Source organism: Oculina patagonica, unplaced genomic scaffold (assembly GCF_052425735.1).
Source record: "Oculina patagonica isolate OP01 unplaced genomic scaffold, crgOcupat unplaced11, whole genome shotgun sequence".
Classification (NCBI taxonomy): domain Eukaryota; kingdom Metazoa; phylum Cnidaria; class Anthozoa; order Scleractinia; family Oculinidae; genus Oculina; species Oculina patagonica.
In genome coordinates, this window is record NW_027557083.1 from 1 (window position 1) to 53,393 (window position 53,393).

Genomic DNA, 53,393 nt, shown 5'->3' on the forward strand with positions numbered 1-53,393 from the left:
AAAAATTCAGCTTTACTTTACCCTAATTTTAGGCCAATTTTATGAATTATGAGTTTAAAAGTTGGTCTTTCCTATTCGTCCCAATTCGTTTCATCATTGTTATCTCTAATGTTTTTATTCCTTAGTTAATTTTATTTTGAGGTTCATTTCCTGATTTAACTGACGGTAATGTTGTCGTCATGCATTTTAATGCAGTTATTGTATACAATGGAGGAAATCAATACGTCTGTAATTGTCAGTTAAAAGTAAAAGTAAAACCACAAGTTCCGGCTTTTGTAAACAATACCAAATGCGTCATCTACTTTTCGTTATTAGAATATAGAACGGTCGATATTCTGCTGGTTAGATCGATGTTGTTGTAAATGAATTTCGTCGAATGTTAGTGTAGCTCGATTATAATGATCTTACCTTGTTCCATAGTTAATGTTTTCTTCGCAAACACGAACCATGTCGTCCTGTTTCCACCGATGGAATGTTTTGTGATCACGTGTCAAAACAAGGAGAGTAGCCGTTTGTTTTGATAGGTGACTAGTGTTGTGATAGCCACTAAACGAATCACTGCGAGAAAAAGTCATGTCGGCAGGGCCGTACCTAGGAATTTTTGTCTGCGGGGGCAAACTCCGCTAAGCTCCGCTGCGGGGGTAAACTCCGAGTGGTTCCCAGGGGAAGGTGAAAAAAACGCCCGTATAGGCTAAACGGGCCAAAAGAGAGAAAGAGGGCAATGTCTTAGAATATAGGTTTGATTTCTCTCGTTTACTTCTTAATAACCAATTGTTTTTACGAAAAAATTGACGGTGGCAAGATCGCGTGGGACAACAAAGTTTTCTGTGACCTTTTTTCTAGGGAATGGGGGTATAGCTTAGCCTGTGTTGCAGACAGTCTAAACCGCCGATATTGTCCGCCGGTATAACGATGATTCTGTGACACGTCCGGCTGCAACGCAGACTAGTATAGCTGGGCCGATACCAGTTTTCCAAGACGACACCGATACGACGGCATTTTTCTTCCATATCGATACTAAGGTAAAATACCACGTGATTTGCTTAACGAAATAAAAGGTTCACAAGAAGGACAAGTCAAAGGCAAATCCTCGGGTTTCAAATGCGGTGTCTTTAATTGACTTCAGTTGACTTGGGTATAAGCATTGCGTTTGCGAGACATTCGATATACCCGCTTTACGGGCACCCGCTTAATACGGACACCCCGTTAATACGGACACCCCGTTATTACGGACAGTACCGTTTGTCCCGACGAAAACCTCATATACTTTCTCTTAAATTAACCCGCTAGCTTGTTACGGACACCCGTTAATACGGGACAACGGACACTTTTCCGTGTCCCGACTGACAAACTCGTACATCGTCAACCTTGCTTTACGGACTTTATTTCGAGAGTACAAGTGAATAAGGGAACTCTAGTTCAGTTTATCTTGTCAGAAGTTCAGAGGAAACTTTATAGGAAACGTTTAAATAATAATAATTTATTTCTAGCGCATTACATTAAAAAATCTCAATGCTCTAACAAGAAATATATTTATAAAAGGAAACAATAACGAAACAACGTTAAGGAAGTAGATAAGATTTAAATGACAATAGGATACGTATTAAAGGGACCGTGTCACGGATTTTAGCCAAACTTAGGCATAGGAAATGACCACCAAATTCGTTTAAATGTATAAAATAATCTCTTAAAACAGTGAAGAAATATTTAAATAACACACCAAATGCAAAAGAAGGTACAGATGCCCAAAAGTGTCGAAGATTGAAACGGATTCCGATGTGGGCTTTTGAAATATGGTCCGGCGGAACAGTTTTCAAAGTTAATCTTGTCTGCTTGTAACATTAATTTATGACGCCCGGGAGACACATTTCGCTGCAAGGAAGCTATGGTTTTCTCATTTAGTATCAAAGAATTAATTTCTTTGCAAACATTAAGTTTCGTAGCTAATATTTGGCAAAATTTAATAACATAAGATTAACTTAGCCGTGACATAGTCCCTTTAACGGGGTTCCACTGTAAATTGCTGTTGATCATTACAAGTGTATAGGATGAAGAAAACTGAACAGCATAACATGGTATAAAATAACAATAAATGGTATTTTCTTTTAGCCATTGTCAATATTTTTTAACAATATAATGATCAAAAACGGTCATTAAGTATTAAACCTATGAATAAAAATTATTTAAAATATTTAAAATATTTATCAAATGATCAACAACAAAATAATAAAAATAAAAAATAATTCGAGCAGAGGGTTTTACTCCCCAAAAAAATTCCTGCCTTACAGTGGGCGTAAAAATTGCAGTGCGTTAAAGTTTCGCGGAATTAGATTTCGCAGAAATATTCAAATGAAATAAAAGAGAAATAGCCATGCATTTGCAGTATTTTCTTGTTTGCAATAAACAATAATATGATATCTTAAAGTTATTGTCGGCAACGCGCTCAAAAGAAATATATCGCTGTGGAGCTCCGCTTTTATGCTTGGCTTAGTCTATACATTATCACCTCGTTGGTATTTTAACAATTTACTACTGTTTTTAGGTCTATTTCCATGAGTTATTAATTAATTAATTAATTAATTAATTAATTAATTATACATCTCTTTTATCACTCTTATACAACACCGAGGCACCTTCCCTTAGTTACATGGCGAGCTTTCTTCGTAAAACTATCCTAAAATGTCCTGAAATATAAATCCACCAAAACATGGCTTCGTCTAAAACACTTTTTCGGTTTCATCTATCCTATGGTTTACAATTATTCGGCAAATTGTGTAAAATATTCGCGTAATACTTAGTCGACAGGGCTATAGCCAGATTTGGCTAAAATAGGACGATATTCCGTAATATTAGGCAAGAAAATTTCTTAACATTCTTAAACTTGAACTTATTTGTTTTTCAGATATTGTTACAAAATTGCTTGGCACCGCTTATAGTAAAAACGACTGTTCGAGGCGGGGGCAAGGGTTAAAATAAAAAAGGTTTACACACTTCAATACAAAAGAGAAAAAGAGATATAACCACATTCAACAATCTGTCAACAAATTGCATTTTTACAGGTGCGTGAACTGTGTTGGTACAACGCTTTTCATATGCAGGGTGTCGGACGAGCCCTCTTAAGTGCACTTCTAATTCCAAACATGGCAAACTATATCATATATCACAGGACATCTTTCATGTACAGAGGAACTCCTAAACCAAATTTGGGCAATCGACAATTCGCTGAATAAAACTGCATAATACATGTATTTGGTTTTGCACTTAAGGCAAACAACAAACAATATTTACATTGTTGGTTTAGCGATAACAATATTTTAACGTTCAGGTATTGTTACTTTTCATACAGTCTCTGTCTTATCGAGTCTCCCCAGGCCTCTACAGGAACACTTGTGCTCTAAGAGTATGAGTAGGAGCTGGGACTTGAAATGGAAGATCAGCGACAGGATTGTCATTTGCTATGTCCGCCACTTGTTTGTTAACTACCGTCAGCATGTCTAGCAAATGGTGATGACGGTGGTGCTTTCGGATGACATCCACCAATACCTGATTACATTGAAACATAATTTAATAGAGTTGGACCCTGTAGTATCCGCGCCCTCCTTAAGCATTAAGGAATTATTAAAAGCTGCTTCATGTCACATTATTCGCTTACATTAAAAATCAAATACCTTATATATTGGTACTTAATTTCGCGGGTCTTAAATTTCGCGATTTTCGCTAGTAAAGAGCCGCGAAAGTATTTTTGACATTTTTTCACATATTCGCATTGTTTTTAACGTACGTTTTCGGCATATCGCGAAAATAAATTCCCGTATCCATAATCCAAAATCGCGTAATTAAGTACCCAAAAATTATGTTCCAACAAGGTATGTCCAACATAGGTACCGAGAATCTCCCTGCTTGGAGCACCTAGATTCAAAATAGTTGTAGATAGATGTCACTCAGAGGTAGACACCAAATGTCAAAACAAGGGCTATCATTTGAAAGAAAGGACATATTACTGCGTGCATCACCACAGAGTGACGTGTTAAGGACGTTCGCGCCAAAATTTTCTACTCGATAGATTTCTTTAATTTTTTTGCTGCGGTCAGATAATGAGTTACTTGTGTCAGAAATGCAAAAAAAAGTTGGGGTCACCGACTTCGTTTCAGAGAGAAGTGTGTAGAAAACTACCCTGATTTTGAAAAATTTGCGCACGTTATTCAGCATGGTTTACAGGGTTTATAGTTAAAAATATCGAAGATGAGTAAACAGAGGCTAACGATATTAGTCATATTTTGTAGAAGTGCGTCTGTTGCGTAAATAATAATTTCTAGTTTTGCCATCTTTTTTGTAAAACTAAACCCTAGAAAAACGCATTTGAAACTGTCGTACGGCAAAAAGGAAAGCTCAAAAAATGGAATTTCTGTCTAGAAGTCTGCCAGCCCCGACCATTTCCAGTACAGATTCTGGATCTGCTATGAGGCCGATTCCTACCATAGATGGCCAGTTCAGGAACCAAACTAAGCCGGGTTGCTGCTTCGCTTGTAATAAGCCGGGTCATTGGAGGGCGCAATGTCCGTTGTTTACTGCCAAGCCGCGTGCGGGACAATGACTAGCCGAAGAGCAAGAACAAGATCAAGGTGTAGTTGTTTCCAATGTTGTTTCTAATACTTTAAGTACTGCTTTCGAGGATGATGTTTTTGCTTCAGATTATTCATCGCCTTTTGTTACCATTAAATCTTTGACACGTTGTGAATTTGATTCGGGCCAGTCTATAGTATGTTCAGTTCGTGGCAATCTAGCTAAGTGTTATCGCGAATATTATGGGAGAAAATTGGTGCCTCGGGTTTTGTTGTTAGTGTCATACGCGAAGGTTACAAAATACCGTTCATCAATTTCCCACCTCCCAAGGTCAGTCCTAATAATGGTTCAGCACTGAAGGAAAGAGAGTTTGTTTCCGAGGCTATTTTAGATCTTCTTAGGAACAAATGTGTGGAGGTCCTGGATGATCCACCTGATATTATTAATCCTCTCTCAGTTTCTATTCAGTCTTCAGGCAAGAAGAGGTTAATTTTAGATCTGAGGCACGTTAATTTGTACATTTTCAAGCAAAAGTTTAAGTGTGAATATCTTTCAGTGGCCCTCAAAGTTATGTCTAAAGGATTCTATTTGTTTAAGTTTGATCTTAAATCTGGTTATCACCATGTAGAAATCTTTCCAGATCACAGAAAGTTTTTGACTTTTGCCTGGGATTTTGGTGACGAAGTAACGAAGTTTTTTCAGTTTGCGGTATTGCCGTTTGGTTTATCATCTGCACCTTATTTGTTTACTAAGTTGTTAAAGCCTGTCGTGACCTCATGGAGATGTAAAGGCATACCTATGGTAATTTTTCTCGATGACGGTTAAGGAGGTGGTGTTAACAAAATTCAAGCAAAGATCAATAGTTTGACAGTTAATGCTGATTTGCTTAAATTTGGTTTTGTTGTAAACGAAGAGAAGTCCCTGTGGGAACCAGTTCAGAAAATTACCTGGCTTGGTACTGTGTTAGACACTAATGAAGGTTTCATTTCTGTTACTGAACAAAGAATTTCAAAGTTAAAAGGAAGTATTGATTCTATTCTCACGGGAGGTTGTATGACAGTGAATGTGAGAAATTTGGCTGCTGTTGTAGGCCAGATTATATCATTAACACCTTGTGTAGGTGGTGTAACAAGGATCATGACAAGGTCATTGTATAGTGTTGTAAATACGAAAGTGTCTTGGAATTCTACTGTAGAATTAACCAAGGATGCGTGTAACGAGTTACTTTTTTGGAATCAAAATGTTGACTCCCTTAATTGTCGTTCTCCTTGGTTGCCTTTGTGTCAACCAACCAAATTTGTTTATTCTGATGCATCAGATCATGCATGCGGATCCTTTATTCAAAATGAGGGCAAAATTTTCCAACAAAATTGGTCTCCCACTGAAGGGAGAAAGAGTTCAACATGGAGGGAGCTAAAAACTGTGGAATTAGCTTTAATTAGTTTTGCTCCTAGTCTTCTGGGAAAGCAGGTTGCATGGCTGACCGATAATGCGAACGTTGTTAGTATTGTTCACTCTGGTAGCAAGGTTACTGAACTTCAGGATATAGCGCTTCGTATTTTTCATGTTTGCGTTAGTTTTGGAATTTCACTTGAAATGAAGTGGATTCCTAGAAGTTTAAATTCTTACGCTGACCATTTAAGTAAGATTATTGATTTTGACGATTATACAATTAATGATGACGTTTTCCAAATGCTAGATTTTCGTTGGGGGCCACACACCATTGATAGATTTGCATGTAGTTATAATGCTAAACTGTTACGCTTTAATTCTAGATTTTTTCAGCCAGGGACTGAAGCTGTAGATGCTTTTTTGCAAAACTGGCAGTTTGAGAACAATTGGCTGCTACCTCCTGTTTCGCAAGTCGCGAGAGTAGTTGGTCATTTGAGAGCGTGTAAAGCGGAGGGAACGCTTGTTATTCCTATGTGGAAATCTTCGTATTTTTGGGTTCTCCTGTGTAACGATGGTAGACATTGGAACATTTTTGTTCACGATTGGATTGTACTTCCGAAATTTAAGGAACTATTTGTTAGAGGCAAAGCTAAGAATAATTTGTTTGGTGCAAGAGAATTGTCTTTCTCAGTTGTCGCTCTGCGCGTTAGCTTTAGCTTACCGGAGAGGAATTTCCTTTCAGGCTTTTGTACTAATGACAGTGGCAGTTGCCCCAAATGTCACAAATGTTAGGGTCTTTGGAACCCATTTATTGGAGTCTGTTGTTACTCCATGGTCCCAGTTTGTTTTGCTATGTGTTACCGAGAGGTGGTTTATTTTTCGATTATGTAAATTTCTCATTAATATTTAAAATAAAGTCACTTTATTACTTCTGATTTTGTTTTGTTTTATGTCTCTTATTTAGACATTTTTCAGGAAGGGCTCTGGAAAGACGCGGCCTTTAAGGATCCAGACTTACAGTCCCTTAGCTCCAGGCTTCAGACGTCTATTTTGTCGGCGAGGGCCCCTGGGACGATTAACATGTATGACAGAGCGTTCAAGAGATTCAAGGAATTCGTCTTAACCAAGCACGAACTCTCTTATTTTCCTGCTAAACCTATTCATGTGGCTGTTTATCTACAGCATGTATTAGAGTCCACCAGATCAAGTAGTTCTGTGGACACCGCGTTTTATAGCATTAAGTGGGCACACGAATCAGCGGGTCGTGTGTCCCCTACGGATAATCCGTTAGTTAACAGGGGACGTGAGGCGGCTAAAAGAATTTTAGGAACTGGGAAGAGTAATAGAAAGGAACCTCTCACTATTGAGATTCTAAAGGACATTATTGATGGTGCTGATTTGTCCAATACCCTTCAGCTTAGAAATGTATGTCTGTACGTACTTGCTTACGCAGGTTTTTTCAGATCTGAAGAGGTCACCAGGATAAGAAGGAATCACATTAAGTTTTGTGAAGGCTACATGATAATTAAGGTTGAAAAGAGTAAAACGGATCAGTTAAGGCAAGGGGATGAGGTTATTATTGCTGAATCAGGGGGTAGCACCTGCCCCGTTTTCATTCTTCAAGAGTATTTGAGTAGGTTAAATATTGATCCTCTTTCGGATGAGTTAATTTTCAGACAGTTGGTCAAAACCAAGTCATCTTATAAGCTGGTTAGCAAAGATAGATCGATTAGTTATTCTACTTTCAGGGATAGTTTGGCCAAAAGTTTACAAAGTGTAGTACCTGACCCTTCCATTTATGGTACTCACTCGTTTAGGTCAGGGGGGCTTCCAAGCTGCTAAAAGTGGGGTGGCCGAAAGAGTTTTTCAGAGGCACGGTAGATGGAAGAGTGTTTCAGCCAAGGATGGCTATGTTAAAGACGATATAAATTCTAGACTTTCAGTCTCCAAGTCTTTAGGCTTTTAGCCTCGTCAGTTCATTTTTCAAGCCCTTTCTTTGTCTTCTATAGGTTTTATTTATAAACTGTATTCTGGTGCTCGGCCGAAAACATGCAAAATAAACCTAATGGCTCATATGTGTGCTGTCTGTTGTGAAGTGAAGCTGAAATATGGAATTTCTGGCCATTGAGTGAATACGAATTAGCCGGAAATTGAATATTTCTGCGGCACGAGAGCGACAGGCCCTGGGCCTGAGTGCAGTAGCATCATGGGTAATGGTGTGTGAATATTTAAGCTTGGTATTGCACGTGGGCAATCATTCTAGGCCGACACCAACTCGCTAGAATTTTAAATTTGTTTTTTAAATGTTTATAGCCTCGTAGAATGGGCTGTGAGAGCTTGAGCCTGGTTTCTACCCAGGTTTCCTGTCATTTTTTCCCCACGGGGTATTTTACGGCAGGTTTTTCTGGCCACCGTTCTAACCACAATGCTTTGTAAGTGGTTGCTCAGCTCTCGTTATTTGTTTTGCTGTAATGCACTGTGATAGCGATTACTGGATGAAGTAGAGTTATATTGTTTACTTTACATGGCTGTATGTAGTGTGGTATAGGTTTTCTATATAAATGTATAAATTATTATTAAAATTATTATTAATTATTATTTATAAACTGTATTCTGGTGCTCGGCCGAAAACATGCAAAATAAACCTAATGGCTCATATGTGTGCTGTCTGTTGTGAAGTGAAGCTGAAATGCGGAATTCAAACCGTCAGTGTGACAAAAAAATCAAACTTCCACTCGATGGATTTTTTTTTCATTTTCTCGCAAAATGTAGATATTAATTAACAAAAGTGATCCGTTAAGAAAAAAGTAGGGGTCACCAACCATTTAAGAGAGCAAATTGCAAGCGAAGCTCGTGGAACGGCAACCCACCCGATATGTTCTTTGAAATTTTACTCAGCGCGCACGCTAAAAGTATGAAGTGGCATGACGTTGCGACATGAATTACGTGCGCAGTAGGGATGCGCATAAACAATTAGCGCGAACGTCCTTAAGCTATGGCACAGCTTGGGAAACTTAATTAGGAAAGACTTGACCAAGACCAAGCAACGTTTGAAGAAAAATACTAGTTTCCCTAAGAAGCTGCAAAAGAGAACAGGGAAGAACCTATCAAAGTGATTAATAAACATCGAAACCTGACCATTGAAATCAGTATCTATAGACAATGACGGACCATACCCAGACGGTCACTAGCACCTTGTTGTGATCGGCAAGAGAACTCTACAACTATTAAACGAACGAGACACCAGACCAGAAGGGGCGTTTCCTCGTGATTCCTGCTGAGGAGCCAGCGCTCAAGGAAAACAAAATAACAGGAACAGCTACAGTAAGAAACAACCAGCCGCCAAGAAGAACACAACCCCTTAAACAACCGCCACTTAACCGACCCAAACGGGACAGAAGAAGACCGTTGCACTTACAGGACTATGTATTAAAAATAAGAGAAGTTTAGGGACAATTATTCGTTAGCATTGTTAGAGAAGCGCACTTTTTTGTGTGTGGAAGAGAGGTAGTACCTGCGCCTTTCGTACCCATTTAAAGGGGATTTGTCACGGATTTTAACAGAGTTTTGTACAGCTGTGCACAATTTATATTGTGTCGTAGGAAACAGAAAAAATAGTCCATTTTTATTAAAAATTGCTATAATAGAGCAATGAAACAGTTAACAAGCGTCTTTGGCCGCGGATGGATAGGATGGAAATGGATCACAACTGAAGAATTAAAAAACGTCTCAAAATCGATCATTATAGCCGTAGTTTGATTTCTATTGAGGTTATACCTTCCTTTAGATGTTCAAAGATAATTTTTTATCGTGGGTTAGGTTACCTATACCACTAATTCCAGAAAAGTTTAGACCAAAAATATGCAAAATCCCCGTGACGTAGTTAGTTAACAAATGTCCTAAGCTGCCATATGTCACGTGGCATGTTTACATTAAAAATCAGTTCTATCCAACACTTTTATTTTGGACATAACACACGTTTGATATCCACACAATGAGCAATAACAAACTGATATCGTACTATACGTGCGCGTTACAAATGCTGTAAAATTTAAACACTGAAGTTAAGAATGAAATTGAACTACTCGGGGCTATTTACAGGACATACCTGGACAAACCAGGAGCCCGAATTCTTACTTCGCCAGGCTTTGTATCCTGGTACGGTTGCGAATGCCAGCAGGAAATCAGCTTCTCGGGGAGAAAAGCCGTTTGCGAGGGAAGAGTCGGAAGACTGCATTGTGGCAATAGTGTCGCCCTCAATGCTCCAGTCTGGCGATGCTGAAAGCCGATTCACTCTTCGTTCGATTCCTTGCCCTCTGCACGCTTGAATGAAAAGCAGTTTGGGTTTGTCCGCGAGTGTTGGACAATTTTTCGGCGTGAACTCAAACATCAAATCTTCCACTCTGGTTTTTCTACCATCCAAGCCCTGAATGACATCTTTTTCGTCTCCATGCGACATGATGAAGAATGCAAATACCGTGTATTTGCTGTGATCTTTCGCTGCGAATTCTCGGGCTGTGTTGAGAATTTCCTGACCACCGAGATTTCGTCTGATTTCCACTTTAAAGTGGAGCTCTTCACTGAATAGAGCTGTTATCTCCTTTTCGTCAATCTCGCTCCCCAGAAGTTCATCCGGCTCGTTTAAAAAGTTGACATTGTTTATTACAAGGCAAATTCCACGTGGAGGATCCTCCATTTTGTATCGATCCAGCTCAGTCACATCTGTAAGAAAATTCAAAAAGAAACCGGTGCAAATGTCTGGCGAGGTAACAATGTGAATGCTATCGAGGTAACAATGCTGATTTGCTTGATTTTATAGCCTACCTCTAAATCTGTTTTGAAGCACCACTTTTTCTTGCTTGTGCTGCTTGCATTCCATTTGAAGCTTCACGACCTCCTTCTGAAGTTCTCTCGTTTCAAGCGTGTAGCGCCGCTCGGACTCTGAAAATTTCATCAAGGTCTTCATTAGTTATGTAGAGAACTTACATTTGCGAGTGCACGCTTGCAATGACGAGTGTTTGCTAATGCGATCTTGTTATGACAAATGTTTGGTAAAGCGTGGCATTTCACTCGAAGTAAGCATAAAAATGACATCAACTGGCACTCTATACCACCTAACAACAAACAGTTTGCGGTCAACCTCCTCTTAAGATGGAATTTTTTTTATCTTTTCAGACCCCATCCCTCCGTAACTTCCAGAACATTAAAGCAATCACAATGAAACTTAGAAGTTATAAAGTATGTTCAGAAGTCTATCTTTTGATAAACGTCACGTGGGGTGATGACGTCACATCACGTGAAATGTACATCATGATATCAAAACAGCCGCCAGCTTGGATCCGCCATCTTGGATGTCAAAAATTCCCAATTCTTTAGAAAACCGCCCAAAATGATTGAAAAGTACTCAAAATCAATAAAACAGTGCAAATAATTGCATTAAAGTTAATTTTCATTAATAGGAACTCAAAAATTTATAATTTGGGATAACATCTCTGTCAAAATGCCGTTGCCATGGTAACGTCAAGTTCGCGACACAACAGCCTATCCAACCAAATTATTCCTAGATAAATTTTAGATAAACTCGCAATATTGGGCGGCGTTTGGTTGTAAGTGTTTAAAGTCACCGCGGGCATGTTTCTTTTTAGTACCCCCTTTGCTATTTTCTTAATTATCAGTGACCTCCTCCCCCTTCCATTATTTGCGCCACCCCTCCCTCCTCTAAATATTCACTGGATTCTAAAAATGAGTGCCCCAAAAATCGTTTGTTATTGCGGTAATGTTTATAAAAGACGTTAGTTTCAAAACACATGATTTTAAAACAAATGCTGTGGTTTACTGATTTAAAATCAAATTTCATAACTTGTCTTGCACGAAGAAGAGGAACTTCATTTTTCATTTATTCTGTGGTTAAATCGTTCTTCTAAAACTTATCAATAACTCATCATATTAAAACAAAGGAAATCATAACCGGGAAGGAGGTTTGGATACCCGGTGTTAATAAGCATAGTTTTTACATTTTTATTTATCCGTTAACTCTTTGGTTTTTGCTTTGATAAGAACATACATCAAACACTCCAGACAGTGTTTCATCGGCTATCCAAACAACTCGAATTTCGTCAAAAATACATCGCTGCGCGTCGTATTTTCAGCTCTCTTCTCGGTGTTTAGATATCTCGATGAAACACCGTTGCTCGTGTTTAATATATCTCGTGAAATACTGTCTATCGTGTTTGATATATTACTTAACATACTCTCTTCGATGTCGCTCTCGGACGCCAAGGTTACTATTTTTTTTAAAGCTTACCTTTAAGTCTGTCCAGGAGCTCAATATTTTCCTGCTCAAGCTGTGCGCATTTTCCTTGAAGCCTTTGTGTTTCATGCGAGGACTGCTGCTCGAGCTCTGAAAGAAATGCAGCTCTTTAACTTGTGTACGTTTGTACGTAGCATGCACATGACGGTGTTACTATACTACGCAAAACTCCACATTGTCCGAACGCGCTTACGAAACGGGGCATCTCTCAGATCTTTTTATTTGGAACTAAATCAAGGTTTTTGATCGTGACCCTCACTGGTACACACGTAAGGTCAAGGAGGCTACTCAAATCTCATGGAATATTCATGACCCCTCGCGATGACGTCATTGTCATTATGTAAACCGCTTAATGTTATGCATCTGTGTCATTTAAGCTAACAAGTCGCGGGGACTACATCTCGAGACACCATGGCTGACCAGTCGCGTCTTTTGACCGTTCGCAACGATGAAGTGGCCGGAGCTGATAGCGCTGACCGTTCAACGAATAATCCTGCCGCTGTGGTTGCTTCGGCTTCAAGAAGAACCGGACAATTCTCTGGACTCGTCCGCTGCGCAACAGGTTTTTGTTGTTCCGCACCCTAGTGTTGCGGCTGTGTGCCCGCCCTAGTGATGTGGCTGTGTGCCCACCCTAGTGTTGCGGCTATGTCCCCACCCAAGTGATGCGGCTGTGTGCCCGCAAGGGGTGTGGCTGTGTGCCCACCCTAGTGTTGCAGCTATGTGTCCGCCCTAGTGTTGCGGCTATGTGCCCGCCCTAGTGTTGCAGCGATGTGCCTGAAAGGGGTGTGGCTGTGTGCCCACCCTAGTGTTGCGGCTATGTGCCCGCCCTAGCGTTGCGGCTGTGTGCCCGTAAGGGGTGTGGCTGTGTACCCACCCTATTGTTGCGGCTATGTGCCCGCCCTAGTGTTGCGGCTATGTGCCCGCCCTAGTGTTGCAGCTATGTGCCCGCCCTAGTGTTGCGGCTATGTGCCCACCCTAGCGTTGCAGCTATGTGCCCGCCCTAGTGTTGCGGCTATGTGCCCGCCCTAGTGTTGCAGCTATGTGCCCGCTCTAGTGTTGCGGCTGTGTGCCCGCAAGGGATGTGGCTGTGTGCCAACCTAGTGTTGCGGCTATGTGCCCTCCCTAGTGTTGCGGCTGTGTGCCCGTAAGGGGTGTGGGTGTGTGCCAACCCTAGTGTTGCGGCTGTGTGCTTGCAAGAGTTGTGACTGTGTGCCCACCCAGGAAGTGTGGCTATGGGCTTACTTTTGAGGCGTGGCTATGTGTCTGCCGAGGAGGTGCGACTGGGTGCTCACTGAAGAGGTGTGACTATGTGTCCTCTAAGCGGTGTGATTGTGTGTCCACTGAAGAGGTGTGATCATGTGTCCACTAAAGAGGTGTGCCTGTGTGCCCACCCAAGAGTTCTGATTGTTTGTAGGCCACATCCTTACCAGTGTGGGGTGCCGATAAAGATGCCGGACGCTGTGTCCGTGAAAGTGTGGCTGTTGGCCTATTATGGAGATGTGGCGGTATGATACCAGGAGCGCAGCAGTGCGCCACGCGAGGGTTAACGATCCAAATGGCCTTTTGTGCGTTAGAAGGTAAGTTAGGAGTAGCTTATCGATAGAGCTGGAGACTAAGTGTGCCAGACAAAAACCTAAAACTTGGAGTCTTTAGTGGGAATCTGAATATGTAATTTATACAAACCTAGAGGAGTTGAATATAGCCCACAGTGATGGCGTGTTTTTTTTTTTTTTTGTTCTTTGTTTTTAATACCAGGTGAATGAACAGCTGTTGCGATTGAGGAAGGAGTTAGAAGGAATGAAACAGTCGTCGAATGCTCAAATGGTTAAAACCGCTTTGGCAAGTCTGCATTCCCTCATTGTGAAGCCCTCGGAGCTGTTTGATCCGTACGCTTTGCTGGCGGCCTTGGAGCACCTGGTAACTGTGGCGAAAGAAAAGTCAGACCCTGAGTCGGAGAAGTACTCGATCGTCCTTCGCCAATGCCACCCCTTAGTCGTAAGCAAGGCGTTTCAGAGTGTTCCTGTAAAGTTAGTGGCGTCTAAACAAGAAGCGGAGATTGCAAAAGTCATCGAGAAAGCACTGAAAGGGGGGATCCAGCAAAAAGGCGGAAAAGAGTTCGCAAGGGCACGCCCCCTCTCCTTATTCGAGAGGGAGGGGGAGGCGAGCTTTCAATCTGAAATGCTTTTCTTGTGGAAAGATCGGCCATTTTGCTAGGTCTTGTCCGTTTGCGCAGGCTTCACCGGGTCTGGCGTGAGAAAAGAGAATGCGGCTTAGAGTTCGGGATAAGCCGAGGAGTTGATATTGTAAATCATGTAAAGCAAATGTGGATTAAAGGATGTACTCTGGATTTCCGATAGTCTATGTTATCCTTATGTGTATGGCAGACGATGATAATAAAGGAATTCTGTTTAGAAGGACAATGATATTTTCCCTTTCACGCACACCTGCACACACGACATACACCGACACTCACAATGATTATGTTAATCATGTTGAAGGGTGTTGGGTTTCCATCTAGGGGTACCGTAACTCCTAGTTGAGCTTTTTTGTTTTCCTTTGCCTATTGCAGCCCGAGGGAAAGCGACGAAGGCAGGAACAGCAGTTTGATCCAATTGCTGCTTGTCAAAATGCTGAGTTTTGCAGTGTTAAGTGGGTACTCCTGGATGGAACCCCAAGCTCGGAGGAAGTGTTCGAGCCGGCGCTATTACTCGATATCCCTTTCCGAGACCCTGATTCGTTTAGGGCAGGAGAGCTCCATAAGAATTTTAAAACTTGGAGAGCGATACTAGAGGGTCATGGGAAAGGGGAGAAGATCTTACAATGGATTAAAGACGGGGTTTGTATCAAGAAATTCATGCGGTCATTTAAAGGAATTTTCAGGGCAGTAAATTTGACAGCAACACTCCCCCGTCGCGGATATTTGGTAATCACGGGTCCTGCCAGGAATTTAAAGACTTCGTTTCTAGAACCTTGGAAGAGCGCCTACAAACAGGAGCAGTCCGTTTATGGGAGAGGGTCGGTGACGTAGCCGCCCCCCCCCCCCCAAAGTTGGTGCTGCCATTGACCGTGGAACCCTCGAAACCGAGGTTGTGCCTTGACGCAAGATTCCTTAACTGATAGATGGCGGACTTGCCTTTTTCGTTGGACAAGTTGAGTGATGTTCCCCGTTATGTTTATCGGCACTCGCTAATGTCAAAAATAGACAACAAATCGGGTTATGACCATGTTTCCCTGATAGAAGACCTTTTGTCTACCAGACAATAGGTTTGGGGGCTACCAATTACTTCAGAAGTGTGGGAATTGCCTGTTCCCTCTATATAGAAGATCGCCTGAATGGCGAAATTTTCACTAGTGAAGGTTATTGGTCTAAGCCCATGGGGAAGAGGGATGCTGTTTTCAGCAAACAATCTGCCGAAGCCGCCCTATATATTGTGTGTAGGCTCCTGATCCAACTTGGGTATTTCTTGGGTCTCAAGAAGTACGTGTTAATGCCAGTGAACTGCATTACGTTTTTGGGAATAGAGGTTAACTCGTCTTTACAGGCATTCCAGATCCCCGCTGGCAAAAAGGCGAGCTTTGCTTCGTTAAGAAAGGAGATTTTGAGGGGGAGGGGGCTCCTACCGTCCCGCTTAAAACGTTGCAAAGGTTCATGGGGAAGGCTATTTAGTTTCCCTAGCATTCCCAGGCGCAAAGTTTTTTATTCGTGAGATGGCGGCAGCAATTGGTTCTGCTTCGTCAGCTGTGGTGGTGAGAATGACGTCGGCAGAGATTTCTGGATGACCCTACGGGCCATGTTCCGTAGCGGATGGAAAAACACGTGGCGGTCACGACCTCGACTTATGCGTCACAATCAAGATCGGCAGGGGTCATTCACCGACATCCTACGGACATTGTGCTGGAAAACTCCTGGGAAGGTCACGTGGCCTTGGAAGGTATTAATGTGAAGGAGTTTTGGGCGGTTGTGAAGGTGTTAGAAGCTCTGCAGACCGACACACGTGATTGTGGGGTTAATGTCCAGGTGGACAATCAAGCGGTCATATACACTTGGATGTTTCGCGGAGGTCGTACACAAAATATGTATGTGTAGCCAAGAGGATTTTTTTTAACACAAGAAAGACACCTCCAACTAACTATGACCTACGTTTCTTCAGAGTGCAACCCGGCCGACGAATTTTCTCGGAAGCTATCGGCAACGTACTCCATGCTGGCATCCCGATGTTGGGATGAGGTTCAGGAGATGTTTGGCGGGAGTCGTGGCCACAACCTCGATCTTATGTCGCTCGATTCGAATGCCCAACGGCATCGGGACGGCAAGCCTTTGCCGCAATTTGCACCATATCCCACCCCGGGCTCCGCAGGGGTGGACGTATTCAGTCAGGACCTTCGTAACTGTTACGGAGTGGAGATTAACGCATATTGTTTTCCCCCGTTAGCGCTAATAGATGCGTTGCTTTTTTTTCTTCAATCCCAGAGAACAGTCGCGACTGTGGTAGTTCCCGATCAGTCCCCTCGCCCGCCCTGGTGGCCGATCATAGTTGCTTTGTCGTCCAGGGGTGTGATCCTGTCTAAGAGAGGTGCCGGGGACGCTCTATTGTCGCCAACGAAACATGGCTTCAGACCAATAAGGCTGTTATTTGACTTGTGGGCATTTCAGGTTGACAGGTTCTAATATGCGGGATTTGTTCTTCTAGGCGCTGCCCATTGTTTCAAAGTTATACCTACCATAAGTGGGATGCCCCCGGTGCACCTCCCCTAATGACGAGAGTTTTAGATTTTGTCAACGTTGCGGGTACCAGAGAACACTCGTCAAGAACGCTCCACCCATTTTAAAGGCACCATTAATATTCAAGTTATTAAAGAAAGAAAGACGGATTTATAAGGCCAGAAGCAGGCCACCCCGTATGGAAGGCAAAAATCGGCATTGGAACTGGCGGGGTTTTTGGCGGGCCTTGATCCGCCGTTTGATAGCCAATCGGCAATTGGAATTCCTTATATGGAACGATAACTTTGGCAAGACGAAAGTGCACCAGGACGATTGTCTTTTTTCTGGACAGAAGGGAGTTTCCAGTGTACTTGTCCCAAGAGATTAGCGTTCGGCACGGTTGATTCTCTAATAGGGAAACTTCGCTCTATATTTTGTTTGCACGGCAGGGGCTCAGATGAATCTCCGATCCCTGGGTTCCGCAACCCAGCAGCCTCGAAAACCGCCAAAGAATATCTGACTTCGACTCGGGAAGAGCAGCTACAGGCCAGGAGTACCCCTACCTAGGCTCAACCATTTTTCATGGCAGACTTATTGGCTCTTGGGTCGTATATCGGCAAGCGGTTAATGGAACATGACCTCTTACCTAAAGAAATATATGTTTTCGCAAGAGATCAGGCCTATTTCAAGACATTGTTCTTTGCTGGTAATCGGGCGGGAGATCTGGGGAGGATGAAGACTGAGGAATTATTGTTCTTCCCAAATAAGGAGGGCTTGCTGTTTAACCATGTCTTGACTAAGTCTCTGAGGAATGGAACTTCTAACATGTTCTCTTTAAAACGCTACTTTAAGAATGTGGCTCTCTTCCCGGTTACTACAATTGAAACTTACATCGCATTATGCGATCTCATGAAAATACCCATAAGCCGGAGGTACTTGTTTAGACCCCTTTCTCCTCAAGGATTAGTTCAGTCGTTGCCGTTTGACTCATCGGCGGCGCAAGGCCGGCTACATTTTTTATGTGGAAAAACTTCCGCAGGTTTTTGGAAAGAGAAAAGTAACATTGCATCGACTGCGCAATGGGAGCGCGATATCTTTGGCAGTGACAGGAGCAGACATCCAGTCTGTAATGGATCACGTGGGATGGGAGACTTCCTCTATGGCCCGCCATTTCATCAAGTTGAACCAGTTCGGTTCGGGTGAAGCCGGGGACTTGTTGTTAACGATTTCAGTGAACTTAAGAGACAAATACCGTAAACAAAACAAGCTGCTAAGTTTTTTCTCAAGCCTTCTAACAATTTTGGACTTTGTAAAAGACCCCGTGGCCTTTTTCCGGTTTGTTTGTGAGGGCTTGCAGATTCTAAGGTTTTGGGGAGTAAAGATTTGGGGGTAAGGATTGGGATAGAGATCTGAGATTGAGTTATTGTGGTTGGGTGGTCTCTTTAGGAGGGATTCCATGACCGGATAAGACAGGGAGGACTTCCCCATATCTTAATGCTAATGAGGAAGCAAGAGTGATATTGAACTATTCAAATCTCATGGAATATTCATGACCCCTCACGATGACTTTGTTGGCATTATGTAAGCCGCTTAATGTTATGCATCTGTGTCATTTAAACTAACACGTCGCGGGGAATACATCTCGCCCCACCCTCCCTCCCTCAAGCTTCCCCTCTAGCACTTCGTGCTTCTTTCCGTCGTTTACTCGACAGGGAGGACTTCCCCATATCTTAATGCTAATGAGGCAGCAAGAGGGATAATGAACTACTCACATTTCACACGCATGCAGTCATCGACATTTAAATCTTTCTGAGAAAACAAAACTTCCGGTGACGTCTTCCTTAGCAACGGCTTGATTGACATAGACTCGCACCGTTTCCAGTCACTTCTATTTCTTCAAAGAAAAGTGTAGACTTTTTCCCCTCCGTTACAAGGTCATTAAACTGTTCATGATGCTATGTCAGGACAAGGCAAGACTAAGCTAAAAGTCTGGAACCGTGCCACTACAGATGTTTTTATATTAATCAAAATAAATTAGGCAGTTAAAAATGTTCGGGTTGTAGCCTCCACGAAGCAACATTACCAATGAAGAGGAAAAAGCTCTCAGAGATCTTGCCAAGGACACGTCGGTCACAATTTACCAGCCGACAAGGGCCGAGCCGTAGTCGTGATGAATACCAACGACTACGTCGATAAAATAAACAACCTTCTAAATGACGAAAAAACCTACCACAAGATAACAGACAAAAGAAGGAAGCCAACATCGAGCACCGAAAAATCTCTCGATAAACTTCTCCTACAGATTAAAGATCAGCCAGCCTCGCATGACAGCAGCAAGAAACAGTTGGAACCGAAGCTCTACTACACACTTCATAGCACCGAATCCACACCAGCGTCTTTTTATGGCATTCTTAAAATCCATAAGGAGAACATCCCACTCAGACCAATTATGAGTGCCATTGGATCTTCCACTTATGAACTATCCAAATACCTCGCCAACATCTTGTCACCTCTTCAGAATAATAAATACACAGTTCAAAACAGTGCATCTTTCGTCGAAAAGATCCGCACCTTGTCAGTAGATCCCGACGAGATCCTAGTATCTTTTGACGTCGTGTCACTGTTTACTTGCATTCCGACCCACCTAGCAACCGAAGTGGTTAAAGAGAGACTGGATTCTGACCAATCACTACCGGAGAGAACCAACTTGTCCATCCAAAATATCATGGCACTTCTACAGTTCGTCCTCGACAACAATTTCTTTGTATTCCAAGGCAACCATTTCCAACAAATTTTCGGTTGTCCGATGGGATCCCCAGTGAGCGCAATCTTGGCCAATCTCGTCATGGAACATGTCGAAGAGAAGGCTCTCTCTTCGACCCCTAACCCTCCCAAATGCTGGTTTAGATACGTAGATGACAGCCACGTATGTGTAAAAAGGGAACGCGTAGATGAATTCCACTCACATCTAAATTCCATCTACTCTCACATCAAATTTACAATCGAGGTAAAATCAGAAGGTTCCATTGCCTTTCTTGACACCAAAACAACCAGACAAGAAGATGGCTCGATCACCGTGTCTATCTACAGGAAAGCTACCAACACCGATCGTTACCTGGATTTCAAATCACACCACCATCCCCAGCATAAACACTCGGTCGCTCGCACCCTCATGGATCGCGCGAGGAACATCCCTTCCACCGAGGAGGAAGTATCACGGGAAACTAAGCGAGTAGCGAAAGCCCTCGCCACTAATAACTACCCTGCAAATTTTATTCACAATCTGCGCCAACCGAGTAGACAACAAGAAACAAATCGACCATCGTGGTTTTGTTATCCTCCCTTACGCCAAAGGTTTTTCCGAAAGAATTGCAAACGTTCTTCGTGGCTTCAACATCAAGGTCGCCCATAAACCTATACGTACCATCTCGAACATACTGAAAAAACCAAAAGACAGGATCGAGAAAGAGGATACCAGAGGAATTGTATATAAGATCAAGTGTAACGATTGCGACTGTGTTTATGTTGGTCAGACATCACGCGCGCTTAAAACACGTATGAAAGAACACGCGAAGGCCATCGCAACATTGGATAAAAACTCTTTGTTGGCAAAACACCATATGCTTAACGACCATCAAATAGATTTGGAGAGCGTCGAAATTGTTGACAGGTCAACGGTGTGGAAACAACGACTAATTCTTGAAGCTTGGCATTCTGTGCGAGATAGGAACGCGAACACATAGCGCTACCAAACGTTTACAATAGCATTAAGAATTCATAGACTCATTAAGAATGCTCTAGAGACTTTTGTTGCACTCGGAAAGTTCATTTAGTTTTTATCACACATTCGTTACATATTTTAACACGACGCCGTTGAACATTTGCATTTTTATCTTGCTGAAGAAGGCAACAGTAGTGGCCGAAACGTCCAAAAACAACATTTTTAGCCAGCCGGTCAACTTATAAATTCGAATTTTTTAAATTAGGCAGTAAGTTTAATACAAAACTAGCTAGCACTTGCACCACCACTGGATAATTACTTTATGTGCGCATAAAATATAATATGACCAATATAAATTATAATAGAGACTTTAGTACCTTTTAGTACCTTCAATTCTCATCTTAGTCTAGTGGGTTAGTACCAAATTTTGCGGAAATCGTTACACACTGGACAAAAGCACCAAACTTGGTATACGAAGACCTTTGAACATAAACTTTCCAAAAATCCAATGCTCCAAAAAAATTGTCTCACTTGGAGGGCGAAAGTGACGTCATTTTTTACGTCAGACAGGTATTTTGGTTGTTTTGTGTAATAGGACAATGAATGGAATTTAGTAAGGGCTTCTGACTTTCATGAAGACAGGATAAGCAAAACATTTTGACAATCCTTTATAATAACTATCAATTAAAAGCATGGGCCTGTTTTGAAAAAAGTTGTTTCGAAAAATAAACTTCAGCGGATGTTACTTACAGACAAACTAGATAAGAACAACTGACTTGGAAAACTTGTGTGTGACTGGCATGGTTTGCTGCAGCATGCATGGTACATAACACCAAACATTTAAGCTCTCTTTAAACAAAAATTTACAAAACACAGAATTCAGTGAAAAGTGCCGCAATTGTATGGGGAAAAGTTCCTTATAGCGTCTGGAGGACTGCATACCGAGAAAACGCTGCGGAATGCCCTTGGGGCTCTGTTGCGTGGTACTGGTTGTGTAAATGACTTGAAGAATAGGCGGATTGTTTTTTTAAAGCAACGCATACTACTCGGACATTACTAATACATTATAAGGCGAGGAAACTAGTGCAAGCGCACCATAATCAACAGGAGGGTTTTACGAAAAGCTGGGGGCAAGATAACAAAAAATGGCGATACGCAACGACAGTCTTGACAGAAGCATGTGCAGAAACAGAAATAGTTCTCTTGGCATTGATACATTTGCACAGAGAACGAGACAAGAGTATCTTCAAGACCTAGAGCATCTTCAACAACTTACGTCCCTATTCTTTGCTTTAGAAAACCACGTCAATTGCAGTCGCTGGGTTAGTGTCCAACATTTTCAGCATGTTATGATTCATCCAGGAAACATCTAGGCGGCTTTATGTGCTCCTAATCAATCAAGCCCACGAACAGAAAAAAGCCAAAAAGACAAGAACACTGGAGGGGTTGTGGAGCTAACGGAGAACCCATCCTGTCTAATAGTGCACTTTCAAAGAATCTGCATGATTGGGAAACGACAATACAATTTAAACGTTCCGTAAAGAAGTATTGTATCAGTAAAACTACGAAATCAATCACCCGACCATTAAGAGGAATTGACTGCCATTATTTACCACAAGTCTTATGTCAGCAAATCGAATCAAAGCAAGCGGGCATAACGTATGCCGGTATATCAGTATCCAGCAACGTAAAGGCGACCTTAGCAAAATTTTTCGCCCATAAAAACCACGCTTTTCCACCTTTTATACGATTATGACAATTTGGACGTCGAGTCTACTCAAAGTAACGCAAGATACCGGGAAAACCGTGTGAATGCAGGGTTGAATGTGAAGTGTTTGACGGTAACGTCCTGATTTACAGTCCTAGCCAAACGTTACACAATTGTTTTCAGAGTATTCAGAACAAATCTCTCTGCCATTTCTCAGGCGGGAACTGAAAACTGTCAATTGAGTGGAGGTAGTGTAGGATCGCTGTCTGTCAGAGAGAGCGAGGAATGGCACAAAGGAGAAATATTAGCCTGGTGCTCAAGTAAAAGTTAGTCCCCTATAGGAAAGAACTGGAATGCCTTCTTCGCGATACCAAACCCAACGATGAGTAGTTAAACTTTCTTTCAAAAGATGGGACTCATGTAGAATGAGAACACACAAAAGAAAGGGGATGGCACAAAAAGTACTTCGGTAGTTGCAAAGGGTAGCGACAAATTGATGATGGACTCCCCGTATAAACATGTATAAAGAAACGGATATCAGTGAAATAGTTTATTTGTTTGACGCTTTTGAAAATGGGCAGGGCAAAATTGAAATTTGAACAGTGGACACGGATATTGGTCTTGGTGTTGTTGCACTGGTTGGCCAATTCTTTAATATACAGGGGACGTCTCCGCGAGTAAACTGGCATATCGGTGGCGTTTGGAAAAAGTAGGAATTGACTTTGATTTCACGTCTTTTGTTAGGCTGCGATACAAATTTGCCTTTTTTGTGAAGCCTTTCCTTACTTAAAACAAAGCAAGTTCGTAACAGTTAGCTGTTCTTCAGCACACTCAGAAACTAACAGGAAGTAATTTGTTTTTCATGATGCTTTGCTAGCAATATTCAATTGACCTCGCTCCCAATGTGTGGCTTGAATAGCTCAGTTGGTAGAGCATCGCACCGGTATCGCGGAGGTCACGGGTTCGAATCCCGTTGAAGCCCTGAATTTTTTTCAGGCTTCTTTATTCCAATTGCTTAAATTGGAAATTCACTGCGATGATCATTTATCACTTTCATATCCATCCGCAGTTCATATATGAATCATTTCATATACATTACATCAATATTCAAAGAGCTGCATACCAGGCTGGGGGGTTTGGCCGTGTGTACAGAGGCACAGCCTAATAAATTCTTCACTAAAAACCTGAAGGTGGTAGTGGAAAGAAAAGAATTTGCAAGTCAGTGCGTGGCAATTCCGGAAGAGGCGGGAATAGCGTTCAAACAGCCCCTTAAAATCAAGCTGTTCCTCAAAGTGTAGCTGGAGTGGGCGGTTTCCGTCAATTTGATAAAAGTATCACAAAAAAAGGAATCTTAACACTATCCAGGCCAGGGGGGGCGAAAAGTGCCCGCGCCGACTTTGAACGTTTATAACTTTTTCAACATTCAACCAAACACTGCTAAACTTTGCAACTTTATCTAAAATATATTTGGGAATAATTTGATGTGACAGGTTGTTGTGTCAGAGACTTGTTTTACCAAATTTGTAATTTTATTGTTTTTATAGATGAAAATTAACTTTAATGCAGTTACTTTTACCTTTTGGGCATTTTTTGCACCATTTTATTGTTTTTCAATACTTTTAAGTAATTTTTGGTGGTTTTCTTACGTTTTGGAAACATTTTCAAATCCAAGATGGCGGATCGAAGATAACAAATATGTTGTCGATTTCTGTGATGACGTAATTGTCCTTTCTCGCGATCCATGTTTTTGGAGCATTGGATTTTCTTAAAGCCCATGCCTCAAAGACTACGTGTGCCAAATTTGGTTCTTTTGTCCGGCGTGTAACGATAATTTTGCTAACCCGCTAGACTATCTCTTCTTCTGCAAGAAAAAAAAAACAAACATGATCCGCATTAAGGTTACTGAACAGGTTCGCAGGTCAAATTTTTCCAAAATTGTGATATTAGGCGTACGTAAAGAATATAGTGTAGGCTTTCTAAACTAGCTAGCACTTGCACCACCACTGGATATAAAGGTCGGCATTTCTGCTTGTTAAACTGGGCGAAGTAAGATCTCCGGTCTGATTATTACTAGTAATACGTGCCTCGCAGGGCCTCGCGAAGCTCTGGGTAATTGTTGCCTAGTAACGGACAAAATACAGCAGACAGAATACAAACAGAAACTGAACAACAACGAACTGCACGATTACAGAGACTTCGACAAAATACAGCAGACAGAATACAAACAGAAACTGAACAACAACGAACTGCACGATTACAGAGACTTCGACAAAATACCGCGGACAGAATACAAACAGAAACTGAACAACAACGAACTGCACGATTACAGAGACTTCGACAAAATGCCGCGGATAGAATACAAACAGAAGCTGAAGACACAAGAATACAGAGATTACAATTACTGAGACAAAATTATACAGACAGACTTTTAGTAGAATCAACTGAACAGCTACAGGATAGATTACAATAGCCCTTTTTACAGTTCCCGGCGCCATATTGGAATAGTAACCGCGCAGACATGATAGCGAGGCTACCGGTGACCCGTGGCTGAGCGTGAAGAGAGATTACAGTGAGGATTCGGCAATTAGCCCGTGTTTTTTCGCGTTTTTCGGAACATAAGCGAAAGTTTTGATTCTACTAATACTCCTTCGTCATCTTCTAAGATGAATGGAAAATATTGGGCCGCTTTTGGCTGTAAAAAAGGCTAGTAAGCTTCTCAGGGGCTATCAGTTGTTTTCGCTGCGTAACAAAACACAAGGAGATCCAGTGAAGAAATCGCATCCATGGTGTAATCTGATAAGACGCAAGCATGAGCATGGTGAGGACAATTTTCTTCGTCTTTAAAGCAATTTTTCTTTGTACTAATCATTACTAAAAAGGAAATATACACAGCTCTCCTGAGCAAGTCGTTGGGATCAGAAAGAAAGGTTTTTAACATGCAATGTTTACAAAACTTTTGTTTACTTGCTCTTTTAAAATCACTGAAGTTGATGTTTAATAATACTTTACATTACACAATGCCCAATTCTTGAAAGTTTTCAGTAAAATAGTTATCCCAAATCAGGAATTATTCTCAATTTTGCAGACTTCTTTTTTATTTTATTTCTGAGTGTGGTAGTTTATTTTATATTGGTTAGAGCTGCTTTTAGGTGAAGTTATAAGCTTGGTTTAAATAAAGTTTAATATTATCTCATAGGTAAAGAGAAATCCCAGCAACATAGATTGTGAAACATTCTAAAAGGAGTCTGCCAGTTAAAAGAAGCTCAGAAAATCATCTATTCAAGTCAAGAAATGGAAAATAACACAAGCAGAGGGCAATTTTTTAAGAATAAAAAATGTTTTCATAGTTGAAATGACTGCATCAGCTACTAAGTTTTGAAATAAATCATTTGCAGTGTTGAATCAAGGTGTTTCAAAAAGCCATTTAACAGTTCCTGTTACTATAAAAAAGTATTACCAACCCAAACACTATGGTAAGGATTATTATTATGAGATACACAAAATGTGGACCATGTATAACTGGCAATAATGCTTGCAAGTCTAAAGTTATATGTACAAAAATTGCCTGAGGGAATGATAAAATCATTGCTATACTTTACATGTCCAGGGACAACTGTATTTGTTCTTTGTCCTTGCCTTATTCTGGCCTTAAAGGAATTTTATTGTCTATTTTTGAGAGAAAAGGCTTGCTTTTTCAAATTTTTTTAACACCACATTCTCAGACAAAACAAATTCCACCCCTACACATTGACCTGGTGTGGGAGACGCGGCCCGGGTTCGAGTCCTGGTGGGGGAGCTGCGTTGTGTTATTAGCCAAGACACTTTACTTTCAGTGCCTCTCTCCACCCAGGTGTATAAATGGGTACCAGCGAATTTACTGCTGGGGGGTAATCCCTGCAATGGACTGGCATTCCATCCAGGGGGGAGTAGCAATACTTCTCGTCGCTTAATGCTACGGAAACCGGGATAAGCTCCGGCTGTATGAGCGGCACTTGGCTCGGACACAGACTTTACCTTACCTTTTACAGATTGACCTGGAGGTTACAACAAGAGAAATTCCTCTTCCTCATTGATGGTAGAGTTTCATATGGACACCGAACTACAGCTAATCAAGCAGAGTTCCATCCAGCTTCATGATGAAGATTTTATTTTTTATTTTCTTTACTGTCTTATTTAAACAATACATTCATCTTAAACATTACATCAATATTTTCAATACTACATCTCCCCATTTGAGATAATAAACATTCAGAAATAGTGTTAAAAGTATTGACATACTTTCTGGTTTCAGTGTAAAAGATTTATGGGTGGTTAACTCTTTACTGTCAAAGTATGAACAGCCCCAAAACTTTACCAGGTCAATACATACACATGTACACAAAAGGAGATGTAACAGTAATTAAAATGTTTCCCTGAATTTGACCAAATTCTCTCATCTAGAGCTGATAGAAAAGTTGATTTTTAACCTCTTCTGGAGAAATAATACCAAAATGATGGGTTATCACTGATGGACGATTAAACTACCCTGGCTGTAATGTGGTTGAGACCAAACTTTGCCTGAAATTCAACCAGTTTAAATTCAATGATGCATTATTTTCTTTGCAGATCAATCAGACTTTTCATCATTGATTTAATAGGGTGCAATAATGCTCCTGGTTAATGAGAAAAAAGTTTTCCCTTTTCTTTTGCATTTTAATTTCTTGAGTAGATGTTTCTCTGTGCCTTCTTTTAAATAGTGACTTCCTTGTGTGATAATTTCACAATCCATGTTTACTGGAATAGCTTTCACCTATGAGACAATATTGAAAACGGATTTAAACTAAGCTTACAACTTTACCTAAAAGCAACTCTTTGTTATCAATAATCTATTTCTTTTATCAGACTCAAAATAAATACAGAAATAAAAAAAAAAAACCCTAGGCAAAATTGGGAATAATTTCTGAATTGAGATACATATTTAAGGAGACTTGTGAACAGAAGGGCTTTCCTAGATATAAAATATTATCAAACAACTTCAGTGATTAGAAGCAAGTATAAAACAAAAGTTTTGTAAACATTGCATGTTAAAAACCTTTCTTTCTGATCCCAACGACTTGCTCAGGAGAGCTGTGTATATTTCCTTTTTAGTAATGATTAGTACAAAGAAAAATTGCTTTAAAGACGAAGAAAATTGTCCTCACCATGCTCATGCTGGCGTCTTATCAGATTACACCATGGATGCGATTTCTTCACTGGATCTCCTTGTGTTTTGTTACGCAGCGAAAACAACTGATAGCCCCTGAGAAGCTTACTAGCCTTTTTACAGCCAAAAGCGGCCCAATATTTTCCATTCATCTTAGAAGATGACGAAGGAGTATTATTAGAATCAAAACTTTCGCTTATGTTCCGAAAAACGCGAAAAAACACGGGCTAATTGCCGAATCCTCACTGTAATCTCTCTTCACGCTCAGGCACGGGTCACCGGTAGCCTCGCTATCATGTCTGCGCGGTTACTATTCCAATATGGCGCCGGGAACTGTAAAAAGGGCTATTAAGAAGGGAAAGTGATGCAGCGCGCTTACAATTAGTATCGGAGGAGGAGAGAAATATTCGATTACAGTCTGCTCGAGAAAATAGTGCCACGCGTAGACAACAACAACAATTAAAGCAACAGCAACTAAAAAGAGATGATTATCTTTCCAATGGATGGAGAAATCCCGATCAGCTTTTACATCAGCAACAATGGGTTCAGAACGAAATGGCAAATTTTCATACAACAATGAACAGTTTTCAACACCAGCAGTTTATAGCCTGAATAGGTGTTGAGGGAGTATTATGTGGAAATCAGTGTTATTTTAATCCGAAAAGAAAAACGATAAAAATGAAAGGCTCAGGATTCGAACCCACAAAAAAAAAAAAAATAATAATAATAATAATAATAATAATAATAATAATAATAATAATAATAATAATAATAATAATAAAAAAACCCTAGCCGGATTCGAACCCCCGCCCTCAGTCCCGAAGATCTGATTTCAAGTTCGACGCCTCACACCATTAGGCCACCAGCGCGCGGCCATGTGACGTCATTTCCGCCAGACACCAAGCTCACAAATATATATGACCGTAAACTCCACACGAGATTTCATCCCGCCTGAGTCCTTTGAGGAACAAAATTATACACCCCGCTACGCTCGGCCTTCGGCCTCGCTTCGCGAGGAATTACTTCATGTGCTTATAAAAAAATATAATATGGCCAATATAAATTTTAATTCAGACTAATATCAGTTATATTAAATACCATCACAGTTCCTGCAAGTTTCATCGCCTCTGAAAGAAAAAAAGAACATGATCCCCATTAGCGTAATGTGGTTCGGAAATAAGAAAGTCCTTAAACAACCATGTCTTTAGACTTTCATACGTATGCCGTGTTAAACATTTCAAATATTGATCAAATACATGACGTTTGAATGCTGCTACCCTCAAGTTAGTTAAAATAGATTCTATTTTCAATAAATTGTATATACAATTTAAACTGAACGGAAGGTTGATCCTTTTTTATTTTTTTGTTCTGGAGGCATTTGAAACGTCAAGAACAAGAATGAGATTCAATTACTCCTGCTACATTTTTTTTTCTATTCAACCCTTGGACGTACAAGCAAATTCATACCGCCACTATGGTACAAGGAGGGGGGAGATGGAACCCCTCACCGGACTTTTCGTTATATTTAGGTGTAGCGAAATTATTTTTCACTGAAAAGAAAGACCGTAGCCTATTCTACAAGATGGCATAAATTTAATTGGCTGTAACGTCATATCACGTCAGCTGACGTCAGTAGAGCCGCTATCTAGGATCTGCCATCTTGAATTTCAACATTTTTTTAGAAAGTCACAAAATAACGGAAATTGATGCAAAATCAAGCCAGAATGCTTATGGAAAGTAAAAATAAGCAAATCGTGCGATTCTGTTTCAAACGACTGGAGAAAATAAAAAAAAGTGTTAAAAATGACGATTTTTGGCAAGACCTGCTTGTATTTATGACATTACCATGACAACGTTTAATATCATGGACACTGTCATTCCACAAAAAACCCTTAAAACTAGCCTCCTCCGCAGGCGTCTCAAATTGAAAAGAAAGAAGAACACGAGAGAAACGCGAAAATACTGCCTTGGGCTTCCTGTGTTATGCAAACCGGAAGCGCGAGAAACAAATTTCCGTAGGGGGGAGGGGGAGGAGAGACGCCTGCCACTTATCAACTAGTATGGACATGTCACTGTACCGCAGGGACATGTTACTGTACCCGGGGTAGGCTGGGGTGCGTTTTGTCCACTCAGAAAAATATATCTGGGGAGCGCTGCGTCGAAGTTTTGAAATATCACATGGATCACACTTTATCATGGCGGAGACTCAAACGACTCAAAAGACAACTAAAGTTTACCGCAAAATTACAAAAATTCCCGTGCTCAGTACAGAATATAAGAAAACGCTGAGAGAAGTGAAACAGAAGAAGTTAGCCGCAGAAGTGAAAGAAGGCGAAATAGCGCTTTTTAAAGGAGAATTGAAAAGTCTGCGCGAGAAGAAGACAGCTGCTGCCGAAGAAACTGAAATTGTTTCACCTCCTACAACAACAACACCAACGAAAATGCTTCCTTCAGCTTCCAGCCAAGGATCTGTGAGGAGCATTATTTACACTCCAAAAGGAACTAAACGAAAAGGTATGATTTTGCATCGCTGTTCGGCTTTTTGCTCGGAACCTTCTGTTTACTGGCCTTGTTGTGTCGAGTATTCGATTCGAATTTCTACCCTTTTCTTTCGATCTTTGCGTTTTCATTCGTGAAGTTATCCAGCCGTAATACACAACTAGTAGTCCAATAACATCTATATAATTGCGTGTATTTCCTCCCTTGAGTACTCGTTTGAAGCCTCCATCGAAATAAAGCGAGCGAACAAACTTTCGTTGCCTTTCAAACCGACACTTTTATTTTAAACTTAAGTTATTTGTATGAAGTTGTAAGATTATTTTGTTAAATCATTCTTTACTAAACTGGCGAAAAAATACAGCACTACCCCCGAACCAAAAAAATTGCCCGACCCCATCCCAGCAATTGTTGAACATTTTCAGTAGCGAATTACGGTAATGAATACACCGAACCCTCGAAATACACCGAGCCTTCTCTTACACCAACTTTAGTTTTCAATGAATGGGACTTTCGATCCGCGTTTTCCGACTTCAAGTAGCAAACCCACACGATATATCGAAAGGGCGGGTGAAGAAAATTTTCAATATACATTGTGGAATTTTCTCCTTCCCTCCCCTATCCATATTGCATTAGCGCCGCACAATTGGAAACTATGTAAAGTAAAGTGTAAAAAAATTGGCATGTTGTAGTGCACTCTACTTTACTCATCCACGTATCCTTCTTTATTAAGTGTCGGAAATGCTATAATGTTACAAGGCAAAGGGGAAGAAACCTCCTTTGTTACACGACTCAAAAAGAGGTCATAGCGGTGTCGGGCAACCGAGTGTGCGCAGTAGCTATGGAATGGTTGCTAAGGGCGTAGTGAATAGGTTGACAAATTTCATTGTTTAGTTCGCATGTTTTGGTCTTGACCGTGTACAAAACACAAAAGCTTTTTGCTTTTGTTTGCTCCTTTGAACTTTGCTAGACATCACAACAACAAACAGTGATAACGGTGACCAGTCTGGCAAAAGTAAGGCTTGCGAATTATACCAATTAAAAATAACTCAAATGATTCTGAAATGATTTACAACTTTTTGGCGGTTAAATTTCAACCCTAGCAAATTTTTCTCTTATGCAAAAAAACATCGGCGAAAAACATCAAACACCAACACCGCCACTATTTGCATTTCACACGCATGCAGTCATTGACATTTAAATCTTTCTGAGAAACAAAACTTCCGTTGACGTCTTTCTTAGCAACGGTTTGATTGACATAGACTCGCACCGTTTCCAGTCACTTCTATGTCTTCAAAGAAAAGTGCCGACTTTCTCCCCTCCGTTACAAGGTCATTAAACTGTTCATGATGCCATGTCAGGACAAGGCAAGACTAAGCTAAAAGTCTGAAACCATGCCACTACAGATGTTCTTTATATTAATCAAAATAAATTAGGCAGTCAGTTCAAAAAAAAACTAGCAAGCACTTGCACCACCACTGGATAATTACTTTATGTGCGCACAAAATATAATATGACCAATATAAATTATAATAGACACTTTTATCATTTTATTTATTGCCTTCACAGTACCTTCAATTCTGATCTCTTCCTCTGCAAGAAAAAAAAAACAAAATTGATCCGCATTGAGGTTACTGAACAGGTTCAGTAACTTTACTGAAGAGGTCAGAGCGGTGCCGGGCAACCGAGTGTGCGCAGTAGCTATCGAATGGTTGCTAAGGGCGTAGTTAATAGGTTGACAAATTTCACTGTTTAGTTCGCATGTTTTGGTGTTGACCGTGCACAAAAACACAAAAGCTATTTGTATTTTGTTTGCTCCTTTGAAGATTCCCGGACAGCAAAACAACAAACAGTGATAACGATGCATGACCAGTCTGGCAAAGTAAGGCTTGCGAATGATACCAATTAAAAATAACTCAAATGATTCTGAAATGATTTACAATTTTTTGGTTGTTAAATGTCAACCGTAGCAACTTTTTCGCTTGTTATCCCACGCCGCCAAAACGTTCTCATTCTCTGACTGAAAATACAAAAAAACATCGGCGTAAAACATCAAACACCGACACCGTCACTATTCACATTTCATACGCATGCAGTCATTGACATTTAAATCTTTCTGAGAAACAAAACTTCCGGTGACGTCTTTCTTACCAACGGCTTGATTGACATAGACTCGCACCGTTTCCGGTCACTTCTATTTCTTCAAAGAAAAGTGCCGACTTTCTCCCCTCCGTTACAAGGTCACTAAACTGCTCATGATGCCATGACAGGACAAGGCAAGACTAAGCTAACAGTCTGGAACCGTGCCACTACAGATGTTCTTTATATTAATCAAACAAATTAGGCAGTCAGTTTAAAACAAAACTAGCTAGCACTTGCACCACCACTGGATAATTACTTCATGTGCGCATAAAATATTATATGACCAATATAAACAGTCCAGAATATACGCAAAAAAGGGTATAGGCGTGACGTCACGAAACCATTGTTCTCAGAGAAAATACGAAAAAATCGCCAAAAATATTCCGCGAAAAATACGTGGGTGCCGAACCAGTCTTTTTGTGGCTATTGTCCTCTACATCCGGGCAATTGAAAATGCTGATGTGGTAGTGGAAAGGTATTCAAACAACATGGCCGACTTTTGGAAGGAGAGGTGAGATACGAAGCGAGTTTTTGCGATTTGAAGATTGTTCTCCGAAGCGGCGCGTCCGCCATTTTGGACCAGATGTCACGGTAAGTGTGTGTTTTACTTGACTTTTTGATCCTCACACAATTTTGCCAGGGAAATGAATAATTTTCCCGAATTCGTTGACTTGTTATACTTCTTTGTGCGAAGTCTCCACGTGGTAGACCATTCCAGTTTATGGTAGACTTTTTTTGAAAATCGAGTGTTCATTGCGAGTCCGTCGCTTGCACTCACGCTCGAAGTATTTGTGCATTTGTGTAGTGTTTAACCTTAAGCTTTTCGCGACAATGGTAATCTCTTTTGCTTTGACTCAGATAGAAATGTACTTTCGCAGGCAAAATCTATTATCAGCATGGAGAATTTGTGGCTTTATGATCTGAAAAGACTCCCGGAAAGACTTCACTTTGCCGAAGCGATTAGTACAATAATCGTGAATATGGGGGATTATTGCAGGGATTTTCCTCACTATCTCTTTCCTTTTGTTTTAAGCTGTACCAATAAATTCATTTCCTAAAAAAATATATTTATAAATGTGATTGGAAATATACAGTTTGTTGATGATGATGATTTGTGGTACTGGTACCCTGGGTTGTCACCGCAAAAAAAAAAACCTCTGGAACCCAGGGTATGGTACTGGTAAATAAGCCTGCTATATACTAATATGAATATGCTAAGGAGGTGATCCTGGTACCAGTGGGTCACCAGTGTATATGATACATATTCTGCATATTGATACAAATAAGTATTTGTACTTCTGAAAAGCTGAGAAATGTCTCCTTTTTATCTTTTTTCAGGTGCTTTCCTCAATCAAGAAGGCAAATTATTAAAAAGAATAAAGTTGTACACATTAATTTTGCCAGCTTGTATTTGTTGTTTTGTCACCATAACTTAATTCTGCGAGCAAAGTTCTCTTCTATTTCTATTTGAGAATCATGGTAAAGTGGAAAGGAAAAATTTCCTTCTTGGCTGCAACCTAGGGTGATGGGGTAAAGCCTGGTGTCATGCAAAGTGCATGACACCAGGATCCCGGTATCGTGATGCGGGGCTGATAATTTTCCATGTAATCGCGTTCACCAGGCCAGCCAAGCTTAATGGACCAGCATTAAATTTCTCTTCCGAGCACAATATGCGACGAAAAAATCAATTCTCCTTCTAAATAGAATGTAGAGGTATGATTCGTGCTCTGATCATTCGCCCTAAAAACGGGCTGAAAGTCACCTCGGCAAACCAAGCCAACCGGGCTAATGTAATTAGGCCCTAGGAGTATTTCTGCTTCTCCCTTGGATAGGATGCTAGACCATCACAACCCATTTATACCCCTGGGTGAAGAAAGATAAGGGGGCTAGACTGTCATGCCCAAGAAGAAATTAAGTTCCATAACAACAGAGTGAATCATTTAGCACTGTGCCTTTTATTTCTTTACTCCAACAATTATAGTGCTGCCCTCGCAAACAAATTAAAGCTAGCCAAAATAGCATTGTACCAGAGAAGAACAACCCACAATCAAATAAACTGAAGTAAACTAATAACCGCAATTAAACAAGCAAACTGAAGCCGGATGTAGCCACAAGGACTGCTAGAGTGGAACTAACAACAATCAAATTGAAGTGAAACTTGCTGTAACCAAAGTATAGTGTTTTTAAATCAATTTTTACACATCGTGCACACCATGATAAAAGATAAATAACGTACTTTGTGTAAGAATCTCCTTGTTCTGAATTATTGACTCAGACTCATAAACCAGGGGAACTATCAGGAGGTTTTTTAGTGACAATTTACAACACAAATTACTTTAAAAAAATTAGATAGAAAAACCCATAAAAATACGGATGCAATGACGCTAAATTTATAATTGCAACAATTTGACATCGATAGAATTCGATGTAATTAATAATTACAGATATGTAAGCTTGTAACAAAATAAACACTCAAATCAGTTATATTTTTAAGAAAATAGCTCGAGACGTCTACCCACAAAATTCTAATTTCCACGGAAAAAGGCCTTTCTTCAGCAAGAATGATCAAACCACAACAGCATTGTGTAAGCTTAGCAAAGTATCTCTCTGGTATCTGTTTTAGCAAATATAAAAAGCTTTCTTTTTCGTCAGTGTAGAAACTTCAAGCTTGAGCTACGAATAGTCTGTACTGAACACAAGAATAGAGAGTGTTCAGTGAGGAAAATAACCACCAAACCTACGTGTCCACTTCAGTATTTCTTATTCTTCTGTATAACTCGAGTACAGCCAGTGCACTCGACTTGTGGCAAGTCTATGCTCAATGAAGAATCTTGGAAAACCTTTCGTTTATGAGATCGATTCGTATGCGTTTCGATTCATCAAACTGATCTTTGAAACCATCAGCACGGTCGAAATTCCCATTTTTGCAATACAAATAGGGTTAAGAACTCTATTTCTGTAGAATATCCCAGCCAACAAACGCCAGTGTACGAAACACTAAGATTCGAGCTGCCACCGCATCGTCCGCCATTTTGATTTTGTTGAGCTCGAGTCGCTTTGTCACGTGACTCGAATGTTTTGATCTGACTCCGGAAACAATAGATTCGTTACGTCACGCGTATACCCTTTTCTGCGTATATTCTGAACTGATAAATTATAATAGAGACTTTTATCATTTTATCAATTGCTATCACAGTACCTTCAATTCTCATCCCTTCCTCTGCAAGAAAAAAAAACAAACATAATCCGCATTTAGGTTACTAAACAGGTTCGAAGGTCATTTTTTTCCAAAATTGTGATATTAGGCGTACATAACGTACATAATGTAGTCTAGGCTTTCTAAACTAGCTAGCACTTGCACCACCACTGGATATAAAGGTCGGCATTTCTGCTTGTTAAACTGGGCGAAGTAAAATCTCCGGTCTGATTATTATTACTTCATGTGCACATATTATATAAAATGGCCAATATAAATTTTAATAGGCCTGCTCGCGGTGTTCGACGCCATCTTGACGAGTAGGCAAAGCGGGTAGAAATTACAGTGTTTGTATGGGAATCCAATGGCAAATATCTTTTACATAAATTGAATTCTGGACAACTCATGAATTGTAAAGTTAAGATAAAGGGCAATAGTTTTATTTGCCGAGTTTGAAGGATGTAGCTGGGCTAGAAAGCATTCAGTTACGTTTTCAATTTCCCATACATTTGTCTATAATTTTTCCCGCGAATCGCGTCAATCATGCGAAAAAAAAATACAGACAAATGTATGGAAAAATTAAAAACGTAACTGAACGCTTTCTAGCAATATGCTACATCTCTCAAACTCGGCAAATAAAAACTTTTACCTAGTATCTTAACTTTACAATTCATAAGCTTTCCAGAATTTAATTTTTGTACAAGATATTTGCCGTCGCATTCCCATACAAACACTGTACTTTCAACCCGCTTTGCCTACTCGCCAAGATGGCGTCGAAAACCGTGATAAGGCCTGTTGAGACTAATATCAAGTGTATTAAATACCATCACAGTTCCTGCAAGTTTTATCGCCTCTGAAAGAAAAAAAGAACATGATCCCCATTAGCGTAATGTGGTTCGGAAATAAGAAAGTCCTTAAACAACCATTTCTATAGAAGTCCATACGTATGCCGTGTTAAAAGTTTGAATGCTGCTACCCTCAAGTTAGTTAAAATAGATTCTATTTTCAGTAAATTGTATATACAATTTAAACTGAACGGAGTTTTAATCCTTTTTCACTATTTTTGATCTGGAGCCATTTGAGTCGTCAAGAACAAGAATGAGTTTCAATTACTCCTGCTACATTTGTTTTCTATTCAACCCTCGGACGTACAAGCAAATTAATACCCCAACCGTCGTACAAGGGGGGGGGGGGGGGGTTGGATGGAACTCCTCCCCGAAGTTTTCGTTATATTAAGGCGTAGCGAAATTATTTTGCACTGAAAAGAAAGCCCGTAGCTTATTCTACAAGATGGCATAATTTTAATTGGCTATGACGCCATATGACGTCACCTGACGTCATTAGAACCGCCATCTTGGATCCGCCATCTTGGATTTCAACACTTTCTTAGAAAGTCACAAAATAACGGAAATTGATGCAAAATCAAGCCAGAATACTTATGGAATGTTAAAATAAACAAATCGTGCAATTCTGTTTCAAACAAATGGATGAAATAAAGAAAAATGTTAAAAATGACGATTTTTTGCAAGACCTGCTTGTATTTATGACAATACTATGGCAACGTTTAATCTCATGGTCACATGGTTGACATATCAAAATTTCCGCAAAGGATGAATACACAGCTACTGAAAGTTGCAGCATTGTAGAGTAAATCGTACGTCAGAGGGTTAATACTGAATAAAATAAAACCTGTTTTTCTAATATCTATCGTTTAAATGAAAAAAAGAGATAATTAATTTAGTTTAATTTATTGTGCAACAAACATTTGTAATACAATAGAAATTGTGTTGTTACCAATTGTACGTTTTTTTTTTCTTTCTCGTTTACTTTCTTTTAAATTATTAATCAAACACAATAAACGATCCGTTACGCTGTCTCAGTTAAATTCGTGTTTATCTTTTATTAATCTTAGAATTTATTCGTTGAGTTAAATTTGCATACAACCCTTTATATTTAGTGGCTCCACCGCATGCAGTAACTTATGACGTCCCTAGAATGAGCATGCGTTATTCGGCTCAGACGGAACCGGGAGGAGGGACTTTAGAAGCTCCCCGTATGTAACTTCCAGGATATTAAAGCAATCACAATGAAACTTATAGGATGTATAGTAGGTCCGAGCATATATCTTTTGATATATGTCACATGGAGTGATGACGTCTCATCACGTGAAAATTACATCCTGATGTCAAAACAGCCGCCATCTTGGATCCGCCATGTGTATTTCAAAATTTTTCCGAAACGCCAGAAAACGACCCAAAATTACTGCAAAGTACACAAAATCTGTGCTTAAAAATCGTAAAAAAGTAAAAATAATTGCATTGAAGTTAGTCATTAATAGAAACACGAAAGCTACAAATTTGAGAACATGCCTGTCAAGATGCCGTTGCCATGGTGATGCCAAGTGCCTGACATAACATCCTATCTGGCCAAATTTTTTCCATTTATTTTAAGATAAGGTCACAACGTTTGGCAGCGTTTGGTTGAATCTTGGAAAAGTTATAAGCGTTCAAAGTCAGCGCGGGCCTCAACTCCCCTCCCCCCCCCCTCCCCTCCCACGATCGGAATAGGGTTAAACAGGTCACGGAATTTGGATCATTTTCTCATGAAAAGAAGAAGTGTGCGTTTTCTTCCGTGCCCGAGAGCTTATTCACAGTTTTGGCAGTTTATTTTCCTGGTCTTTTTTTTTTTAGTCTGCCCAGGTGATGATGCTATGGACTCCTTTACAAGCGTGAAGTTAGATTAAAATTTAACTTGACAGGTTTAAGTTACAATTGTGACACAACAATCTGCAATGGGCGTCAAAAGTCCTTGAGACAGTTGAATGAAATTGATACTAATTTAAAATACCCGTTTTTTCACCTTTAATCTGCTGCCGCTTCTGAACCACTTCCCCTCCCCCCTTTTCAATGTTGTACTCAAACGAGGCAAGTCTTGCAGATAACAAATACAACATTGTTTCGGGGGGAGGGGGTTATATTGAAGGGGTGAGGGGTAAAATTTGTCCAAGGTACTCGAAAAGTGCCGACTGTCTCAACACTTTTGGCGCTCATTGTCTGAAGGTGAATTTTCGGTATATCTTGAAAATAAGAAACTAGATAACATGGACACAAACATATATTATTCTTTAGAATCAGGTGATCACATTGGTACTGCGCTGCATTACGAAAGATTAATTAGCGCGTAAATATCGTGATTATTGTAATTTGGCGATGACGTCACAAATCGGCTAGACCTGCGCATAAACAAGGCCAAATCGTTTTTAAGGCTAGAATTTGTGTTGAAACACGTGCGTATGTCTGCTTTGCAAAGAAATTAATAGGATTAGGTGCCAAATAAATTATGCACAAACCTTAAATATCTCGGGGTTTTTGTATCGCATTTTAAAGCTGCTTAGAGCAGAGAAAAAAATCGAGCGTGCGTGACGAGGAAAGCTATCGGACGCCACCAAAAACTGTAATCCCGGGAAAAGCGGTCCAGTCTTAGAAAAATCCCAAGGTTAAGGAATGGGATGGGTCGATTTACTGTCTAGAAACTAATGCGGTAAGCAGGCGCCAGCGCAAGACACGTTTCTTTCAGAACAGGACAATGTTTTGTCGTAGCAAATGGTATAAGTTCCTTGAAGCACGGCAAAAGGGACTATTTACAGACGGAATGTGAAAAAGATTCTACAAATTGCACGAAAGATCAAGCTTGAATGCGATGACAGCTTGTGGACAGGACGCATTGCGTATCTCTTAGCTAAAGAAGAAGTATTTTTAACATGGTAAATCTAATTACATGACGATGCGCTAAAGAAGAACATATAACTTTCATAACCTTTGGTCTGTTTTGAGGACGTATCTCCGATACCGTGAAGTCTCTAGATAAAGGCGTAATTTCCAGAATAATTGCAAGTATGAACAAGACAATGGATTAAATAATTGTGAACAATGGACAGGGTACAAATATCGAATATATATTACTTTCCACCGATTATTTTCGCGCATTTTAGAACCTACGATCGCCTTGTGTGACGGTGTCACGCAACTGGTACGTAAAACGTCATATGCCCGTGACTCTGACGGCTTTTCACGTTATTATTGACGATATTATTCATTTAATCACGTAAAAATGCATGCAACTGAATGGAATCGCAACTATCCGTGATTGTTCAACAAACAGCTTGTCAATAACATGTGAAAAACGGCCTCTTTTCTCGAAATGAACGGGTAACCACGAGTAACCACGGGTAACCAAAATAGTTGAGAAACAAGATACTCTTATTCCTTTTAATTTGTTTGGTTACCCGTGGTTACCCGTGGTAACCCGTTATGTTATATATCAGAAAAATGCGTCTTAGTCCACGAAAAAATGTATTTCCATGGATTCTTAGTTTGCACTTATAATTATTGCAAAAAGCTAGATTTCCCTTTCAGACAATGGGCGTCAAAAGTCCTTGAGACAGTTGAATGAAATTGATACTAATTTAAAATACCCGTTTTTTCACCTTTAATCTGCTGCCGCTTCTGAACCACTTCCCCTCCCCCCTTTTCAATGTTGTACTCAAACGAGGCAAGTCTTGCAGATAACAAATACAACATTTTTTCGGGGGGAGGGGGTTATATTGAAGGGGTGAGGGGTAAAATTTGTCCAAGGTACTCGAAAAGTGCCGACTGTCTCAACACTTTTGGCGCTCATTGTCTGAAGGTGAATTTTCGGTATATCTTGAAAATAAGAAACTAGATAACATGGACACAAACATATATTATTCTTTAGAATCAGGTGATCACATTGGTACTGCGCTGCATTACGAAAGATTAATTAGCGCGTAAATATCGTGATTATTGTAATTTGGCGATGACGTCACAAATCGGCTAGACCTGCGCATAAACAAGGCCAAATCGTTTTTAAGGCTAGAATTTGTGTTGAAACACGTGCGTATGTCTGCTTTGCAAAGAAATTAATAGGATTAGGTGCCAAATAAATTATGCACAAACCTTAAATATCTCGGGGTTTTTGTATCGCATTTTAAAGCTGCTTAGAGCAGAGAAAAAAATCGAGCGTGCGTGACGAGGAAAGCTATCGGACGCCACCAAAAACTGTAATCCCGGGAAAAGCGGTCCAGTCTTAGAAAAATCCCAAGGTTAAGGAATGGGATGGGTCGATTTACTGTCTAGAAACTAATGCGGTAAGCAGGCGCCAGCGCAAGACACGTTTCTTTCAGAACAGGACAATGTTTTGTCGTAGCAAATGGTATAAGTTCCTTGAAGCACGGCAAAAGGGACTATTTACAGACGGAATGTGAAAAAGATTCTACAAATTGCACGAAAGATCAAGCTTGAATGCGATGACAGCTTGTGGACAGGACGCATTGCGTATCTCTTAGCTAAAGAAGAAGTATTTTTAACATGGTAAATCTAATTACATGACGATGCGCTAAAGAAGAACATATAACTTTCATAACCTTTGGTCTGTTTTGAGGACGTATCTCCGATACCGTGAAGTCTCTAGATAAAGGCGTAATTTCCAGAATAATTGCAAGTATGAACAAGACAATGGATTAAATAATTGTGAACAATGGACAGGGTACAAATATCGAATATATATTACTTTCCACCGATTATTTTCGCGCATTTTAGAACCTACGATCGCCTTGTGTGACGGTGTCACGCAACTGGTACGTAAAACGTCATATGCCCGTGACTCTGACGGCTTTTCACGTTATTATTGACGATATTATTCATTTAATCACGTAAAAATGCATGCAACTGAATGGAATCGCAACTATCCGTGATTGTTCAACAAACAGCTTGTCAATAACATGTGAAAAACGGCCTCTTTTCTCGAAATGAACGGGTAACCACGAGTAACCACGGGTAACCAAAATAGTTGAGAAACAAGATACTCTTATTCCTTTTAATTTGTTTGGTTACCCGTGGTTACCCGTGGTAACCCGTTATGTTATATATCAGAAAAATGCGTCTTAGTCCACGAAAAAATGTATTTCCATGGATTCTTAGTTTGCACTTATAATTATTGCAAAAAGCTAGATTTCCCTTTCAGACAGGGGGGGGTCTGAAGGTGAATTTTCGGTATATCTTGAAAATAAGAAACTAGATAACATGGACACAAACATATATTATTCTTTAGAATCAGGTGATCACATTGGTACTGCGCTGCATTACGAAAGATTAATTAGCGCGTAAATATCGTGATTATTGTAATTTGGCGATGACGTCACAAATCGGCTAGACCTGCGCATAAACAAGGCCAAATCGTTTTTAAGGCTAGAATTTGTGTTGAAACACGTGCGTATGTCTGCTTTGCAAAGAAATTAATAGGATTAGGTGCCAAATAAATTATGCACAAACCTTAAATATCTCGGGGTTTTTGTATCGCATTTTAAAGCTGCTTAGAGCAGAGAAAAAAATCGAGCGTGCGTGACGAGGAAAGCTATCGGACGCCACCAAAAACTGTAATCCCGGGAAAAGCGGTCCAGTCTTAGAAAAATCCCAAGGTTAAGGAATGGGATGGGTCGATTTACTGTCTAGAAACTAATGCGGTAAGCAGGCGCCAGCGCAAGACACGTTTCTTTCAGAACAGGACAATGTTTTGTCGTAGCAAATGGTATAAGTTCCTTGAAGCACGGCAAAAGGGACTATTTACAGACGGAATGTGAAAAAGATTCTACAAATTGCACGAAAGATCAAGCTTGAATGCGATGACAGCTTGTGGACAGGACGCATTGCGTATCTCTTAGCTAAAGAAGAAGTATTTTTAACATGGTAAATCTAATTACATGACGATGCGCTAAAGAAGAACATATAACTTTCATAACCTTTGGTCTGTTTTGAGGACGTATCTCCGATACCGTGAAGTCTCTAGATAAAGGCGTAATTTCCAGAATAATTGCAAGTATGAACAAGACAATGGATTAAATAATTGTGAACAATGGACAGGGTACAAATATCGAATATATATTACTTTCCACCGATTATTTTCGCGCATTTTAGAACCTACGATCGCCTTGTGTGACGGTGTCACGCAACTGGTACGTAAAACGTCATATGCCCGTGACTCTGACGGCTTTTCACGTTATTATTGACGATATTATTCATTTAATCACGTAAAAATGCATGCAACTGAATGGAATCGCAACTATCCGTGATTGTTCAACAAACAGCTTGTCAATAACATGTGAAAAACGGCCTCTTTTCTCGAAATGAACGGGTAACCACGAGTAACCACGGGTAACCAAAATAGTTGAGAAACAAGATACTCTTATTCCTTTTAATTTGTTTGGTTACCCGTGGTTACCCGTGGTAACCCGTTATGTTATATATCAGAAAAATGCGTCTTAGTCCACGAAAAAATGTATTTCCATGGATTCTTAGTTTGCACTTATAATTATTGCAAAAAGCTAGATTTCCCTTTCAGACAATGGGCGTCAAAAGTCCTTGAGACAGTTGAATGAAATTGATACTAATTTAAAATACCCGTTTTTTCACCTTTAATCTGCTGCCGCTTCTGAACCACTTCCCCTCCCCCTTTTCAATGTTGTACTCAAACGAGGCAAGTCTTGCAGATAACAAATACAACATTGTTTCGGGGGGAGGGGGTTATATTGAAGGGGTGAGGGGTAAAATTTGTCCAAGGTACTCGAAAAGTGCCGACTGTCTCAACACTTTTGGCGCTCATTGTCTGAAGGTGAATTTTCGGTATATCTTGAAAATAAGAAACTAGATAACATGGACACAAACATATATTATTCTTTAGAATCAGGTGATCACATTGGTACTGCGCTGCATTACGAAAGATTAATTAGCGCGTAAATATCGTGATTATTGTAATTTGGCGATGACGTCACAAATCGGCTAGACCTGCGCATAAACAAGGCCAAATCGTTTTTAAGGCTAGAATTTGTGTTGAAACACGTGCGTATGTCTGCTTTGCAAAGAAATTAATAGGATTAGGTGCCAAATAAATTATGCACAAACCTTAAATATCTCGGGGTTTTTGTATCGCATTTTAAAGCTGCTTAGAGCAGAGAAAAAAATCGAGCGTGCGTGACGAGGAAAGCTATCGGACGCCACCAAAAACTGTAATCCCGGGAAAAGCGGTCCAGTCTTAGAAAAATCCCAAGGTTAAGGAATGGGATGGGTCGATTTACTGTCTAGAAACTAATGCGGTAAGCAGGCGCCAGCGCAAGACACGTTTCTTTCAGAACAGGACAATGTTTTGTCGTAGCAAATGGTATAAGTTCCTTGAAGCACGGCAAAAGGGACTATTTACAGACGGAATGTGAAAAAGATTCTACAAATTGCACGAAAGATCAAGCTTGAATGCGATGACAGCTTGTGGACAGGACGCATTGCGTATCTCTTAGCTAAAGAAGAAGTATTTTTAACATGGTAAATCTAATTACATGACGATGCGCTAAAGAAGAACATATAACTTTCATAACCTTTGGTCTGTTTTGAGGACGTATCTCCGATACCGTGAAGTCTCTAGATAAAGGCGTAATTTCCAGAATAATTGCAAGTATGAACAAGACAATGGATTAAATAATTGTGAACAATGGACAGGGTACAAATATCGAATATATATTACTTTCCACCGATTATTTTCGCGCATTTTAGAACCTACGATCGCCTTGTGTGACGGTGTCACGCAACTGGTACGTAAAACGTCATATGCCCGTGACTCTGACGGCTTTTCACGTTATTATTGACGATATTATTCATTTAATCACGTAAAAATGCATGCAACTGAATGGAATCGCAACTATCCGTGATTGTTCAACAAACAGCTTGTCAATAACATGTGAAAAACGGCCTCTTTTCTCGAAATGAACGGGTAACCACGAGTAACCACGGGTAACCAAAATAGTTGAGAAACAAGATACTCTTATTCCTTTTAATTTGTTTGGTTACCCGTGGTTACCCGTGGTAACCCGTTATGTTATATATCAGAAAAATGCGTCTTAGTCCACGAAAAAATGTATTTCCATGGATTCTTAGTTTGCACTTATAATTATTGCAAAAAGCTAGATTTCCCTTTCAGACAGGTCTGAAGGTGAATTTTCGGTATATCTTGAAAATAAGAAACTAGATAACATGGACACAAACATATATTATTCTTTAGAATCAGGTGATCACATTGGTACTGCGCTGCATTACGAAAGATTAATTAGCGCGTAAATATCGTGATTATTGTAATTTGGCGATGACGTCACAAATCGGCTAGACCTGCGCATAAACAAGGCCAAATCGTTTTTAAGGCTAGAATTTGTGTTGAAACACGTGCGTATGTCTGCTTTGCAAAGAAATTAATAGGATTAGGTGCCAAATAAATTATGCACAAACCTTAAATATCTCGGGGTTTTTGTATCGCATTTTAAAGCTGCTTAGAGCAGAGAAAAAAATCGAGCGTGCGTGACGAGGAAAGCTATCGGACGCCACCAAAAACTGTAATCCCGGGAAAAGCGGTCCAGTCTTAGAAAAATCCCAAGGTTAAGGAATGGGATGGGTCGATTTACTGTCTAGAAACTAATGCGGTAAGCAGGCGCCAGCGCAAGACACGTTTCTTTCAGAACAGGACAATGTTTTGTCGTAGCAAATGGTATAAGTTCCTTGAAGCACGGCAAAAGGGACTATTTACAGACGGAATGTGAAAAAGATTCTACAAATTGCACGAAAGATCAAGCTTGAATGCGATGACAGCTTGTGGACAGGACGCATTGCGTATCTCTTAGCTAAAGAAGAAGTATTTTTAACATGGTAAATCTAATTACATGACGATGCGCTAAAGAAGAACATATAACTTTCATAACCTTTGGTCTGTTTTGAGGACGTATCTCCGATACCGTGAAGTCTCTAGATAAAGGCGTAATTTCCAGAATAATTGCAAGTATGAACAAGACAATGGATTAAATAATTGTGAACAATGGACAGGGTACAAATATCGAATATATATTACTTTCCACCGATTATTTTCGCGCATTTTAGAACCTACGATCGCCTTGTGTGACGGTGTCACGCAACTGGTACGTAAAACGTCATATGCCCGTGACTCTGACGGCTTTTCACGTTATTATTGACGATATTATTCATTTAATCACGTAAAAATGCATGCAACTGAATGGAATCGCAACTATCCGTGATTGTTCAACAAACAGCTTGTCAATAACATGTGAAAAACGGCCTCTTTTCTCGAAATGAACGGGTAACCACGAGTAACCACGGGTAACCAAAATAGTTGAGAAACAAGATACTCTTATTCCTTTTAATTTGTTTGGTTACCCGTGGTTACCCGTGGTAACCCGTTATGTTATATATCAGAAAAATGCGTCTTAGTCCACGAAAAAATGTATTTCCATGGATTCTTAGTTTGCACTTATAATTATTGCAAAAAGCTAGATTTCCCTTTCAGACAATGGGCGTCAAAAGTCCTTGAGACAGTTGAATGAAATTGATACTAATTTAAAATACCCGTTTTTTCACCTTTAATCTGCTGCCGCTTCTGAACCACTTCCCCTCCCCCCTTTTCAATGTTGTACTCAAACGAGGCAAGTCTTGCAGATAACAAATACAACATTGTTTCTGGGGAGGGGGTTATATTGAAGGGGTGAGGGGTAAAATTTGTCCAAGGTACTCGAAAAGTGCCGACTGTCTCAACACTTTTGGCGCTCATTGTGGTCTTTACATTAATTTTAACGGAGACTTTGTTCCTTGAAACTTCTGTCTTTCCGCAAAAACATCTGTAGCCTTGCGGCTGCATATTGCGCATTAAATGCATAACTCCTGTTTCATTGTGACTGCAGCTTTGCACAAGATATGGTATAATAAAGTCCCTTGTATAAGAACCGCATTTTTTCAAGTTTGGGTGAGAAGGTCCTTTCTGTAATAAGTAACATTCTTGTTGCTGGTCAGTAAACTTTTTTAACAAAATTAGAGTTCCATTCTTGTGTCACAATTGTAACTTATACCTGTTATTTAATCCTACAACAGTTCCTATGGAGTTGCATTGTTCTCTGTCACAATTGTGACGTATGCCTGTTGAGTCACATTATAAACACACAGAGACCCTCCTCTGGGTCCTCTTATTTATTTAATCGTACAACAGGTCCTATGGAGTTACATTGTTCTCTGTCAAAATTGTGACGTATGCCTATTGAGTTTCATTATAAACACACAGAGACTCTGCTCAAGGTCGTACAGCAACATTAACCCTATTCAGACCGGGCTTTTTTTGGACCTTCTCAGACCGGGGGGGGGGGGGCTTCGGAAGCCCCCCCTATGTAACTTCCAGAATATTTAAGCAATCATCATGAAACTTATAGGATGTATAGTATGTCCAAAACTCTTTCATTTGGTATACGTCACGTGGGATGGTGACGTCACAACACGTGACAATTACATCATGATGTCAAAACAGCCGCCATCTTGGATCCGCCATCTTGGATTTCAAAATTTTTCCAAAATGCCAGAAAACCACCCAAGATCACTGCAAAGTACTCAAAATAAATAAAAATGTGCTTTAAACCCCTAAAAATGTAAAAATAATTCCATTTAAGTTGATTTTTATTAACAGAAACACGCAAAATTACAAATTTGGGAAAACATGCCTGTCAAAATGTCGTTGCCATGGTGATGTCAAGTTCCTGACACATCATCTAACCCTACCAAATTGTTGCCAGATAAATTTTAGGAAAACTCAGAAAGTTTGGCAGCGTTTGGTTAAGTCTTAAAAAAGTTATAAAAGTTCAAAGTCAGCGCGGGCCTCAAAAGCCCCCCCCCCCCCCCGGTCTGAATAGGGTTAAACGGAACCGGCGGTTGGGAGGTTTCAATCAAATATGGAGGTCGCATTGCGGATATGTTCAAGTTTCTGTTGCAGTTTACGGTCAAGAAATCATCGCATGGATGCAGAAAATCAGTACTTCTAACGGGTTTTCGGTTTCTACAAATTTACGGTAATTAATACACGAAACTGTTTCTTACACTTCCTTAGACCTGAATGAATAGGACTTTCGATCTATTTTTCCCGACTTCGAGTACCAGAAAACCCAAACGATCGGAAAGATCGGATAAAAAAAGTTTTCAAAATACAATGTGGAACCATTTCTTTTTTCCTCCCCTATCCATTTTACATAACCTCCGCACATTTGGAAACTGTGTAAGAGTACATCGTGAAACAAATGTCATCCTAGATTGCGCTCCACTTTAATCACCTACGTATCCTTCTTTATAAAGTTTTGGAAATGCTATCATGCTACAAAGTTACTAAACTGCTCATGACAGGCCAAGGCAAGATTAAACTAAAACTTTGGAATCGTGCAACTATAGATGTTTTTTATATTAGCCGAGATAAACTGGGCAGCCTGTTAAAAACAAAACTAGCTAGCACTTGCATCACCACCGGATAATTACTTCATGTGCGCATAAAATATATGACCAATATAAATTATCATCACCGTACCTTCAATCCTCATCTTTTCCTCTGCAAGAAAAAAAAAACAAACATGATCCGCATTAAGGTAAACATTTTCCAAATTTTGATGTTAGGGGGTACATAAAGAATGTAGTCTAGGCTTTCTTTAGCAGAAAAAAATCCCAAATCTCTTTTCACTTCGCAATTATGGTAAAAAATACTTTTTGCGTGACTCATTACGTGACAGTCCAAAGCTGTCAACACCACTGGACCTCCTGCGAAATTTAAGCGCGGGCGGTCATTGCTCGCTTGTGGCTTGTTCACTCGCCTGTGTTCGTGGCAGTTCTAGTTGTAGTTTGTGATGGAAGGAGACAAAAAGAAAGAGATTAAGACGGAATCCACTAAGAAGTCGAGTAATATTTATTAAAGTTGGACAAAAATCAATTTCCAGAATAATTTAAATCCTATTGCGTTATTTCCTACCCTTAATAAAAGGTAAAGATGTAAGTAATTATCCGTGATAACACCAACAACAATTTCTTATCAGAGTCTGAGAAAATGAATTTCAAAGTTCACAAGGTATAGGAAAAATCTCACGTGTAGCCATTTTGGAAATTCGTCTTAAGCGATTCAGTGGAATTCAGCGGAACTTCAAAATGTGTTTTCGATGTGTGGTGTTGTTAGAAAAGATTTCTTTTGATAAGATATTTGAAGCAGTAACAAAAAAGTTTTACACTCGCGGAGGAAAAGCAAATGATCGCGCGTGTGGTCACGCGTGATGGACGCGTGATGCCCAGTGAACGGCCGTACCGCTGACTGAAACGGCAGGCTCAAAGGTACAAATACAACATGGCGGCTGTTTATTTTCCAGTTAAATTTATTTCATTCAAACTGGCTGAGACAAGTGTCCTTCCGTGAACTTTAAACAGCTCTTTGAATGACTTTATTGACAACCTGTTTACACCTTTCACGAAGAATGAACCACGATGTATTGGCTAAGTTCATCGCGCCTCAAAGCAACAGTACATGTCAATTGAGATCGATCGAAGGATCGAAGTGCAGCGAGGAAGAACAAATTCTTCAAAAGAAAGCATCTGTGTGTCGATAAGTGGCATGTATGTAGTATTACTTTCTTGTTTCTTAACTTTGATATGCCTAAATGTTGAATTGAGCGAGCTTTTGAAGAAAATCTTTCGCTGCTATTTTTACATTTACTATCACAACATTGCCGAATTATATGGCTCTGAAAACGCTCCGAAAAATGCCCTAACTGCCAATCTTCGCCAATATTTTGATTGTTATCTATAAATTTATGCTTGATTAGCTATTTCGTACCGATGTTGTGCCAAATTGAGGCAAATAAATGGCTTCTGTGTTTCGGTGAATTTTGATGAAATAGCAAGAAATCGTAAAGTCACGTGTGTTTAGTTCCTCAATACTAATAGAACATTGAAGTCCCCAGACATTTTGTAGCATTTTTGTGAAGTTTAATGATGGATTTCATTACCCATGTAGGAATAATGTATATAAGTTGTTGCTCATGGGAGATATTGGGCACTAGTTAAAGGCTATTTCCAACAGTACGAAATGTGTACCTTCCAAAAGACCGTTTGAGGAGAAGAAATCAAATCAGACGGTTGAAGTGAATTATTGTACTTAAAGCCTAATAACCACAGAATATAATGCAGTGAATTTTATTTTCAGAAGTCTTTTTTTCTTGTGGAACTGGTCAATCAAAGTCAGCTAATTAAATATGCATAAATTAGTGAAAAATGGCCATTTTTGCAAAAGGTGCCATAACTTGAAGGGAATAAAATATTTTGAGCTGATGTTTTGTCACAGTAAATAGCTCACCATACCCAACATTTATGCTAAGTTTGGGCGCAATCGGTGATATGAGCTGTATCACCTGTTGCCTGGTCCTCTTATGGATACACTCTTAAATATCAACCGTGACCAATTTTTCGCTTGGTATTCCACACCGCAAAAACATTCTCAGTGACGTGAAACATCAGGTGAGAAATCAGTGACCTTAAAAAAAAAAGCAAACACCGCCACTATTCGCATTTCACACGCATGCAGTCATTGATATTTAAATCTTCCTGAGAAAACAAAACTTTGGGCGACGTCTTTCTTAGCAATGGCTTGATGGCTTGATTGATATAGACTCGCACCGTTTCCAGGCACTGTTATGTCTCCAAAGAAAAGTGCCGACTTTCTTCCCTCCCCCCCCCCCCCCTGGTATCAACCATAATCACAATAAAAATATGTTACCCTAATAGCGAAGAAAAATTCAATGCAATTTTTCCGGGCTTGTTAAATAAAGTTATTATGTGAGGTTTATACGGGAAAATCTCAAACCTCGGCCTTGCCGTATTGACCTCGCTATCGCTCGGTCCAATGGCAAAGGTCTCAATCTCGGTTAATAAGTGGTTAATAAAGTTGTAAATTGCACATAGTATCCGTTGCTTTGTCTTCTTATCAGGGGGGGGGGGGGGGAAACTTCATTTGTTACACGACTCAAAAGTGCGGCATAGTGGTGCCAGGCAACCTGACCGAGTGTGCGCAGTAGCTATCGAATGGATGCTAAAGGTACAGTGAAAAGCTTGACAACGTTCTTTACTTTGTTCTTTGTTTGGTCTTGACCGTGCACAAAACACAAAAGCTGTTTGCTTCTGACAAAGCAACTAACCAATAGGAACGATATTTGCATCTTGCTTGCTCCTTTGAAGTTTGCCGGATTTCAAAACAACTTTCCTCCATTAACTATGCTAAAAGAAAAGGGGAAACAGTGATAACGGTTATAGCCAGTCTGGCAAAAGTTAGGCTTGCGAATTATACTAATTAAAAAAATTCTTAAGATTTCCAAATCAATTGGTAATTGAATGTCAACCGTGACAACTTTTTCGCTTGATATTCCACGCCGCCAAAATATTCTCAGTGACGTGAGACATTCTACACGCATGCATGCATTGATATTAAAAAACTTTCCGAGAAAAACAAAATTTGGGGAGTCGTCTTTCTTAGCAACGGCTTGATTGACACAGATTTGCACCGTTTCCCGCCACCGTTATGCCGACATAGAAGAGTGCCGACTCCCCCAACCCCCACCCCACCCCCTGCTTCTTATTGACAGAAAGGAAGAAAAGAAAAACCGTTTCGCTTAACGATTCACTTTTAATATATGAAACAAACAGTAAAAAAAGTAAAATGACACCAGTGTGATGAATTTTGCACTTTCAAAACATTTCACTCGTTTTTACCAAACGATTTTTTGGGGTTTAAAGTTTATTCACGGAATTTCAAATTGCTTTAGGCTATTCTATTTAAAAACTGGTAATAATATACTTAAAAACATATATTTAGAAAGCAAATGAAATTATGTTCCTACAGTTTCGCGATATTCGTATAACAAGGTACACAATTAATGAATAAAAAATACATTTACTGTTTTTCAAATTCACCGAAAATTGAGATCTTTTGAAAATTACATTGGTCCAATTGATCTTAAAATAAACCATCTGAATGCAATGGTCACACGACACATCTCCACGGTCTAGCCAGGACCTGTACGCATGCGCACAGCCTATTACCCGTGGAGCGGCAGCCATGGACAGCTGTTTCGTCCTTGTTAGGACTCATCAGCATGGCATAGACAGGCTTAAGGGTCTCACATAAGATCATAGACCCCGTCATTTACTCCAGAGGCGAACCCGAAGGTTGCTTTTAACCCCAGCCCCATATAGATACATATGGGAGCTGTGGCTGAGACTTAATAGCCTGGGCAATGCGTAAGGAGAGGTGGATCCACTACATTAATAGGGATGCATGTGTGATGACATAAAAATGTCAAAAATAAACCATCTGAATGAAATGGTCACACTGCACATCTCAATTCTCTATTTTCCAATTGCCCATAATACACTTTGTTTGCCCCCCAAATTTTGCATAAACTATTGTTTTCAAATTCTCTTGGGAGGACTGCATATTTCCAAAACAATAGTTTATGCAAAATTTGGGGGGCAAACAAAGTGCATTATGGGCAATTGGAAAATAGAGAATGGTCTGGCGAGGACCCGTGCGCTTTGTTGATATTTCCAATGTTACGCCAGGAAAATTCATGAAATCTCCACCGAAAAAACATTCTTCCTCCTCCTTCAGTGGAATTACGTACAGTTACGCCATAGCCTGTATGCATGCCCAAATGTTATCATATTAGACAAAACAGGACCCGTAAAGTTTTGAGTAACCGTTGATAGTTTTCATGTTAATTTATTTATATTTTTCATATGTAACTCTCCACTGTATAATGTAAGAAAATTCTTGCAATTTGAGCTCTTTTCCACCAATGAGATTTCTTATTTTCTAGTTTACTTCAATTTTAAGGTAGTTGTATACGTCACAAACCTGACATGGCTTTTTAAATGAAGAGTAATTATAAATTTAAACAGTTTACAGCCATGTTTTGCCTACTTATGCTAATATTAACAGCTTACAATTATGTTTTGCCTACATAATTATGCTAATATTTTAAAGCTGAAAGCTAGCATTTCTAAGAAAATGGTGCAATAAAAGCCAAAGGTCAAGGATAAAAACCCTAAATTTAGTGCAGCGCATAAGATTTTCATAAATGAATTCAGCCAAAAACAACGCCTTGTTACTCCCAATCTATAACATTAATAACGACTTGGAAAGGAAGTAAAATATGTGTCCTGGCTTGTCGAATTTATGGCGTATGCATACTTTTTATACGAAAGTCCAAGATCCTGGTTCCTGTACGAGATTTTGCACCACAAGTTAAACTAGACTGTATGAATATTTTATTAGCAATCCCTTCGCCATCATATACTGAAAAGCTAGTGAAATTGTACACTATACCAGGCGATAATGGAAGTTGATGTTCCTTTTTGAGCGATATCCGATGACTTGTATGTATGGTACGTAAAACAAACAGCTGAGTAACAGAAGTCTTATGATTCAGTTATAATTAACTGCTTAGATTATTCAATATAAAAACAAACCTTTTCTATCTGCTCTCGCGAAGCTAGCCTTCAAATGCGTTGTTTCTTCTTAAAAAGTAAATCTGTAATGACAAATTACATGATTCGTTACAAAGTGTGATAACTGATGGTTGACGCAACTGGCGATTGCATCAATTCCATAAGTTCGTAACACCGATTAACAATTCAAATAGATTTAACTACATTTTCCGTTTCAAGATCTAACCACGCACCTTCGTTTTACCTTACGTTTTTGAAGTATAATTTCGATATCGGCGTATCCTTTGATATATGTGACTTGCACAATGTTGTTAAAGGTTTTTCTCTCTACCACTCTGTAAACTGAAATGCATAAGACGAAAACATTTAGTAAGACCGTTTCAACCAGAGCTCTGTTAGTCACGGTTCCTGAATTTTCCACCCAACTCCTACCCATTCCGCACAGAGCGACCAAGAAAACGTCGAGACACAAACTTTATGCTGCCGTTTATCACATTTATCCGGGTTAAGTAAAACCGCTCTAACATTAAGAATGACAACTCTAAACAAGAATACTACCACGAAGTTTTAGGA

The 53,393-nt window shown here is 39.9% G+C and overlaps 2 protein-coding genes and 2 long non-coding RNA genes across 4 annotated transcripts; 2 read left to right on the top strand and 2 right to left on the bottom strand.

The window, feature by feature from the left end:
- Nucleotides 1-2,344: 2,344 nt before the first annotated feature.
- On the bottom strand, nt 2,345-12,351 carry LOC144639598 (caspase-7-like). Its single transcript, XM_078498883.1, has 4 exons — nt 12,260-12,351; nt 10,780-10,896; nt 10,064-10,677; nt 2,345-3,543 (listed from the first exon to the last, which is right to left on the bottom strand). Exons 2-4 carry the CDS (start codon nt 10,832-10,834, stop codon nt 3,376-3,378), a joined length of 837 nt encoding a protein of 278 aa, XP_078355009.1. The 5' UTR covers nt 10,835-10,896; nt 12,260-12,351; the 3' UTR covers nt 2,345-3,375.
- Nucleotides 12,352-19,137: 6,786 nt separating this feature from the next.
- Nucleotides 19,138-20,379, top strand: LOC144639594 (uncharacterized). Its single transcript, XM_078498879.1, has one exon. It carries the CDS (start codon nt 19,138-19,140, stop codon nt 20,377-20,379), a length of 1,242 nt encoding a protein of 413 aa, XP_078355005.1.
- Nucleotides 20,380-24,949: 4,570 nt separating this feature from the next.
- LOC144639599 (uncharacterized) lies at nt 24,950-25,798 on the top strand. Its single transcript, XR_013568183.1, has 2 exons — nt 24,950-25,214; nt 25,593-25,798. It is a non-coding gene; the product is annotated as an uncharacterized LOC144639599 (long non-coding RNA).
- A 1,231-nt stretch (nt 25,799-27,029) lies between these two features.
- LOC144639600 (uncharacterized) lies at nt 27,030-27,839 on the bottom strand. Its single transcript, XR_013568184.1, has 2 exons — nt 27,577-27,839; nt 27,030-27,185 (listed from the first exon to the last, which is right to left on the bottom strand). It is a non-coding gene; the product is annotated as an uncharacterized LOC144639600 (long non-coding RNA).
- Nucleotides 27,840-53,393: the final 25,554 nt, after the last annotated feature.

Coding starts and splice junctions, on each gene's coding strand:
- LOC144639598 (XM_078498883.1), bottom strand. CDS start 10,834: ATGGAATGCAAGCAGCACAAGCAAGAAAAAGTGGTGCTTCAAAACAGA. Junction 10,678..10,779: donor GCTTCAAAACAGATTTAGAG/GTAGGCTATAAA, acceptor ATTTTCTTACAG/ATGTGACTGAGCTGGATCGA. Junction 3,544..10,063: donor CGGGCTCCTGGTTTGTCCAG/GTATGTCCTGTA, acceptor CAATGTAATCAG/GTATTGGTGGATGTCATCCG.
- LOC144639594 (XM_078498879.1), top strand. CDS start 19,138: ATGAATACCAACGACTACGTCGATAAAATAAACAACCTTCTAAATGAC.